The sequence below is a fragment of the Elephas maximus genome, chromosome 5 (assembly GCF_024166365.1).
Source record: "Elephas maximus indicus isolate mEleMax1 chromosome 5, mEleMax1 primary haplotype, whole genome shotgun sequence".
In the NCBI taxonomy this organism is placed as follows: domain Eukaryota; kingdom Metazoa; phylum Chordata; class Mammalia; order Proboscidea; family Elephantidae; genus Elephas; species Elephas maximus.
The window spans coordinates 3,814,176-3,872,798 of NC_064823.1; the positions used below are offsets into that span (position 1 = coordinate 3,814,176).

At 40.5% G+C, this 58,623-nt stretch overlaps 1 protein-coding gene and 1 pseudogene across 2 annotated transcripts; one reads left to right on the forward strand and one right to left on the reverse strand.

Annotated features, from left to right (window-relative positions):
* Positions 1–2,042: 2,042 nt before the first annotated feature.
* On the reverse strand, positions 2,043–35,240 carry RAB33B (RAB33B, member RAS oncogene family). 2 transcript variants are annotated; one of them, XM_049885259.1, is made up of 3 exons: positions 35,151–35,240; positions 34,427–34,694; positions 2,043–5,523 (listed from the first exon to the last, which is right to left on the reverse strand). In XM_049885259.1, the coding sequence occupies exons 2-3, from the start codon at positions 34,673–34,675 to the stop codon at positions 5,083–5,085; spliced, it is 690 nt and encodes a 229-aa protein (XP_049741216.1). In that variant the 5' UTR covers positions 34,676–34,694; positions 35,151–35,240; the 3' UTR covers positions 2,043–5,082. The 2 variants fall into 2 exon arrangements, with proteins under 2 accessions (XP_049741216.1, XP_049741215.1); XM_049885258.1 differs by lacking the exon at positions 35,151–35,240 and having other exon boundaries at positions 34,427–34,787.
* Positions 9,564–14,787, forward strand: LOC126076693 (transforming protein RhoA-like; annotated as a pseudogene).
* Positions 35,241–58,623: the final 23,383 nt, after the last annotated feature.

The window sequence follows — 58,623 nt, forward strand, 5'->3', positions numbered from 1 at the left end:
TTACATTTGCCACATTATATTGTAAAATCCCTATTTGTTTTCACACTTTTCTTCAAGAAGTCTTATTAATCTATGTTAGCTCCCCTAACAAAATTGGAGAACACATTGAAGGTACTTGATAAATATTTGATAAATTTATTCCAGCAAATGAAGTGAATTAGCCCTTATCACACAGGCTCTAGCAAGTTTGCCCCCAACAAGACTGGACCAGCTTATTTTCTTAATATCCAATTAAGAAAGCAGTCTTTCATGAATAATGTAATTTTGTGTTTGAACAGAAGAGTAACTATATGTGAAATAAATTGACCATGAGAAGCAGTATTAGCTGAGTAGGCCCAAAAGCCTCAATTCACATTCTTGCAAAGGGCCTGAGGCAGTAATATAAACATAGAAATTGCAGTTTTATGTCTGTGCCATATTTCCTTCCTCATATGCGAGTTCAAGCTGACGCTTAAGAAAATTACAACAAGCCCACAAGAACCAAAATACAACCTTGAGTATATCCCACCTAAATTTAGAGACCATCTCAGAACAGATTTGATGGATTGAATACTAATGACTGAAGACCAGAGGATGACATCAAGGACATTATACATGAAGAAAGCAAGAGGTTATTAAAAAGACAGGAAAGAAAGAAAAGACCTAAATGGATGTCAGAAGACTCTGAAACTTGATCTTGAACACAGAGTAGCTAAAGTGAACGGAAGAAGTGATGAAGTAAAAGAGCTGACCAGAAGATTTCAAAGGGTGGTCAGAGAAGACAAAAGTATTAAAATGAAACGTGCAAAGACCTGGAGTTAGAAAATCAAAAGGGAAAAAGATACTCAGCACTCCTCAAGCTGAAAGAATTGAAGAAAAAATTCAATCCGCAAATAGCAAGATTGAAGGATTCTATGGGGAAAGTATTAAATGACGCAGGAAGCATCAAAAGATGGAAGAAATACACAGAGTCACTGTACCATGAAGAACTGGTTGTTGTCCAACCATTTCAGCAGGAAGCATATGATCAAGAACCAATGGTATTAAAGGAAGACGTCCAAGCTCCACTGAAGGCACCGGTGAAAAACAAGGCTCCAGGAACTGACCGAATACCATTTGAGATGTTTCAGCAAACAGATGCAGCACTGGAGAGGCTCACTTATGTATGCCAAGAAATCTGGAAGACAGCTACCTGGCCAACCAACTGGAACAGATCCATATTTGTGCCCATTCCAAAGAAAGGTGATCTATCAGAATGCAGAAATTATCAAACAATATCCTTAATATCACACACGACAAAATTTTGCTGAAGACCATTCAAGAGCAGTTGCAACAGTACACTGACAGGGAACTGCCAGAAGTTCAAGCCGGATTCAGAAGAAGATGTGGAACAAGGAATATCATTGCTGATGTCAGATGGATCTTGGCTAAAAGCAAAGAATACCAGAAAGACGTTTACCTGTGTTTTACTGACTATGCAAAGGCATTCAACTGTGTGGATCATAACAAATTATGGATCACATTTCGAAGAATGGGAATTTTTTTTGTGCTCATGATGAACCTGTACATAGACCAAGACGCAACTGTTGAAACAGAACACAGGGATACTACTGCGTGGTTTAAGTCAGGAAAGATGTCAAGGTTGCATCCTTTCACCATACTTACTTAATCTGTACGCTGAGCAAATAATCCAAGAAGCTGGACATATTTCCTTCTCTCTTTTCTCATACATTTCATGGCATTTATTCTACTAAATTCTTTTACTTCTAAACAGATGTCAACCACTCTTGTAGTATCTGCCATTTGCACTGAGGTGTTCTTACAAAACTGGACCATTCAGCAACACACACACACAAAAGCTGCCTTATCAGCTAATTTCAATCATTCCGTTTGTTTTAGGCTGTTTGCTTTTCTTGACATGTTCTTTAACCCCAAACGTATAAAGGAAAATAACTCCCAATGGGATAGTTTTTGTTTTTTGATGTATGACATATTATTACCTGAAATCCGGGGGGAGTGGGGGGGGGATTATTTTATACTCAACCCAATGACCAAATGAAGGAAATAAAACACAATTTCTTTGTGACAAAGCTATTTTACTGAACTTCATGGAGGAAATGTTACAGTGACACAATTCCAAAACAAAATTATTTGACTTTACTTTGGATTTCGTAAGGAAACATATGGAAACATGTATTAGCAATATACTTTCCATAAATTTTTATCATTAATAGCTAACTACATTAGATTCTAGATTAGGTTCCTTTGGTGCTCTCAAGTTGACACTTTTCTAAAACACATCTGATGTTGTCAGTTAATGAGCATATTTAAAATAAATGCACACAGGTTTGCCAAATGTGTGGTCTGTGCTTAGAAGTTTACAGTTAGTTGTTAGATAGCCACCATTTTGGAAGTGATTTCTCAATAGTCAATGAAGTATTTTATAAATATTTTGGAAAATATCTAAAAGCTTTATCCCCATTCAATTGATAGGTTCTTTTTATCTTAATATAAGCATACATACAAAAAAATTAAAATAATACATTGTTACAAATGAGATATAAATCTTTTTAAATATACAGTAAGGTGAAAAAATAAGTCCTTTCATGGAACTATGAAGTATATTTACTACTGACTTCTCACAAAAAGAACTGAAGTTAAATTACTATTTTTCAAACCATTAATATCAGCACTGAAAAACATAAATGTGCTTGAAACATTTGTAAACTTTCTCCCTCCATTTTAGAAAATGTTTTGGAAAGCAATAAAAAAATTCCCTTCTTTAAAAACCCATTACACCCACCACAATGTTCACAGCTGTCATTGTTTTGCTATAAAAATAGTTACAAATGAATGTTAATTTAAAAAGAGAAAGTCCAACAATTTTAATTCTAGCATGCTTAATAAAAATGGATTAATCTCCCTAAACTCAAATAAAGCCAATTTGTTTTCCCATGAGCTCTAATATTTAACACTGAATGATTATTTCCTGTAATCATTACTTTAAATTGGTTCAGTTAATAGAATTATCTTGTTTTATAATTAAACTATCCTGAAAGTACCACCATGATGATTAAACAAAAGTCCCAAACAAGTTTACATATTTAACTGGTTTTTCACATTCTAAAAATATTGTTTAAGTACAATCATCTTTTAACTTAATTTCCTCTAAAATTATCGAGGACAGCAATCTGTTAGAATTATTGAATGTACACACTTCAGTTCAAGTTCATGGCTCACATTCCATTTATGTAATAGCTGCTTTTACAAGCTTTTTTTGTGTGTGTGTGCAAAATTTTAAATTCAAAATAAAAGTACTTAAGGTAAAACTTTTCTTGAAATATTCTTTCCATCATTGAGGGATATTTCAATATTTATTATTCATACTAAGGAACAGCTTGCTGTGACCATACAATTTAAAGAATTTTTAAATCAGTGTACAGTCATGCATTGCTTAACATCCATGATATGTTCTGTGAAATAGGACATTATGAGATTTGGATGTTGTGTGATCACCATATTATATACAGGCAGTCCCCGAATTACAAACAAGTTCCACCCCTAAGTATGTCTTTAAATCAAATTTGTACGTACACTGGAACCGTTAGGGACGGTTCATGTCTAACGTCAGTCTGTCAAATGTTTGTCTTTGTATATAGTATATAGTGTGCCTTTCTATGCATAAAAACATTAAAGAAAAACTTCCAGATAGGCTAAAACAGCACCTGTTTGTTATCATGAACCATTGTATGCACCTTGAATTTTTAATATAATAGGCTTTATGGGGGTTTGTTCATAACTACAGGTTGTATATACGTTGGATGTTTTTAACCCAGGGACTGCCTTACTTAGCAAAGCTGTATGGGATACCGGAGCGCACCTGTATTGACTAAATAGCTACCGGGAAGCTGTGGTGTTTGCCGCGTCCAGTGGCGTTTGCTATGTCCTGTTCTCCGACCTGGATTTCTGAACTCTGTCATAACCTTATGGGACCACAGGTGTGTATGTGGTCAGACACTGCCTGAATGAATGTTACGTGGTGCGTGACTGTACTATAACACAATACACGACTGGAGAAATACAGGCAGACGCACAGCAATGAGAGCTACGCCCTCAGAGCTACAATCCAAATGGAAGTTGATGAGTTGTTAGTTCAGTTTTTCGTCATTAAATAAATTGATTGAGGTGGGAGTAGGGAGCAAGGAGAGAAAGAGAACAAGAGCTACTATTCCAGATATACAGCCTGAAATGACTCAAAGCTAAAAAAAAAAAAAATGTCTCCTATGGTAGCCAGGAACCACATTTACCTATTATCCCCAAGTTATAACTCTTCAAATGCTTTCAATTAGTTTTTCATTGTTTAAAGATGCCAAAATAAAATATAAAGCACCTAATTATGTCACTTCATTTACTTTAAAATCTGACTTATTTCTGCATATTTTAATAGAATTTAATAAGAATTTAAATTACTCTTTTTAAAATAACAATGATTTCTATAGAACTAATTGATAATGATTAGAAATATCAAGAATCTAGAACTGTTGAACAAGTCATTTTTTCGGTACTGAGAACCAGAAAACATTCTGTTCCTTCTCTCACTGGTACTAAAGTCTTGGCTCTAAAATGTGCTAATAATAATGTAACAAAACATTAGTAATATAAAATAAAGAACTCTGTGGGGAGAGGCAAATACTAGTTTTTTTCCTACTGAGAACACCCTCCATTCAAAAGGCATATCAGTAGGTATATACTATATTCTTTATATTTTTTCAATCCCAGGAATACAGGACTGAACAGCTGCTGAGTCTTATAATCCCATCACATTCTCTCTCATCTGAAGGCTCCTTCACTGGGCTCTCAATGAAAAGATACGCTGAGTCATCCCACCTTTGCTTCATTTGAACCTCACATCAAAACCAACTCTTTCCTTGTGTTGTCACAGCAACAAACTTAATACGAAGTACAAAAGTAAGCATGACAATGATAAACAGCAAGGTGCCAGGATGATCCCATATATCTGCAATCAAATCTTATGGCTTATCACTGTCATACTTCCAAAATATTTCTTTACTCAAAATTAGATAGCATCACAAAGACTGTTATTTAGCACCAGCATGTCACTGCAGGCTTTGGTTCAGCCTTCAGGATAATTCCACTATCAGGGGGTTGGCTAAGCATTAATGGTTTGTGGCTCTTAAGCTTATGAGCCAAGGTCATAAATATAGCTTCCACGTGGTCATTATCATTGGGGTTTTTAGCGGAGGTTTCAAACAAAGGCATACTGTGTGTGTCAGCAAATTTTTGTGCCAAGTCTGTGGGCACCTGAATGGCATTTCTCAAGTCACATTTATTTCCAACGAGAATCCGCGGTATATCATTGGCTAACAAATGTTGCTTGCATTCTTCTATCCAAGACGGCAGACTATGAAAACTAGCCACGTTGGTCATGTCATATACGAAGACAACGGCATGAACATTTCGGTAATAGTGCTGTACCATGCTCTTTCTGAATCGTTCTTGTCCTGCCGTGTCCCACAACTGGATCTGAAAATGGAAAAAAACAGAAAATTTCATTCATTCCAACTACACATATTGAGAAATTTGATTACCTCTGCATGATCTTTAGTATTTCTTTATTTAAAATACTTTGATCACTCCCTTCCATCATGCCTTTTCAGTGTTATCTGTAGACTCCAGGCTTTATGACACTAGTTTTTGTTGCTGTTGTTGTGAGTTGTCAAGTCGATGCTGACTCATAGTGACCCTATATGACAGAACAGAACTGCCCCATAGAGTTTCCTAAGCTGTAACCTTTATGATGTATCGCCTGGTCTTTTGTTCTGCAGAGCCACTGGTGACTTCAAACCACCTACCTCTCAGTTATCAGCCAAGTACTTACCATTGTGCCACCAGGGCTCCTTGATACTAATCTAGTTACCTCATAATGGAGTCATAATGGAAGTATAGGAACAAATACTTCGACTTAGTATTTGCTAAATTTCAGTAAATCAAATTTGTTGGGATAAAATTATCTCCCAAGACAGAAAGGGCCACATGAACCAGAGACTACATCATCCTGAGACCAGAAGAACTAGATGGTGCCCGGCTACAACCGATGACTGCCCTGATAGGGAACACGACAGAGAACCCCTGAGGGAACAGGAGAGCAGTGGGATGCAGACCCCAAATTCTCATTAAGACCAGACTTAATGGTCTGACTGAGACTAGAAGGACCCTGGTGGTCATGGTCCCCAGACCTTCTGTTGCCCCAGGACAGGAACCATTCCCGAGGCCAACTCTTCAGACATGGACTGGACCGGACAATGGGTTGGAGAGGGATACTGGTGAGGAGTGAGTTTCTTGGATCAGGTGGACACTTGAGACTATGTTGGCATCTCCTGCCTGGAGGGAAGATGAGAGGGTGGAGGGGGTTAGAAGCTGGCGAAATGGACATGGAAAGAGAGAGTGGAGGGAGAGAGCCGGCTCTCTCATTAGGGGGAGAGTAATTGGGAGTGTGTAGCAAAGTGTATATTGGTTTTTGTGTGAGAGACTGACTTGATTTGTAAACTTTCACTTAAAGCACAATAAAAATTATAATAAATAAATAAATAAGCAAAAAAAAAGAAGAAGAAGTAAAAGGCAAACCAGAGAGTTCTGGGTGGTGCGAACAGTTAACACACTCGGCTTGTTGCCAAAGGGTTGGAGGTTTGAGTCCACACAGAGGCTCCTTGGAAAAAAGGCCTGTCTATCTACTTCCAAAACATCGCCCACTGACTGAAAACCCTATGACGCGTAATCCTGCTGTGACACACATGGAGTCCACATGAGCAGGAATCAGCTACATGGCGACTTGTTAAAGTCAAACCGCCTGTCTTAGGGAGTCTGTACTGTAGCTTGAAACAGCAAGCGAAGAAGACAAAAATATAAACCACTAATTAAGTTCTCTCTAGAACAAAGTATAAACTTTATGAAAAGTGCTCAAGAATGCACAGCAAAAGAGAATCACTGTTCAGTAAGGTTGGTCAGGGGAAACTTTGTGGAGGAATACCTTGAAGGGTGGAACTGAAGGAAGTAAAGAGTAATTTATTTGATGGCAAGGATATGGAGGATATTTGAAGTTCAGGGCACTGCCTGCCACTAGCCAACATGTGGATGAGGCATGAGTGTGGATGTTCAGGGGATGGTGAGGAGTCAGCTCTGCTTTTCCCTCCCAGCTGCTTGAGTTGCAGGCAAACAGAAGGGGAAGCCTTCTCTGTCTGGAGAACCAACTTCACCCACCCAAGCTGGAGAATTAACCCAGAATTAAGAGTAACAGCTGTAATCCCAGCAGAATTTAAAACCTATATAATACTATGGGATTTGGGGATTTGAATTGTTCAAAGTGAGTTAGGGTCTAGGAGCAAAGAGTTTAAACCCTTTCCTTTGTTAACTGAGTTATGTCATTTGAAATATATATACTGCATACACTGTTTTTTGAGATATATGTGTGTATGTGTATATATGTATGTATGTGTGATATCTATATAAATATCAATAAAAATATTTTTTAAAAAATGATTTTAAAAATGTTAGAGAAAAATATATGAGGATTTAACAAACATGTTGGATGTCTATAATTCCTGTGCATTTGGTTACTATATGTCCTTCTCTAGCTTTTACTAGTCTAATTTAAAAAATCTTAGACCTAAGACAGATGTTAAAAGCCATGAGGTCCAGCCCCAAACTCATATCCATGTACATTCTATGAAATTCAGGCTACTTTGAAAATTTCTTAAAATTAAAAAAAATCACTTACCTATCTTAAACATCTGCCCCAATAAAATTACTCCCATATCTCCTAGTGGAAATATGAGGGACTTGGGGCAAACGACGTCTAAAGTTAAATATAAGTCATGTGTATTCTTTTAAAACACCCTTTGTTTACTTCCTAAAAAACAGTTAACTCATGAGTGTACTAATTATAAAAAAAAAAGAAAAAAAAAAACACTTTTTTTTGTTTGTTTACTTCCTAAAAAACGGTTAACTCATGAGTGTACTGACCACAGTAGAAAAGACTAGAGGCAGATTTGCTTAGATAAATTTGATTTGAAAGTCTTGTACTAAAATAGATATTCAGAGTATGAACTAGAAGTGTGACCTGGTGATTTCTCATAAAGCCATATGGAAGTAGAGCGAAATTGGTGGGGTTCTGTAGAAGGCCCAACAAGTAAGTAAGACAGAGAATACGAAGACATCCCAAGTGCTCGGAACATGCTGGTACACAGTAAGTGCTCAATTAAGACATAGTCATTTTTTAGTGTGATTAGAGATGGACATATTGATCATCATTGTCTTCCATGCTACTTTAATTTTAGTCTAATTTTTTCCCTTTTTTTTTTTGGTAGCTGTTTTTAGTCCAAATTTCTCCTTCCTCTTAATATCGTCCCTTTATTCCTAATTAACATAAACTTAATTTTGCTCCAGGCAGATGTATAAGATATTATAAAAAATTTGATTTCTGTATTTGGCAATGGATTATTAGATGTGATCCCAAATCATGGGCAACAAAGGAAAAAAAGCAGATAAACTGGACTTCATTAAAAAAAAAAAAAAAAATTTGTGCATCAAAAGATGTTATCCAGAAAGTAAAAAGACAATTTACAGAATATGAAAAACATTTAGAAATCACGTATCTGATGAGGGCTTAATGGTGGAAACATATAAAGAACTCCTACAACTCAACAACAAAAAGACAAACGACCCAGCCAAAAGTGGGCAAAGGACTTAAACATTTCTCCAAAGAAGAAATACAAATGGCCAAAAAGCACGTAAAAAGACACTCAAATTATTAGCCATTAGGTAAATAAGTATCAAAATGATGAGATACCATTTCATACCCACTAGACTGGCTATTATTAAAAAAGAAAGAGAGAAAATAACCAGTGTGGGTAAGCATGTGGAGAGACTGAAACACTCATTCACTGCTGGTGGAAATGAAAAATGGCACAGCTGCTATGGTAAATACTGTAGTGGTTCCTCAAAAAGTTAAACACAGGGCTGTCATATGACCCAGCAATTTCACTCCTGTGTATGTACCCAAAAGAACTGAAAGCAGGGACTCAAACAGATACTTGAACACCAATATTCACTGCAGCATTATTCGTCATAGCCAAAAGGTGAAAACGACCCACGTATCCATCAACAGATAAATGGAGAAGCAAAGGTGGTATATCCATACAATGGAGTATTATTTAGCCATAAAGAGAAATGAAGTTGTGATACATGCTACCACACAGACATTGAAAACATGCTAAATGAAATAAGCCACACCAATATTGAATGTTCCTACTTACATGAAATATCTAGAAAAGGCAAAGACAGAGACAGAAAGTAGATTAGTGGTTAACATGGGCTGGAGGGAAGGAAGCAATGGGAGTTAATGCTTAATGGATTCAGCGTTTCTGTATGGAGTAATAAAAACGTTTTGGAAACAAATAGTAGTGATGATGGCATAACATTGTGAATATCACTAATGTGATTGAATTGTACATTTAAAAATTGTCAAAATGGCAATTTTTATGTTATATATATTTTACCACAATTAAAAAAAAAAAAAAAACAACTTGATTTCTCAGGCTCTCTTGGAACTAGGACTGGCCAAGTGACATCTTTCTGTTCAATAAGATGTAAATAATCCTCTCAGTGGGGGTTTGCAGAAAAACTGTTTTTGTGATTTAAAAAATATAGCGCATTTGGCACATGCCTTTCTGCCTGAAATGGGATATAATACCTAGAGGTACAGCAACCATTTTATGAGCATGAAAAAGAGAGCCACACACAAGGTTGGCAGAGCTGAGTCCAGCCTAGACCTGGACTCCTGCTGGCAGGATGCTACCATACAGACAACTGACCCTGGACTCCTTTTTTACATGAGAAAAATAAACCTTACATGGTTAAATCCCTTCAGTTGAATTTCTCTTACCAGTACCATCAAGAGAATTCCAACTCATGGCGACCCCATGTGTGTCAGAGTAGAACAACATTACATAGTCTTCAATGGCTGAGTTTTCGGAAGTAGATAGCCAGGCCTTTCTTCTGAGGTGCCTCTGAGTGGACGTGAACCACCAACGTTATGGTTAGTAGTCAAGCACTCCCATAATTAAGCACTCCCAGGGACTCTGAATTTCTTGCATATACCTGAATGCATCCTAAAATTATTCACTATTATACTATTCCAATACCTATACTCCTTATACATATATATAGGAAACCCTGGTGGTGTAGTGGTTAAGTGCTACGGCTGCTAACCAAAAGGTCAGCGGTTCGAATCCGTATACTCCTTATGTTCATATTTACACAGGCAATCACAAGGTTTTACCTCAATGCACTCCTAGAGATCATGTCACAAAGTTAAAAAAAAAAACAACAAAAACTAAACCTGTTGCCATCAAGTCAATTCTGATTCATGGCAACCCCATGTGTTAGACCCAACCTCCACAGGGTTTTCTTGGCTGTAATCTTTACAGAAGCACATCACCAGGCCTTTCTTCCACAGCACTGCTGGGTGGGTTTGAAGCGCCAACCTTTCAGTTAGTAGCCAAATGCAAACTGTGCCACCCAGGGACCATCACAAAGTAAATCATTATAAAATACCCACCCTGTCATGTAAACAACATAACTGACAGATGTCCCGTAAAGGCTCAGTGTCATATAAATCAGAGATAGAAGCAAACCAGTATCAGCAAAGCAAACAACTATTAACATCTAAGAATATTTAAATCAACAAATATTCAGCACTTGCTATGGACCAATTAATTAAACCTCTAGGCCTTAGCTTCCTCACTTGTAAAAGTAAAATTTAGTTCCAGATCCTATAAGATAAGGACTCATATGCTAGCTAGCTACACTGACTACACAAAGAGCCAATAAAGTAAATGTACAATTCTTTAAAGATAACTTTTGTGTATTTTGACCCTAATAAACATGTTAAGGATATCAAACATTGAACATACAATTAAAAACATTTTAAACTACAGATTTCAGAATCTACCACAAACCTACAATGATCAAGACAGTGTGGTACTGGTGTAAGGGTTAACATATAGATGAATGGAATAGAATGGACAGTCCAGAAATAAACCCATCCATCAACTCATTTTCGACAAGAGTGCCAGATAATTCAATTAGGGAAAGAACAGTTGTTTCAACAAATGGCACTGGAACAACATGCAAGAAATGAAGTTGGACCCCCTACCTCACACCATATAAAAAATTAACTCAAAAAGGATCAAAGATCTAAAAGTACGCTAAAACTAGAAAACTCTTAGAAGAAAACACAGAAATAAATCTTGGATTAGGCAATGGTTTCTTAAATACGACACCAGAAGCAAAAGTAACCAAAGGAAAAAAAGACTAGTTGTACTTCATTTTAAAAATTAAAAATATTCATACTTTAAAGTACACCATCAAGAAAGTGAAAAGACAACTCCTGCAATGTAAAACAATTTGCAAATCAAATCTCTAATAAAGGTCTAGTACTCAGCATAAATAAAGAAGCCTTACAGCTCCATAATAAAAAGACCAAACCTGTTGCTGTTGAGTTGATTCCAACTCACAGTGACCCTATAGCACAGAGTAGAACTGCCCCATAGGGTTTCCAAGGAGCTGCTGGTAGATTCGAAAGGCCAACCTTTTGGTTAGCAGCTGAGCTCTTAATCACTGTGCCCCAGGGCTCCAATAAAAAGAAAAAGCAATTTAAAAAATAAGCAAAGGACTTGGACATCCCTGCAAAGAAGATGTACAAATGGCCAATAAGTGCATGAAAAGATGCTCAACACATCATTAGACTGCAGGGAAATGCAGATCAAAACCACAAGATACCACTTTATGCCCACCAGAATAGTCACACTTTTTTTAAAAAGATGGACAAGAACAAGTGTTGGTTAGGATGTAAAGAAAGTGGAACCCTCGTTCACTGCTGGTGGGAATGTAAAATACTGCATTCACCTGAAAAAAAAATTTTGTGACTCCTTGAGAAGTTAAAACATGTAATTACCACATGACCCAGCAATCCCACTCTTAGGTATTTACTCAAGAGAACTGAAAACATAGGTTCACACAAAAACTTGTACATGAATGCTTATAGCAGTACTAATAATAGCTAAAAAGTGAAACAACCAAATATCAATCAACTGATGAATGGATAAATAAAATGTGGTTATTACCCATACAATGGAACATTACTCAGCCATGAAAAAGATACGATGTACTGAAACACCCTACGACAAGGATGAACCTTGAAAGCATTATGCTTTGAGAAATAATCCAGCAGAGAAGGCCACATATTTTATGATTCTACTTGTATGAAATATCTAGAATGGGAGCTCCCCACCCGCTGTCCTCCCTTGGTTCTTTTGCCAATGGGCCACCTCCTCAGTGACCCACCAGTGCCTTCAAGCTCTCCACTGGAGAGGTGGAGTCCTCGGCTTCTTTGCAGCTGGCAGGGTGCTTTTGGTCTGAGAAGTTCAAAGTACTTTGTAGAACTTCGCCACACAGGCCGTGCATCCTGCAGCACATTTGTACGTGATGGCTGCCATCAGGAAAAAACGGATGATCACAGGCGATGGAGCTCATGGCAAGGCCTGCTTGCTCAAGGTCTCCAACAAGTATCAGCAACTTGAGGTGTACGAGCCCGTGGGATTTGAGAGCTATGTGGCAGATACCAATGTGGAAAGTAGGTAGAGCTGGCTTTGTGGGACACAGCTGGGCAGGAAGATGATGATCACCTAAGGCCCCTCTCCTACCAGGACATTGATGTTATACTGACGTATTTCTCCATCAACAGCCCTCATGGCTTGAAAACATTCCAGAAAAACAGACTCCGGAAGTCATGCATTTCTGTCCCAATGTGCCCATCACCCTGGCTGGGAACAAGAAGGATCTTCAGACTGATGAGCACACAAGGCAGGAACTAGCCAAGATGAAACAGGAGCCAGTAAAATCTGAAGGCAGAGAGATGGCAAACAGGACTGGTGCTTTTGGACACGTGGAGCGTTCAACAAAGACTGAAGATGGAGTGAGGGAGGTTTTTGAAATGGCCACAAGAACAGCTCTGCCAAGCCCCTGTGGGAAGAAAAAATCCAGGTGCCTTGTCTTGATAAATCTTGCCGTAGGCTCAGCCCTCAGGCGGTTAATTTTGAAGTGCTGTTTATTAATTTTAGTGTATGATTACTGGCCCTTCCCATTTATCTATAATTTACCTAGGATTACAAATCAGAAGTCATCATTTATCTGTAATTCGCCTAAGATTACAAATCAGAAGTCATCTTGCTACTGGTATTTAGAAGCCAACCACGATTAACGATGTCCAGCCCCTCTGGCCCACCAGGGTCCGTCTGACACTGCTCTGATAGGCCTCCTCTGTACTCCCACCTGACATACCAGGTGCTAACTCAAGGAATTTCTTAACTTCTTGCTTTTCCTAGAAGAAGTTGGTAACTTTTGTTAATTAGGCTGTGACTACTTGATAACTAACGTATCCTGTCTATTTTCTGTCTGTTGCAAGACACAATGGTGGGTCACCACTTCCGAACTTTCCTCCCACATGGGTTTCACTGGCATAGCTCTAAAGAGGGCATCCAGTTTTTTGAAAATGTGCTCAGAGAGGCCCAAGTCCATGTAATTGTGCTGAAGTTACAGTTCTGTGGTTTCATGTTAGTTACCTTATAATTACTGTGTGATTAGTGTCATTTAACGTATGTTACCAAAAAGAAATGTACCTACCCCAAACTAGATGCAGTTTTTTTTTTGTATAATTGGATTTTATAATACTGATATTTGTCATCTCTGCAGAAACTGTATTTTTTTTGTTTTTTTATTGTTTTAGGTGAAAGTTTACAGAGCAAATTAGTTTCTCATTCAAAAATTTATACACAAATTGCTTTGTGACATTGGTTGCAACCCCTGCAATGTATCAGCACTCTCCCCCTTTCCCTTTTCACCCTAGGTTCTCCATGTCCATTTGTCCAGTTTTCCTGTCCCTTCCTGCCTCCTCATCTTTGCTTTTGGGCAGGAGTTGCCCATTTGGTCTCTTGGTCAAACTAAGAAGCACGTTTCTCACATGTGTTATTGTTTGTTTTATAGGCCTGTCTGATCTTTGGCTAAAGGTAGACTTCAGGAGTGGCTTCAGTTCTGAGTTAGCAGGGTGTCCATGGGTCATAGTCTCAGGCGTTCCTCCAGTCTCTGTCAGACCAGTAAGTCTGTCTTTTTTTTTTTTAATTTGAATTTTGTTTTACATTTTTCTCCAGCTCTGTCCAGGACCCTCTATTGTGATCCCTGTCAGAGTGGTGGACGGTAGTAGCCAGGCACCATCTAGTTCTTCTGGGCTCAGGCTGGTGGAGGCTGTGGTTCACGTGTTCCATTAGTCCTCTGGACTAATCTTTCCCTTGTGACTTTGGTTTTCTTCATTACCCTTGCTCCAAAATTGATGGGATCAATAGATGTATCTTAGATGGCTGCTTGTAAGCTTTTAAACCCTAGATGCTACTTACCAAAATAGGATGTAGAACATTTTCTTTATAAAGAATGTCATGCTAAATGATCTAAACGTCCCCAGAGGCCATGATCCCCAGCCCTCAGACCCACCAACTCGGTCGCTCAAGATGTTTGGATGTGTCTAGGAAGATTCTGACTTTACCTTGTTCAAGTTGTACTGACTTCCCCTATATTGTGTGACATCTTTCCCTTCACCAAAGTTTAATACTTGTCTACTGTCTAGTTAGTGATTTACCCTCCCCATCCTTTCCTATCTCGTAACCGCAAAAGATTGTTTTTTTGTGTGTATAAACCTTTTTTGGGGTTTTTGTAATAGTGGTCTCATACAGTACTTGTTCTTTTATGTTTATTTCACTCAGCATAATGCCCTCCAGATTCATTAATGTTGTGCGATGTTTTGCAGATTCATCATTTTTTATCGTTACTAGTATTCCATTGTTTATCCATTCATCTGTTGTTGGGCACTTAGTGTTTCAACCTTTTCGCTATTGTGAACAATGCTGAAGTGAACATGGGTGTGCATATGTCTATTCATCTACTCTTATTTCTCTAGGATATATTACTAGAAGCGGGATTGCTGGATCATATGGTATTTCTAACTTTTTAAGCAGTGTGTATAGTTTTCATAATGGTTATACCATTTTACATTCCCATCAGCAGTGCATAAGAGTTATAATCTTCCCACAACCTCTCCAACATTATTTTGTTTTTTTTTATTTCATGCCAGTAATGTTGGGGTATGATGGTATCTCACTGCAGTTTTGATTTCTACTTCTCTAACGGCTAATGATCGTGAGCATTTCCTCATGTATCTGCTAGCTGCCTGAATGTCTTCTTTTGGTGAAGTGCCTGTTCATATTCTTTGCCCATTTTTTAATTGGATTATTTGTCTTTTTGTTATTGAGGTGTTGAAATATTCTATAAGTTTTAGAGATTAGACCCTTGTTGGTTATGCTATACCCCCAAATTTTTTCCCAGTCTGTAGGTTCTCCTTTTACTTCTTTGGTGAAGTCTTTTGATAAGCATAGGTATTTAATTTTTAGGAGCTCCCAGTTATCTAGTTTATCTTCTGGTGTTTGTGCATTGTTAGTTATGGTTTTTATTGTATTTATGCCATGTATTAGGGCCCCAGAGCCATGCTGGCACTCTGATTATGTGCTACAGCAAACTACAGCTGCTAACCAAAAGGTCAGCAGTTCAAATCCAGCAGCCACTCCTTGGAAGCCCTATGGGGAATTTCTACTCTGTCCTATAGGATCGCTATGAGTTGTAATCAACTCGACGGCAATGATATTAGGGCCCCTAGTGTTGTCCTTTTTTCTTTTCCGTGATCTTTATCATTTTAGGTTTTATATTTAGGTAGTGTACTGGTTTTTTGTTTTTTTTTTTTTAGGGTGTATTTGAAAATAAAGTCAGATGGAAAATTCCTTTAAAAAAATGTACAGAATAGGCAAATCCACAGAGACAGAAAGTAGATCAGTGGCTGCCAGGGGCTGGGATGGAAGAGAAATGGGGAGTGATTGCTAATGAGTATGAAGTTTCTTTTCAGGATGACAAAATGTTCTGGCATTAGATAGATGGTTGCACACTCTTGTGAATGAATACATTAAAATCCACTGAATTGTATACTTTAAAAGTGTAAACTTCATTGTATGTGAATTATATCTCAAATTAAAAAAAAATTTTTTTTAACTCTCAACTATATTTTTAGCATTTACAATAATATTTTGGGAATAATTTGGATATCCCATGTAAAAACTATCCAAAGATATTGGGGTCAGTTTTTTTTCTTTTAGTAACACTTCCCCTAAGCTCAAACCCAAAACCAAACCCATTGCCATCGAGCTGATTCCTATTCACAGGGACCCTGCTGGACAGGAGAACTGCCGCATAGGGTTCCAGAGCAGCATCTGGTGGACTCGAACTGCTGACCTTTTGGTTAGTAGCTGTAGCTCTTAACTGCTATGCCATCAGGGTTTCCTCTAGGCTCAGGCATTCAAAAATCATTTCATTGATGAAGAATGTTCTATGTTTTTAGGAATATATTCGTAAGTTAAAAAAAATAAACACAAAGCACACTATTTTCTTTAGTATTAATTAACCAAAGGAGTTTGCTTTTTATTTCCAGCAGTGCTTCTGAATGATTTCCAGTCAAGATGTGCAATTTCAGACTTGTTTCCGCATGGGCTGCAAGCCGGTGTGGGTATCCTACCTGCAGGGAGCTTGTACTGACTGACCTTTAGGGTCCTTTCAACCCTCTGATAGTGACAGTCCTGTGTACCTGGGTGATACCAATTCCATTTACATATGTGATCTACCTAGTTTAAAATTCTTTTATTAATCATCTGCCAAACACATGTGGGAAAATTATGACAAACGAAGGGCCTAATGTGAGGCTGGGCGATGCACCTCAGCGGAAAGGAGATGAAGTTTGGGACTTAATCCACTGCAGAGGTCAACTGCAGAGAGATCAGAAGTTGTTGAGAAAGCAGTACTGCAGCTCCACCTGGTTTGAAAAACAAGGGTCTCGGCTGTTAGCGGCTGGTGAGGAGTTCCTTCCCTGAGGGGCCACGAACTCTGGTCTGCAAGGCCGCTCACATGCTCTGTGAATTAGTTAATATCCTAATGTATTATGCTGCTTTTCTTTAAGGCAATTTCCCCCTTTATTTCTACTTTTCTGTTTCCCATAACAAGCATGCATTTCTTTTAGAAGAATAAGCTAAACTTAAAAAAAAAAAAAATTACATAGAATTTAGACCTTCCTCAAGAAAGCGAAGTGGTGATGAGGAGTATGTTTCTTCCTAAGAAAATCCTTAGTTTGTTTATTTGCTTGAGAATGGAATTGACTCAACAAGACCTCTTTGCATCAATCCTGTTCAAGACTCTGCATTCTAATCATATCAAGACTTCCAGGAAACAAGAAGTATGAAATAACTCTTCACATGTTATTGGAAAGCTATAAAACTAATTACAAAGCTAATGAGGCATTTACAAAATATTAAAAAGAAGCTTCAGAATTTCTCTCAGAGAATTGCTAAAACAAGTGAAGGCACAGGGCACAGACCTGCTGCCTCTGAAGCCTGCACACATGGAAGCTCCATGAGGAGATAAGGGCAAGGTGCTGGGGACTCAGCACAGAAAGGTTAGACAACTGAAAAAATCGTTGGTCCTAAAAGGCTAGAGAAAACTTTGATAAAAGAGAGAGAGAAAGAAACAGAGACCCAACACCATGATAACCTAGAAAAATCCTGAGGTTTAGCTATGAGTGGAATGCAGTCACAATGTTTAAAAAAAAAAAAAAGAGAAAGGCACTTTGAAACTAAAGGAAGGGACATGCTTCTGCCTGGTAAACACTAAATTAGGAAGTACTTTCAGCCCAATTTTTCCCAATTTGGGATGTAAAGATCTTAGGAAAAACGATTAATATGTGATCTCACAGGTATTATTACTAAGTTTAAATAATATAAGGCAACATAAAACATACTTCCTTTAATAATACTTCATGAATCTCTACTTTTAAGTCCCAATATCAACTTCCAACAAAAATGGCAACCTATTTGCTAAATCCTAAGAGTAGATTCTCATTGCTCATGAAAGCTCTTTTACTAGTTTAAAAACCCACTGCTTTTGAGTTAATTCCCACTCATCGTGACCCTACAGTTTAATTATCCAAAATGAGAAATGACCCGACTTTAAATTGATTTAATACACACCTCTTGCCTGACCAAAAACGTTAACGGGATTAACCCAAATGATCTTTCTTTCTTTGATCAGCTATCAAATTTCCTCTTCCCCTGTTCTTCCAAAGAACACATTTTTATTTTTGCCTATCAGCAGCCTACATAAAAGACCATCTTATAATGACATAGAGCATCTACTAACAATTTGTAAATCATGACCATCATAACCAGCACTATTGACATTTCAAGAGAACTGTTTTTACTTTGAGCATTAGGAGTACAAATGTGTACATAAAAAATGTACAGAACCTAATGGCAAAATTTTTAAATAAAATTTTAGCTTTTTGACAAGAGGCAGTAACAAATTTTGAAAGGAATACCTTTTTTAAAATGAAGACTTCAATTACAGTATAATTAAGGGGATAAGGAAGACAGCAAGCAGTGAAAGGACACAGAGCGAAAAGCTGGGAGACCTGGGTTGTAATCCCAGCACTGCCACCAACCTGTGGTAGGTGACCTTGGTCCAGGCATTGAGCCAAGTTGTCTAACATTATGGGCTAATCTTACTTCTTTACAGTTATCTTAAAAAAAAAAAAGTTTGTTACCTTAGAGCAAAGGATACTCGCAATTTAGGAACAATAATCTTAGCTAACTGCTCTCCCTATCCCTTTTCTGCTTGTTTTCTCATTATCACCATCTCTCCTGAAGGTGGAAACCCTGGTGGTATAGTGGTTAAGTGCTATGGCTGCTACCCAAAAGGTCAGCAGTTCAAATCAGCCAGATGCTCCCTGGAAACTCTCTGGGGCAGTTCTCCTCTGTCCTATAGGTTCACTATGAGTTTCAGAGTCAACTTAACGGCAATGGGTTTGGTTTTTTGGTTTTTCCTCCTGAATGTATGAATGTTTACTCCTGAACTACCAATATTTGTTTGGGCCTTAGCACATTCCGGATACTATGCTAAGTCTTTTACATACATTCTTATTTAATATATACAACTCTACATAATAATTACACAACTGTGCATAAAAGGAGACTGAGGTCTGCCAAGAAGGTTAAGTAACTCACCTGAGGTCCCAAGGCTACCAATGTTAAAGCGAGGATTTAAGCCTGAGCTGCCTGATTCTATAGTGGACACCAACTGTTTTTCCCAGCCCAGCATCCATTCCCACTTGTGTTAACAGCACCCTATTTTCCTGGAGGAACTACCCCTCTCCTGCTTTCAGTTCAGATGAACCCAGGGCTGGGCATGTGACTCAGGCTTGACCAATCAGAACACTGTGCCCCAACGCCATCACCGCCACACTCCAGGAACAGGCGGGCGCCCTAATCCTCAATCAGAACACTGTGCCCCAACGCCATCACCGCCACACTCCAGGAACAGGCGGGCGCCCTAATCCTCAATCAGAATCACCAGAGTATCCATTTTAGGGCTGTTGTCAGAATGGGGGAAAGGAGAATTACTCCCGGGCTTTTCAGTGATGTGAAACAATCAATTCCCATACTGCTTAAGCTAATTCGAGCAAAAACCTCCTAGCCCAGACTACAAAACGAGAGACCTTAACCACTTTAAAAATTCTAGGGAAGTAAATAATTCCCTCTTCTCCACCTCTGAGTACACTCACCAGTGTTGCCACCTTCCTAAGCTGTGGTGTGAGAACCCCAAGCTTCTGAAGCCAGGCTGGAGGAGCAAGGGGAGATCGGACCCAGTTCCAGGGGTCCTTCATACAGTGGGAAGGGTTGGGTTTATGAAAACATATCTTGCTTGTGTCATGCAGGTCCCAGGGCGGAACTACTGTAATGCAGTATCTCTGCCAGACCCCAGCCCCAAACTCCCAAAGGGTTTCCTAGCTAAGGGGTCACAAGTTAAGATTCTCAAACACTCTTTCTAGGATAATCTTCGGTGCTGATACTCTCATTCACTGAATTCCAATGCAAATCAAATCAAGAAGAAAAATTTGTTACTACTAATCCCAACACCATGGAAACCCGAGAGGTGTAGTGGTTGAGAGCTACAGGGGCTAAAACCAAAAGATCGGCAGTTGGAACCCACCAGAAGGCTCCTTGGAAACTGTATGAGGCAGTTCTACTCTGTCCTATAGGTCGCTAGGAGTCGGAATCGACTTGATAGAAATGGGTTTGGGTTTTTTTGGATTAATCCCAACCCCACATTTTAAAAGATAAATTACCAATTTAATTCTTGTAAGGTAAGGCACAGGATGACATCATATAAAAATATCATTTGACTTATCAATATAAACTTACTTGTAAAGATCAAGACAGAACAATGGATAAAGGTAAATGATCTAAAATAACTTACACTTGGGCTTCAGCATACATTGTATATCATTTTCATCATGCTATAAAACAACCTCTAATTTTCTCTCCACATGTTAACTGCGTTGGGCATTTAGTTCTCATCTATACTCCCAAACCTCATCTTGATATTGGTGATAATTTCTCCTGTGCTCCAATCCCACATTGCCAGCTGCCAATCAGTGATTTTGAATATACCATCGCCTCAATAATGTATGATTAAAACCCTTTTACAGAGGTCCTTCAAAATTCAACGTTCCATAAAGTACTTCCTTATCTCTATTAATGGTACCATCTACCTCTATGGACCCAGATCCACAACCTCAGTCATCTATGAGTCCTCTTCCTTCTCTTCACCAAAAGTCAGTTACTGAAGCCTTTTGGCTTTATCTTCAAAAGTCTCTTTTATCACTTCTTTCTTTCCAATAGCTTCCCTTACCTATCGCCACAAGTCGGGATTTTCAGAGTAGGCTACCAACTGATCTCCTTGCCCCCACACATTCAACATTTATCTTGAGTATCTAGAACCTGATAAGGTCACTGATTGTTTAGTGGTAGAATTCTCACCTTCCACACAGGAGACTTGTGTTTGATTCCTTGCCAAGGCACCTCATGAGCAGCTACCACCCGTCTGTCAGTGGAGGTTTGCGCACGCTATGATGCTGAACAGGTCTCAGTAGAGCCTCCAGACTAAGAAGGACTAGAAAGAGAGGCCTGGTGATCTACTTCCGAAAATCAGGCAGCAAAAACCCTATGGATCACAGAGGAGGAGCCAAGATGGGGAACAGTCAAGACGCTTCCATCGAGCCCTCTTTACAACAAAGACCCGAAAAAACAAGTGAAACAAGCACATTTGTGACAAGCTGGGAGCCCTGAGCATCAAAGGCAAGCTTTAACAATGAACTGAGGGGCAGGGGGAGGAAGAGGTCGTTCAGGAGTGGAGAGGAGTTACCGGACCTGAATTGCGGGGAGCCCTCAGGCACCACCACCAGCGGTGGGGTGGCGGTGGACTGGTACTAGCGTTCAGCTGCAGTTTCCTCAGGGACAAGCAGCCAGCTACACAGCCTCTGGAGCCTGAGAACTGCGCCCTCAGCAAAAGCTAAATACTTGCGTATATTTTACCGCTCCCTGCCCCCTGCCACCAAGCTGGCTTCAGCAGCTGAATCCCTGGGCCTGAGATAGACCCTGGTGAGCACCTAGAGCCATCCTCCTGGCCTTGGGGAGGGAAAAACTTTGCAACTGGGGGGAAAAGATAATTTGCTAGCTCCATTAACTGAGTGAGCTCAGGACAGAAGCGGCTCCTGTCCAGGCATAAACCGTCCGTGGACCTTGAGCACCTTTCCCTTCTGCATGGACCTGTGTGGGCCTATTTCGGGAGAACAGGCCCTTGTTGGCAAACTCCGACCATTTCAGCTGTGCGGTGGAGAGGTGGGTGTTTGACGTTTGACATTGCTTTGCCTATTAAACAAGGTCCTCACCTACCCGCAACAGGGACCTAAGGACTTGTAGCTCCACTCAGGTCACCCAGCCACCCATGACAGGGGTCCAAAGATAACTGGTACCTCCCAGTCCTTACAACCAAAAACTTTGGGTGCCCACGGTCCCTCTGCAGAACCCACCCACCAGCACGCTCTAGGAAAGAGACCCGTTTTCCTCAGAGACACTTGGGGGTCAGTTCTCAGTCCCCTGCCTTGTTCAGAGTGTGACCCCCTGCTGCAATCAGATACCAGAACCTACACCAATCACCCCTGCCCCTCTAAGACAGTAGGACAGAGCCTGTACCACACACTTGATGATCAGCTACCTGGAAACCTGAGCTGAATTCATACAAGAAAACTGAATGGACTCCTAGACTGATATACCGGATAGCAGCTCTAGCCAGCCTGGGGACAGGACACCAGAGCTCCAAAGGCAAAAGTAATCAAGCTAGCTCACTCAAGCAACCCATAGGGGTATACCAAAACAAAACAAAGCAAGCAGCTACGACACAGTAAGCAAGCATAAACTGATACAATAACTTATAGATGGCTCAGAGACAACAGTCAATATCAAGTCACATAAAGAAACAGACCGTGATCACCTCAACAGGCTCTCAAAACAAAGAATCCAGGGATCTTCTAGATGAAAGTGCATTCCAGGAATTACCAGAAGCAGAACTCAAAAGTTTAAAATACAGAACCCCTCAAGACATCAGGAAGGAAATGAGACAATAAGCAGAACAAGCGAAGGAACACACAGATAAAGCAACTGAAGACGTCAGAAAGATTATTCAGGAACATAATGAAAAGTTTAACAAGCTGGAAAAATCCATAGACAGACAGCAATCAGAAATTCTGAAGATTAACAACAAAATTACATAATTAGATAACTCAATACAAAGTCAGAGGAGCAGAACTGAGCAAGCAGAACCAAGAATTTCTGAACTCGAAGATAAATCACTTGGCACTAATATATTTGAAGAAAAATCAGATAAAAGAATTAAAAAAAATGAAGAAACCTTAACAATCATGTGAGGCTCTATCAGGAGAAATAACCTAGGAGTGATTGGAGTACCAGAACAGGCAGGGATAACAGAAACTACAGATTTGCTGGCAGAAAACTTCCCTGATATTGTGAAAGATGAGAAGGTATCTATCCAAGATGCTCATCGAACTCCACATAAAGTAGATCTTTAAAGAAAGTCACCAAGACATATTATAATCAAACTTGCCAAAACCAAAGATAAAGAGACAATTCTAAGAGCAGCGAGGGATAAACAAAAAGTCACCTACAAAGGAGAGCCAGTAAGAATAAGCTCGGACTACTCGGCAGAAACCATGCAGACAAGAAGGCAATACGATGACATATTTTAAAAAAAAATTGAAGGAAAACAATTGCCTGCTAAGAATCATATATCCATCAAAACTGCCTCTTAAATATGAAGGCGAAATTAAGACATTTCCAGAAAAACACAAGTTGAGGGAATTCGTAAAAACCAAACCAAAACTAAAAGAACTACTAAAGGGAGTTCTTTGGTTAGAAAATCAATAATATCAGGTATCAACTCAAGACGAGAACACTGGGCAGAGGAATCAGAAGTCAACCCAGACAGGGAAATCCAAAAACACAAAGCAAGATTATTAAAAAAAAAAAAAGCCCAACACAGGGTAACGGCAACGTTATCCTATAAAAGAAGACAACATTAAAATAATACAGAGGGACTAAGAAATGCAATCATACACCTTCCATATGGAGAGGAACATATGGCGATAAGAAGAAATAAAAGTTAGTTTTAAATTTAGAAAAATAGGGGTAAATAATAAGGTAACCACAAAGGAGACAAACTATCCTACTCATCAAAATAAAATACAAGGGAAAAATACCGAATCAGCAGAAACAAAATCAACAACAACAAATATGAGGAAAGGGCAATATATAAAGAAAATCTACTCAGCACATAAAATCAAGTGGGAAAAAGAAACTGTCAACAACACACAAAAAAAGACATCAAAATGATAGCACTAAATTCATACCTATCCATAATTACCGTGAATGTAAATGGACTAAATGCACCAATAAAGAGACAGAGAGTGGCAGAATGGATTAAAAAACAAGATCTGTCTATATGCTGCCTACAAGAGACAAACCTTAGACTTACAGACACAAACAAACTAAAACTCAAAGGATGGAAAGAAATATATTAAGCAAACAACAATCAAAAAAGAGCAGGAGCGGCAATATTAATTTCTGACAAAACAGACTTTAAAGTTAAATCCATCAGAAAGGATAAGGAAGGACACTATATAATGATCAAAGGGACAATACACCAAGAAGATATAACCATATTAAATATTTATACACCCAATGACAGGGCTGCAAGATACATAAAACAAACTCTATCAGCATTGAAAAGTGAGATAGACAGCTCCACAATAATAGTAGGAGACCTGAACACACCACTTTTGGTGAAGGACAGGACATCCAGAAAGAAGCTCAATAAAGACACTTAAGATCTAATTGCCACAGTCAATCAACCTGACCTCGTAGACATATACAGAACACTCCACCCAACAGCAACCAAGTATACTTTCTTTTCTAGTGCACATGGAACATTCTCTAGAATAGACCACATATTAGGTCATAAAGCAAGCCTTAGCAGAATCCAAAACGCTGAAATATTACAAAGCATCTTCTCTGACCATAAGGCCATAAAAGTAGAAATCAATAACAGGAAAAAGCAGGGAAGAGAAATCAAACACCTGGAAACTGAACAATACTCTGCTCAAAAAAGACTGGATTATAGAAGACATTAAGGATGGAAGAAAGAAATTCAGAGAATCCAATGAGAATGAAAACACTTCCTATCAGAACCTTTGGGACACAGCAAAAGCCGTGCTCAGAGGCCAATTTATATCAATAAATGCACACATCCAAAAAGAAGGGCCAAAATCAATGAATTATCCCTACAACTTGAACAAATACAAAGAGAGCAACAAAAGAAACCCATAGGCACCAGAAGAAAACAAATAATAAAAATCAGAGCTGAACTAAATGAAATAGAAAACAGAAAAGCAATTGAAGGAATTAACAAGACCACAAGCTGGTTTTTTCAAAAAAAATCAACAAAACTGATAAACCACTGGCCAAAGTGACAAAAGAAAAATAGGAGAGGAAGCAAATAACCTGAATAAGAAATGAGATGGGTGATATTACAACAGACCCAACTGAAATTAAAAGAACCGTATCAGATCACTATGAAAAACTATACTCAAACAAATTTGAAAACCTAGAAGAAATGGATGAATTCCTAGAAACACACTACCTACCTAAACTAACACAAAGAGAGGTAGAACAACTAAATAGACCCATAACAAAAGAAGAGATTGAAAAGGTAATCAAAAAACTGCCAACAAAAAAAAGCCCTGGTCCGGACTGCTTCACTGCAGAGTTCTACCAAACTTTCAGAGAAGGGTTAACACCACTACTACTAAAAGTATTTCAGAGCATAGAAAAGGATGGAATACTACCAAACTTATTCTATGAAGCCACCATATTCCTGATACCAAAACCAGGTAAAGATGCCACAAGAAAAGAAAATTATAGCCTATATCCCTCATGAGTGTAGATGCAAAAACCCTCAACAAAATTCTAGCCAATAGAATTCAACAACATATCAAAAAAATAATTCACCATGACCAAGTGGGATTCATACCAGGTATGCAGGGATGGTTCAACATTAGAAAAACAATTAATGTAATCTACCACATAAATAAAACAAAAGACAAGAATCACATGATTCTATCAATTGATGCAGAAAAGGCATTTGAGAAAGTTCAACACCCATTCATGATAAAAACTCTCAGCAAAATAGGAATAGAAGGAAAATTTCTCCACATAATAAAGGGCATTTATACAAAGCCAACAGCCAGCATCACCCTAAATGGAGAGAGCCTGAAAACATTCCCATTGAGATCAGGAACCAGACAAGGATGTCCTTTATCACCACTCTTATTCAACACTGTGCTGGAAGTCCTAGCCAGAGCAGTTAGGCTAGATAAAGAAATAAAGGGCACCCGGATTGGCAAAGAAGAAGTAAAAGTATCTCTATTTACAGATGACATGATCTTATACACAGAAAACCCTAAGGAATCCTCAAGAAAACTACTGAAACTAATAGAAGTGTTCAGCAGAGTATCGGGATACAAGATAAACATACAAAAATCAGTTGGATTCCTCTACACAAACAAAAAGAACATTGAAGAGGAAATCACCAAATCAATACTATTTACAGTAGCCCCCAAGAAGATAAAATACTTAGGAATAGATCTTACCAGAGATGTAGAAGACCTATACAAAGAAAACTACAGTACACTTCTGCAAGAAACCAAAAGAGACTTACATAAGTGGAAGAACATACCTTGCTCGTGGATAGGAAGACTTAAAATTATAAGAATGTCTATTCTACCAATAGCGATCTATACATTTAATGCAATTCCGATCCAAATCCCAAGGACATTCTTTAATGAAATGGAGAAACAAATCACCTATTTCATATGGAAGGGAAAGAGGCCCCAGATAAATAAGGCATTACTGAAAAAGAAGAACAAAGTGGGAGGCCTTACTTTACCTGAGTTTAGAAGCTATTATACCACCACAGTAGTCAAAACAGCCTGGTACTGGTACAACAGATACATAAACCAGTGGAACAGAACGGAGAATCCAGACATAAAGCCATCCACATATGAGCAGTTGATATTTGACAAAGGCCCCAAAGCAGTTAAATGGGGGAAAAGACAGTCTTTTTAACAAATGGTGCTGGCGTAAGTGGATATCCATCTGCAAAAAAATGAAATAAGACCCATACCTCACTCCATGCACAAAAACGACCTCAAAATGGATCAAGAACCTAAACATAAAATTTAGAACGATAAAGATCATGGAAGAAAAAATAGGGACAATGTTAGGAGCCCTAATACATGGCATAAACAGTATAGAAAACATTATGAAGAATGTAAAAGAAAAACTAGATAACTGAAAGCTCCTAAAAATCAAACACCTGTGCTCATCCAAAGACTTCACCAAAAGGGTAAAAAGAGTACCTACAGACTGGGAAAATGTTTTTAGCTATGACATCTCTGATCAGCACCTGATCTCTAAAATCTACAGGATACTGCAAAAACTCAACTGCAAAAAGACAAACAACCCAATTAAAAAATGGGCAAAAGATATGAATAGACACTTCACTAAAAAAGACATTGAGGTAGCTAACAGATATACGAGGAACTGTTCACGATAATTACCTATTACAGAAATGCAGATCAAAACTTCAATGAGATTTCACCTCACTCCAACAAGGCTGGCATTAATCCAAAAAACACAAAAGAATAAATGTTGGAGAGGCTGTGGAACACTTCTACACTGCTGGTGGGAATGTCAAATGGTACAACCACTTTGGAAATTGATTTGGCGCTTCCTGAAAAAGCTAGAACTACCGTACGATCCAGCAATCCCACTCCTTGGAATATATCCTAGAGAATAAGAGCCTTTACTCGAACAGATATATGCACACCCATGTTTACTGCAGCACTGTTTACAATAGCAAAAAGATGGAAGCAACCAAGGTGCCCATCAACGGATGAGTGGATAAATAAATTATGGTATATTCACACAATGGAATACTATGCATCAATAAAGAACAGTGAGGAATCTGTAAAACATTTCACAACATGGAGGAACCTGGAAGGCATTATGCTGAGTGAAATTAGTCAGTTGCAAAAGGACAAATATTGTATAAGACCACTATTATAACAACTTGAGAAACAGTTTAAACTGGGAATAAAACATTCTTTCGTGGTTATGAGAGGGGTGGGCGGAGGAAGGAGGGTGGGAGAGGGGTATTCACTAATTAGACAGTAGATAAGAACTACTTTAGGTGTAGGGAAAGACAGCACACAATACAGGGGAGGTCAGCACAATTGGACTAAGCCAAAAGCAAAGAAGTTTCCTGAATAAACTGAATGCTTCGAAGGCCAGCATAGCAGGGGCAGGGGTCTGGGGACCATGATTTCAGGGGACATCTATGTCAATTGGCATAATAAAATCTTTTAAGAAAACATTCTGCATCCCACTTTGAAGAGTGGCGTCTGGGGTCTTAAAAGCTAGCAAGCAGCCATCTAAGATGCATCAATTGGTCTCAACCCACCTGGATCAAAGGAAAATGAAGTACACCAAGGACACAAGGCGATTACGAGCCCAAGAGACAGAAAGGGCCACATGAACCAAAGACTACATCATCCTGAGACCAGAAGAACTAGATGGTGCCCGGCTACAATCGATGGCTGCCCTGATAGAGAACACAACAGAGAACCCCTGAGGGAGCAGGAGAGCAGTGGAATATAAGATAAAAAATGCAGACCCCAAATTCTCATAAGACCAGACTTAGTGGTCTGACTGAGACTGGAAGGACCCTGGTGGTCATGGCCCCCAGACCTTCTGTTGCCCCAGGACAGGAACCATTCCCGAAGCCAACTCTTCAGACATGGATTGGACTGGACAATGGGTTGGAGAGGGATGCTGGTGAGGACTGAGCTTCTTGGATCAGGTGGACACTTGAGACTATGTTGGCATCTCCTGCCTGGAGGGGAGACGAGAGGGTGGAGGGGGTTAGAAGCTGGCAAAATGGACACGGAAAGAGAGAATGGAGGGAGAGAGTGGGCTGTCTCATTAGGGGGAAAGTAATTGGCAGTGTGTAGCAAGGTGTACATGGCTTTTTGTGTGAGAGACTGACTTGATTTGTAAACTTTCACTTAAAGCACAATAAAAATTATTAAAAAAAAAAGGCATAAAAAAACCCTATGGATCACAATGGTCAGAGGGATGGCTGAGGGCCAGACAGTGTTTCATTCTGTTTTGCCGGGGGGCCTCCATGAATCAAGGACCCACCTGATGGCAGCTAACAATACCTATTACATGGTTTAGGAACTGAGACAGACACTGGAGGAAGTCTATGGAATTATCAGACAGGGATCCTGCCCTAAGACTAAATAAGACCTACTACGGGAGGTAAGGAAATCCTGGTGGAATAGTTATCAAGCGCTACAGCTGCTAGCCAAGAGGTAGGCAGTTCAAATCCACCAGGTACTCCTTGTAAACTCTACGGGGCAGTTCTACTCTGTCCTATAGGGTCACTATGAGTCAGAATTGACTCGACAGCAGTGGGTTATGGGAAGTAAGACAAATCATAATACAATGAGCATTTAAAGGCTAAAAGGTGCTAAAAGGAGCTTATAGAAGGAAGAAGAAGAATGGAAAGTTTGGAAGGAGGAGAAAATACTTGATAGAGATGTGCTAAATTGAATAAGGAGATACACTGAGTGGAGAAATATGAGAAAGGGGAATATTGCAGGCAAAGAGTGGGAAAAGCAAAGGGGAAACAGGATCAGCAAATAGTTGGCCGGAACATAGTGGACCTGAAGGAAATTAATGGGAAATAAAATTAGAAAAGCACTCTAGATCCAGATGAACCCAACCCAAACAAAACCCATTACCATCAAGTCAATTCCTACTCATAGCGACCCTATAGGACAGAGTAGAGCTGCCCCCATAGGGCTTCCAAGGAGCACCTGGTGGATTCAAACTCCTGACCTTTTGGTTAGAAGCCAAGCTCTTAACCACTGTGCCTCCAGAGCTCCGATCCAGATGAAGACCTCCTTTAATTTAAAAAGTTGGAACTTTAATTCATAATATAACAGAGAACCACACAAGCGTGTGTGAAGCAGGGGAGATTAACTCTCTAATATGCAACATTAATCTGGCATTTTAGAACTATGTACAAAATGGTTTAACTGAAAAAGAATGGAGGTGGGAGACAAGTTGGGCTGCTGCCAGTCATTTGAGGGAGGGTTTAGAGAAACACCTGCACTAGGATTTTAAAGAAAGGATGAGTGAGAAAAATGGTGGAGGTAGAAAAGTGACTAGATTTAGGGAGCAGTGAAAAGGGGGGAGGCCACAAGGATGAAGAGAATGACAATGTAGGTGCTGTAGATGAGGAAAGCAGGAGGCAGATTCACCAGAGAAGAACTCACTTCTGACACTGGAGACAAAGGAGGGATTATCCAAATAGCCAGGGCCAGAAGACAGAAGGAAATACAAAATGACAGCTGAGGAGAAAGGTATGGGCCCAAAATTTGGAAGTTATCTTCATAGAAGTGATAGCTGAAGTCAAGCGACTGGTAAGACGAGAACAGAGAGAGAGAAAAATGTGTTAAGGGGAAGATTGAGTTTTGCTCTCAATTCATCCTCAGCTGCTGCTACATTTATCATCCTTCGATACTTCAAACATTTTACCATGCATACCAAATGAGCCACCACTCATCTGTCAGTGTGTCGTACTGCGGTGGCTTGTGTGTTGCTAGAAGCAATGCCGTCAGTATTTCAAATACCAGCAGTGTCACCTACGGTAAACAGGTTTCAGTGGAGCTTCTAGACCAAGACAGACTAGGAAGAAGGACCTGGAGATCTACTTCTAAAAATATTGCACAGTGGAGAAAGATGCGGTAGTCTGCTTCCACAGAGGTTTACAGCCTTGGAAACCCTATGTGGTCGCTACGAGTTGGAATCGACTCAATGGCAGTGGGTTTGGTATTTGAGCACATCCCTTCTCAGCTTCAAAAACAAGAATACAAACAAAAAAATCTCAAGTCATCAAGTTGGAGGCACAAGTCAATGGCTAGGGCCTTAGAAAGAAGACAAAGAATCTCAGAGGCCAAGTCCCTATCAACCATAGCCAAATAACATGTGAGGCTAAAGCTCAGGGGGGAATACCTTATTTTTTCCCAAGTAGCATGCCCACACATATAACACATGGAAATGATTAAGTAAAAACAGTTCTGGCATAGCCCAAGCATCATTTGAGAAAAATGCAGTAATCCCAGAAAAATGTTTTCTCCTTAAGCCTCTCAACCAAAAGGATGAACTCTGTACTACCAAATCCATCACACTCGCGGTTCTGATTTACTTCTCACTGCCAGCACTCACTCCAGTAATTAAGTACTCAATTTCATACAATCGACATGTTTTATATTCTTCAAATATTAAAAAGAAAACAAAACAGTTACCATGGAGTCAATTCTGACTCATGGCGACCCATGTATGTTGGAGTACAACAGCGTTCTGTGGGGTTTCAACGGCGACCCATGTGTGTCGGAGAACAACAGCGTTCTGTGGGGTTTCAACGGCGACCCATGTGTGTCGGAGTACAACAGCGTTCTGTGGGGTTTCAACGGCGACCCATGTGTGTCGGAGTACAACAGCGTTCTGTGGGGTTTCAACGGCGACCCATGTGTGTCGGAGTACAACAGCGTTCTGTGGGGTTTCAATGGCGACCCATGTGTGTCGGAGTACAACAGCGTTCTGTGGGGTTTCAATGGCTGATGTTTTGGAAGTAGACCACCAGGCCTTTCTTCTGGGGTGGACTTGAAACTCCAGCCCTTCGGTTAGCAGCCAAGCACGTTAACCGTCTGCACCAACCAATTTGTACCTGACTCACCTGTGACTTTTATGTATAAATGGCAACCTGAGAACAGGTAGAGGGCCTGTAAATTTCAACTCCTTTTCCCGCTATCCTTTTTTTTTAATTTCCTGCTCCCATTTCTTTTGGAATTTCTTTCCCCTTTTGCTGTCTTCATATGTCCTCCTCCATCTCTGCTTAATTTTTTGGAAGTGCAGTGGCAGACCTGATGGTGCCAATGGGAGGAACAACAATGTTTTAGTCACTAGGGAGGGCAAAGAACTTTTCAATGGTACCAACTCTGAACCAAGTGTTGCAGGTACATTCTCATGTAATCCTCACGCTCATTAACAACATGCGTTATGCAAATGACACAACCTTGCTTGCTGAAAGTGAAGAGAACTTGAGGCACTTACTAATGAAGATCAAAGACTACAGCCTTCAGTAGGGATTACACCTCAACATAAAGAAAACAAAAATCCTCACAACTGGACCAATGAGCAACGTCATGATAAACAGAGAAAAGACTGAAGTGGTCAAGGATTTCATTTTACTTGGTTCCACAATCAAAACCCTTGGAAGTAGCAGTCAAGAACTCAAACGACGCATTGCACTGGACAAATCTGCTGCAAAAGACCTCTTTTAAGTATTGAAAAGCAAAGACGTCACCCTGAAGACTAAGGTACGCCTGACCCAAGCCATGGCGTTTTCAATCAGCTCATATGCATGCAAAAGCTGAATGATGAATAAGGAAGATCCAAGAAGAACTGATGCCTTTGAATTGTGATGTTACAGAAGAATATTAAATATACCATGGACTGCCAAAAGAAGGAACAAATCTATCTTGGAAGAAGTACAACCCAAATGCTGCTTAGAAGCAAGGATGGCGAGACTACGTCTCACATACTTTGGACACGTTGTCAGGACAGATCAGTACCCACAGAAGGACATCACGCTTGGTAAAGTAGAGAGTCAGCAAAAAAGGGAAAGACCCTTAATGAGACAGATTTGACAGTGGCTGCAGCAATGGGCTTAAGCGTAACAATAATTGTGAGGATGGCACAGGACCAGGCAGTGTTTCGTTCTGTTGTACAGAGTTCTTATGAGTCGGAACCAACTCGATGGCACCTAACAACAATCCTCACACTGCCTGATAAGGCATCATGATCCTCATTTTTCAGAAGGAAAAGAAGGCTGAAAGATTAGGGGACCTGCCTAAGTACTAGTGTGACCAACCGTCTCGATTTGCCCACGACTGAAGGGGTTCATAAGATGTGAAACTTCGGTTTTAAAAGTGGGACAATTGCAAAGCTGGTCACTCTACTAAGGACATGTAACCTGCACTTACATTTTCAAAGGTTTACATTTGAAGCAACGTCAGTTGGGGTCCAAAGCCACAGCATTTTCTCTCAGAACTACTTCTCTCATTCCAAACTTCCTCTAAATCTCAAAACTCCCATTTTTTTTTCTTACCCCACAGGTTTTCTGGCCTAGCCTAATTTTGGTGGAAAAAAAGTCTAGCCTCTTCTTATCTATTTTTCCCTCTTCAGTGTATACGAATTTTTCTTAACTCCCTACCACAATGCACCCAAAGGACTACCACTGACAGCTTGTATAGAATAATTTTCCAATAGTCAACAGCCAGCCCCTACAGAAGGGTTGATTTGATTTCTCCTTTGCAGTGCCTGGGCGGTGAGGATGGCTGATGCACTTAACTGCTAACTCAGAACTTCGGAGGCTGGAGTCCGCTCAGAGGCCCTCAGAAGAGGGTCCTGGTGATCTACTTCCAGAAACTTAGTTACTGAAAACCCCGTGGCGCTCAGTCCTACTCAGATACGTGGAGGGCTGCCGCGAGTCAGAATCAACGGCAACTGGCTGTGACTGCTCCTTTCCCATCGTTAGCACTAGATCTCATCGGTGGGGGGAGAGGGGTCAAAAACCAAAAAATAAACTGCTCTCGCCTCAAGGACATGAGAGTAGGAGTAGAGGAGCATGCCAACTAAAAACGAACACCTTAGTTTGAAGCAAAAGGTCAGACAGTACAAGGCAGGCAGGCCAGTTCCCAGGGCTGACATGTTTTATGGAGCGGAATTAGCAAGTGGCTGAGGGGCTGGTGGTTGGAATGGTTACGTGTGTAGGTTTACACCATCGTGACCCTGTCGTTGATCCTTATTCTCCAATGTGTACCCTGCCACACCAGCCCTCGCCTTTGAGCCTATTAACCCTCAAGACTATTATTTGGCGTTCCCAGTCTCAGAAGCAACCAATAACGACTTAAAGGGAAGAAGAATTAGGAGAGGAGTCTGAGGTGGAGCCAAGAGATATGCTCTTGACAACCCAAGTAGGAGAATCATATATAGAATATTTCTGCAGGGAAATTTTTCTAAACAAACCAAAGTCATACAGAAACTACTGTAGCAAAACTGCATGCAAAAGAATACCTAAGTACTTCCTCAAAGACAAGGGGCTTTACTTCCCCAGTACTGAAGGCAGTGCCCAAACAAACAAATTCTTAACAAATATTATTTAATAAACAAATTTTTCATGTTTGAGAAATCTCACTGTTTTTCCTTTGGTCTGACTTCATTGATTCCCAGCGCATGAGACAGCCAATGAGTCAGTGGATACCCCCTACCCGATTGCAACTTCAAAGTGTGGTCCACGGGCCAGCTGCATATGGATATGCCGGATAAATCAGAATCCGCATTTTTTAAAACAAGATTCCCAGGTAAACAGCATGCACATTAAAGTTTGAGACGACTCGCCTTACAAGTTTGCTCTATACAAATCTTTCCAATCCCCAATTCCAAAGTCCACATCTGCGTCAGAAAAAACGGAGCGCACAGCCTGCACAGGGTCAAGGATGAACCCACGGTGGGGCTGGGATACTTATCATCCCGGGCCGTCCTTCCTCCCTGACAGTCCATCCGCTCACCTTGATGCGCTCTTCATCAATCTCCACCGCTCGTTCTCGGAAATCCACCCCGATAGTGGCCTCGGTGCGGTCGGGGAAGCGGCCAGCGCAAAAGCGGTAGGTCAGGCACGTCTTGCCCACGTTGGAGTCGCCGATCACAATGATCTTGAAGATGCGGGAGCGGGCCGGAGGCAGAAGCCCTAAGGTCCCCGACACCGCGCCGCTGGACGAGAAGCTTGTTTCCAGCGACGACTCCATTTCTGAAGCCATTCTCCCCGCCAGCCCCAAACTGAGGCGGAGGAAAGGTGACAGAAAAGCTGGAAGATCACACCACCCCGCCCGCTCCGCTGCGCAACGTCCCGGGAGCCGCCGCCCTCCACCCCGGGCAGCGCGCGTGCGCACTTCCCCAAGCCGCCCCCGCGCAGGTGTGGCGCCCTCCCCCGCCCCGGCCCTCCCCCGGCCCCCCGCCCCGGCCCTCCCCCGGCCCCCCGCCCCGGCCCTCCCCCAACCCCCCCGCCCCGGCCCTCCCCCGGCCGCCCCCGCCCGGCCTTCCCCCCGCCCCGGCCCTCCCCCGGCCCCCCGCCCCGGCCCTCCCCCAACCCCCCCGCCCCGGCCCTCCCCCGGCCGCCCCCGCCCGGCCTTCCCCCCGCCCCGGCCCTCCCCCGGCCCCCCCCGCCCCGGCCCTCCCCCGGCCCTCCCCCCCCGCCGCTCCACGCCTACGTCACTGGAGCGGGCGCCGGTGTACCTGCCAAGGTGCGATGCCCGTCGAAAGCCTTACAGCTGCGAAGGGCGCCGGGGCCAGGCGCCTCAGGCCCCCCCCAGCTGGCCGAGCCCCGCCACGTCCGAGGTGCCCGCCTCCCGGAGGAAGCCACGCAGCCGCTCCAGGGGCGGAGAGAGAACAGCAGCCGTTCGGAGGCGGCCAGACACCCTCTCGCGAGAGGGCCGAGAGGCCGCCTCGGACGGGGGCGTGTGCCTGGGCAAGGGCGGTAAGGCCCGCGGGCGCCGCGGACGCCGGGGCCCTCTCCGTGGGGGCGTGTCGGCGGCCGGGCCGCGGGCCCGGAGGGGAAGGCGGGTTCCGGGGGCTTGCAGCTGAGGGCTGCAGGATCGGCAGCGCTTCCCGCTTTCTTTGGGCTCCCTGGGACGTGGGAGTTGGGGCAGCGGCGAGAGCAGGACGCACTGGGGTACGAGGCGCCGCCTGGAGCCTTCCCGGCAGGGGGCGCACTTGGAGGTGGGCTCTGGGCGGCGCTGAGCTTTGCAGCCTTCAGCCTTTGCAGGCGTTTTGTTGCCAGTGGGCAGGCGAGGGATCGAGGCCGGCCACCTCATCCGCGCAGACATTTTCGCTAAGCGCCCTGTAGGCCATGTGGGCGTATCCACCGGATCCTGGGACCCAAGGCTGGTTCAGATAGTGCCCTGGGCCCAAGAAGTAGAGCCGGTCACACGTGGACCATTTGGGGACATTGATCCCGGGAGTTGTTCCCAGACGGCCTTTATGGTGAGAATAAAACCCGTTATGCCCTAGTTGTGTCTCAGTGCCTGAGTGACGGTGATGTACCGTTAAATGTTACGGTACGCAATTGTTTTAGGCCAACTACCTAACAAAAATATTAATAGGTGAGACCACCCAACCTCAAAGAATCTTCTGTAGATTATCATGACTTCTTAGAGGAAACCTACTAAACACTGAGTCACACAAAAGATCCAAGATACACAATTATTGTTTTTTGTTAGAAGTTTTGTTTTACAATGACAAGGCTGCATTTTTTTTCTGTTTGAGTAGGTGGTTATACCGTTTTGGAAGCTGAAGGACTATAGAAAGGAGGACGTAGCACTAGAAATTCTAGGAAAGGAAGTAAAGGAAATGTAGTCAGAGCACCTTAGTGGTAGTACCTGACCTGCCCAGAGTTGTCAGAAATTTGTAAAAGCCTTAAATTAATTTCTGTTTTGGCCTAAAGGCTTTGTACAATCACTAATATACCAAAAAAAAAAAAAAGTTATATATGTCAGCACAAAAAGAAGAAAGTTTACTAACCTTGCTTAGTGTGTACGCCAATTGCATTTATTGTTTCCTGTTACAGAGCCTAGGATATGAGCTGGGAAATCTCTGTTGTTTATATGTGACGTTATTTGCATGAAAATAAGTCATCACAGAAATTATTAGAAGGCCTTACAGTGTACTTCTCTAATCTACTCTAGTTATCCCCTTCAGAGGAGAGAATCTGAAGATTTTAAGGGCAAAGAGCAGTTGAAGAATTCTAAATGGTGGGTAGTCAGGTAATTTCAAGGGATGTTGGAAAAAACGTAAAGATCATCACACCCCCAAGACCCTTGCTCTTTCTTTTTGTATTCTGGCTTTTTCAGTTTAGCTCTTGATGTTCTCCCATCAGAAAGTCTTTATCCTGTTTATCCAGGTCCTGTCCATCCTTCACATCCTAGCTCTAAAGACCCATCTCTGTGAAGCTCTTTCTGATTACTTCAGCTCAGAGTGTGCTTTGCTTTATTTTAACTCTAAGACACTTTTGGGGGGTATCACTCACTTGTCTTTGAACATTGTCTTTTGCTGTTTAAACTTTCGTGATTATGTGTTGTGTCTTACTTACTAGATTGTCAACTGTTGAGGACTGCCTGGAAGTTCATTGTTATTCAGCAGGTGATGAATAGTGAGAAATTTCTTGTGCGAGAACTGTCAGTTTGAATCAATTATACACAGTTCAGCACCACTTAGACTGAGAAATCATTGTAGATACTTGACATTGTTATGAGAAGTTTTATAGTATTTTTAGCTTGCAGTTTGAGAGACTCTTCATGTGACTGAAGTATGTACCACTCTTATTAATGAATACCCCAAGAACCTGCAGCATTGATGCTTGGAGATTCTACTGTTGGGAAGAGTGGCTGGATTATGCAGCTCTGTTTTCTGAGAATTCATTTTGTCTTTGGAGTCCTTTACTACTTACCGCTGCAATGATCACTTGGTCTCCAAGGAACGTATAACCCGTTCCTTAATACTTTTTGCTTATGCAGCTTAGGAGAGACTGCCAGTTTGGCTCCTTTATCAGTATAACTTAAACTACAAAATTATGAGTCGTTTAGGGTCAGCTGGATATTTAAAGGTACTTTTCTAACAGAAAAAAACTGAAGGAATATTAAAAACATAGACTAACATAAAGATAATCTGATGTACAAAATATGAATACCCATTTTCAGTTTTTGTTTAATACAGTGATGCCACCATTTCAGCCTTCATACTTCTACCCTGTGGCAAAGACCGTTTTTTACCTGGCCTCACCAGGAGTAGCTCCTGGGCAGCTTCTGTAAGTTCAAGCCTGGGCACAGAGACAAAGGAGAGTGCCCTTCATTGCTTGCATAAGGCATTTGCAATCTCTGCAATATGACATTTTAAACCAGATAATTCTTTGTCGTTGGGGGCTGTTTTGTGCATTGTGGCATGTTTAGCTGTATCCCTAGCCTCTACCCACTTGATGGCAGTAGCAATACCCCCACTCTACCCCCACTTATGACAACCAGAAACGTCTCCAGACATTGCCAATATCACCTGGGGGTAAAGGGCACGCGCGCGCGCATGCGCGCACACACACACACGCAAATACCCCCCACGCCCTCCTTTGCCGTGCTGCTTGAAAGCCACTGGCTTTTCACACAATTCTGGTTTTCTGTCCATCCGAGTTGACAGAAGTCACCTCTTCCTTAAAGACAGAATGCCAATTACCCAGAGAAGCATGGTTTTGGTCTTTTTGGCTTCTACCAAATTACCCTAGTACTATGTTTTATAGTAACACCGTACAAGAGATATTACATTATACTGTAAATAACAAGGGCTTCAATTTTAGTACCTAAACAGTAAATGAAGGAGCCCTGGTGGTGCAACGGATAAGCACTTGGCTGCTAACTGAAAGTTCAAACCCACCCAGTGGCTCTGTGGGAAAAAGACCTGGCATCTGCTTCCATAAACATTATAGCCAAGAAAAGCCTGTGGGGCAATTCTACTCCATCACGTGGGGTTGCCAGAATTTGGAATCAACTTGACAGCAACCAACAATACCAAACAGTAAATTACTATTATCATTTTATAGGTTAGCTTACTGAGTTTCAGAATTGCTCAGGTCACATCTTCATAAGTTGTTGCTGTTGTTTTTAGGTGCCATCGAATTGCTTCCAACTCATAGCGATCGTATGTACAGCAGAACAAAACCCTGCCTGGTCCTGAGCCATCCTCATGATTGTTGTTATGCTTGAGCCCATTGTTGCAGCCACGGTGTCAGGCCATCTCATTGAGAATCTTCCTCGTTTTCGCTGACGCTCCACTTTACCAAGCATGATGTCCTTCTCCAGGGACTGGTCCCTCCTGATAACATGTCCAGAGTATGTGAGACGAAGTTTTGCTTCTAAGGAGCATTGTGGCTGCACTTCTTCCAAGACAGATTTGTTTGTTCTTCTCTAGCAGTTGATGGTATATTCAGTGTTCTTCACCAACACCATAATTCAAAGGCATCAGATCCTCTTTGGTCTTCCTTATTCATTGTCCAGCTTTTGCACCCATACGAGGCAATTGAAAACACCATGGCTTGGGTCAGGTGTACCTGAGTCTAGAAAAGGACATCTTTGCTTTAAAGAGGTCTTTTGTAGCAGATTTGCCCAATGCAGTGTGTCATTTCATTTCTTGATTGCTGCTTCCATGGGCGTTGATAGTGGATCCAAGTAAAATGAAATCCTTGATAACTTCAGTACTTTCTCCCTTTATCATGATGTTGCTTATTGGTCCAGTTGTGAGAATTTTTGTTTTATGTTGAGGTGTAATCACTAAGTGCCTCAAGTCCTCTTCACTTTCAGGAAGCAAGGTTGTGTCATCTGCATATTGCAGGTTGTTAATGAGTCTTTCTTCAGTCCTGGTGGCTAATTCGTCATATAGTCCACCTTCTTGGATTGTTTGCACAGCATACAGGTTAAATAACTATGGTGAAAGGATACAACCCTGACATACACCTTCCCTGAGTTTAAACCATGCAATATCCCCTTGTTCTGTTTGTGTGACTACCTCTTGATCTATGTACAGATTCCTCATGAGGATAATTAAGTGTTCTGGAATTTCCATCCTTTGCAATGTTATCCATAATTTGTTATGATCCACACAGTCAAATGCATTTGTATAATCAATAAAACACAAATAAACACCTTTCTGGTATTTTCTGCTTTCAGCCGAGATCCATCTGATATCAGCAGTGATATCCCTCATTCCACGTCCTCTTCTGAATCCTTGAATTTTTGGCAGTTCCCTGTCAATGTACTGCTGCAGCCACTTTTGAATGATCTTAAGCAAAATTTTACTTGCATATGATATTAATGATATTGTTTGATAATTTCTGCATTCGGTTGGATCACTTTTCTTTGGAAATACACATAAATATGGATCTCTCCCAGTTGGTTAGCCACATGGCTGTCTTCCAAATTTCTTGGCTTAGGTGAGTATTTCCAGAGCTGCATCTGTTTGCTGAAACATCTCAGTTGGTATTCGTCAATTCCTGGAGCCTTATTTTTCGCCAGTGTCTTCAGTGCGGCATGAACTTCTTCCTTCAGGACCATTGGTTCTTGATCATATGCTACCTCCTGAAATGATTCAGTGTCAACCAATTCTTTTTGGTATAGTAGCTTTGTGTATTCCTTCCATCTTTTGATGCTTCCAGTATTTTAACCATAGACTCCTTCACTGTTGCAACACTACTGAATTTTTTCTTGGGTTCTTTCAGCTTGAGAAACACCAAGCGTATTCTTCTCTGTTGGTTTTCTAACTCCAGGTCTTTGCACATATAATTATAATGTTTTACTTTGTCATCTCCAGCTGCCTTTTAAAATCTTTTAAGCTCTTTTATTTCATCATTTCTTCCATTCTCTTTAGCTACTTGAAGTCCAGGAGCAACTTTCAGAGTCTCTTCTGATATCCATTTTGGTCTTTTCTTTCTTTCTTTCTTGTCTTTTTAGTGACCTCTTGCCTCATGTATGATGTCCTTGATGTCATTCCACAACTTGTCTGGTCTTCAGTCATTAGTGTTCAGTGTGTCAGATCTATTCTTGACATGTCTCTAAATTCAGGTGGGATATATTCAAGGTTGTACTTTGGCTCTTTGGGACTTGTTTTAAATTTTCTTCAGCTTCAGCTTGAACTTGCTTTTGAGCAATCAATCTATTCCACAGTTGGCCCCTGGCCTGCTCTGACTGATGATATTGAGCTTTTCCATAGTTTCTTTCCACAGATACAGTCAATTTGATTCTTGTGTATTCCATCTAGCAAGGTCCACATGTATAGTCACCATTTATGTTGTTGACAAAAGGTATTTGCAATGAAGAAGTCGTTGGTCTTACAAAATCCTATCATGCAATCTCCGGCATCGTTTATATCACCAAGGCCGTATTTTCCAACTACCAATCCCTATTTTTTGTTTCCAACTATTGCATTCCAATCACCAGTAATTATCACTGCATCCTGATTGCATGTTTGATCAATTTCAGACTGCAGAAGTTGGTAAAAATATATAATTTCTTCATCTTTGGTATTAGTGGTCTGTGTGTAAATTTGAATAATAGTCGTATTAACCGGTCTTCGTTGTAGGCATAAGGATATCATCCTATCTCCAACCCCCTTGTACTTCAGGATGGGTGTTGAAATGTTCTTTTTGACGATGAATGCAATGCCATTCCTCTTCAATTCGTCATTCTAGCATAGTAGACCATATTATTGTTTGATTCAAAATGGCCAATACCAGTCCATTTCAGCTCACTAATGCCTAGGATATCAGTGTTATGTGTTCCATTTCATTTTTGACAACTTCCATTTTTCCTAGGTTCATACATCATACATTCCAGGCTCCCATTATTATTGGATGTTTGCAGCTGCTTCTTCTGATTTTGAGTCATGCCACCTCAGCAAATGAAGGTCCCCAAAAGCTTGACCCCATTCACGTCATTAAGGTCGACTCTACTTTGAGGAGGCAGCTCTTCCCTAGTTGTCTTGAGTGCCTTCCAACCTGGGGGGCTCATCTTCCAGCACTATATCGGACAGTGTTCTGCTGCTATTCATAAGGTTTTCACTGGCTGATTTTTTTTTCAGAAGTAGACCACTAGGTCCTTCTTCTTAGTCTTTCTTAGTCTGGAAGCTTAGCTAAAACCTGTCCACCTTAGGTGATCCTGCTGGTATTTGAATACCGGTGGCATAGCTTCTGGCATCACAGCAACATACAGGCCCCCATGGTACGACAGACTGACAGAATTGCTCAGGTCACATCTTCATAAGTAGGGTCATTGAAGGTTTATGTAATTTTAACTATGTACTCACCACTGTGTTAGTGGTTGGGGAGTAGGGGATACAAAATGGGATATGATTTTAGCCCATAAGGAATTTGCCATTTAACCACAGAAACAAGTTAACATGGAATCATTAGTGAAAAACATAGGATCAAATAGAATGCTAATGTTTTGGCCTGGACTTTAAGAATTCTAGATATGTAGAAGTATGTTCTCATTAAGAAGGGCTAAAAATAGCTCTGCCACCTTATACTCAGGCTGGGAGCTAGGACAGAAGATCTCTTTGTAGTGGACAATGAGCTGAACATGAGTATAGTGGCACTCTTCTAGTTAATAAATGCAAATTATGAATAAGCAAGACTTGTACATATTCAATATATGTGAAGTGTTCAGCCCTGGTGACCGCTGTTGTTTTCTTTTCCTTGATCTTGTTCTCTTTCTCATTCTCCCTTTCTTCTCTTCGTTAGAATGTTTGATTTTGTAGCATTCTCAGTATTTGACAGATCAGTAGGCAAGCAGCAGACAATCATTTTAAAGAGGATCTAAATAACTATGAAATTTAACAGAGATGTTAAACTTCATAACCTGCAGATAGAGAAAGCCCTTTTTTAATATCCATGAATCATTTATAAAATTGATTTTTTAAATTAAACTACACAGAAAAATCTCAATTGTCAGTCACATGCTCTTAGTTCTCTAGTGCTGCTGTAACATAGATACCACAAGTGGAAGGCTTTAACAAATAGAAGTTTATTCTCACAGTTTAGGAGGCTAGAAGTCCAAATTCAGGGCATCAAGTCTAGAGAAAACCTTTCTCTCTGTGTCAGCACTGGAGGAAGGTCCTTGTCATCAGTCTTCCCCTGGTCTAGGAGCTTCTCAGCATAGGGACACTGGGTCCAAAGGACATGTTCCATTCCTGGCTCTTCTTGCTTGATGGTAATGAGGTCCCTCTCCTCTCTGCTCACTTCTCTCTTTTTTATCTCAAAAGAGATTGACTCAAGATACAGCCTAATCCTCTAGATTGTGTGTTGCCTCATTAACATAACTGCCTCTGATTCTGCCTCATTAACATCATAGAGGTTAGGATTTATAACACATAGGAAAATTACATCAGATCACAAAATGGAGGACAGCCACACAATATTGGGAATCATGGCCTAGCCAAGTTGACATGAATTTTGGGGGGACACAATTAATCCATAACATTCCACCACTGCCCCCCCCCCAAATTCCTGTCTTTGCCACGTGTAAAACACTTTCATGCATCCCAAAAGTCTTAAATCAACTCCAAGTCCAAATTCCATCCAGGGGCAAAATTCCTCTTCATCTGTGGAATCTAGAATACAAGTTAACTGTTTCTAAGGTACACTGCTGTCTTAAGAGGCACAAAGCAGTCATTTCCAAATAGGAGAAATTAGAGTGAAAAAAGTAATAATGTGCCCTAAGCAAGTCAAAAGCTCATTAGAATACATTACATTAGCTCTCAAGTCTTGAAAATAATCCTCTGTTCTCTGAGACCAACTAAGCAGACCATGTCCTCCAGGCTCTGGGTCTTGACTACATTCTCTGGATTGTGGGTGGAGGCCCCTCAGCCCTGGGCTTCATCTCCGCCTTGCAGGTTTACTGGGATGGCAACTCTGCATCCTCAGTTTTGGGTGGCACTATTCTAGTCCACCTGAGTGGCAGCCCCACCCCTTTGGCCCTTGAAGACCCCATTCTTCTTCCCGTTGGGTATGGCAGTCCTGCCCCCTCAGCTTTGGGCAGTGGATCTGGTCCCATCGCCCTGGCACTTATGAATGGCAGCCTCACAATGTGGAACCGAGTTGGCGGCTCTTTGAAACCTAGGAGGCTGTGGCCCCACCCTTTGAGACCCAACGGGCTATGGTTTCACCCTTTGGAGCCCCAAAGGACATGGCCCCACCCTTTGAGACTGGGCAGTTCTGCTTCCCAGGCTCCTTGTCTCTTCAGCTTCTGCTTCCTGATTCCTTGGCCTCTCAGCATCTTGGGCCTCTTGGGCCGGCCTGGCCCCTGCGCTGCTTGGGCAAGTGTTACAAAGCTTTTTAGCTCTTCTGACAAGTTCCTGGAGGCACCCTGCTCTGCCAGAAAACCTCAGTCAGAAGACAGCTCTCTTGCTCTGTGAGTTGGCAAGCCTAGCTCCACTGTTAAGTGTCCAGAAGCACCCTGCTCTGCCAGGAAGCCCCCTTCCTGAAGGCACTCAGCACACTTGGTCCGTGGGTTGGCTGCTGCGCTGTCTCACACTGGTCTCCTGGTTCTGCTGCTGCTTCTCGCCACCTGCACCATCTCTTGTGTTACAGCTCTCTTTCCTTCCAAGCCCTCACCAGAATTGTCTTTGATGCCCATAAGTCTACCAACAGTCTTTTCAAGCCAATCTAGGCTTTCACTATTAGGCGCTTTAAAACTCTTCCAGCCTCTACCCGTTATTCAGTTTCAAAACTGCTTCCACATTGTAGGTATCTGTTAGAGCAGCACCCCGCTCCTGGTACCAAATTCTGTCTTAGTTATCTAGTGCTGCTATAACAGAAATACCACAAGTGGATGGCTTTAACAAACAAAGTTATCTCTCACAGTCTAGAAAGCTAGAAGTCTGAATTCAGAGCATCAGCTCCAGGGAAGGCTTTCTTGGTCAGCACTGGAGGAAGGTCCTTGTCATCAATCTTCCCCTGGTCTAGGAGCTCGTCAGCACAGGGACACTGGGCCCAAAGAACACTCTGCTCCTGGCGCTTCTTGCTTGGAGGTAATGAGGTCCTGCACCACTTTGCTCACGTCTCTTTTACATCTCAAGAGATTGACTCAAGATACCTAATCCTTTAGGTTGTGTCCTGCGTCATTAACATAACTGCCTCCAGTCCTGCCTCACTAACATCATAGCTGTTATACCCATTGTCGTCGAGTAGATTCTGACTCAGTGACCCTATAGGACAGAGTAGAACTGCCTCGTATGGTTTCCAGGGAGTGGCTGGTGGATTCAAACTGCCAACCTTTTGGTTAGCAGCCAAATTCTTAACCACTGCACCGCCAGGGCTCCATTAACATTGTAGAGGTTAGGATTTACAACACATAGGAAAATTACATCAGATCACAAAATAGAGAACAACCAAACAATACAGGGAATCATGGCCTAGCCAAGTTGACACACATTTGGGGAGACACAATTAAATCCATAACACCAGCACAATAAAAAATAAACGCTTTAAGTAAAAAGTTAACAAAAGGAAATCTATCTGGAAGCTTAAAAGAAAATCTCTTAAATAATTCTGTATCAAGGAGAAAATCACAACTACAGCTACAAATTTAAAGCTATTTAGAAATTAACAACAAAAAAGAGCAAAAAAAAAAAATCAGCCGAAGTAGCAGTGTATAGAGGAAAATCACAGCCCCCCCCCCAAAAATCACAGATGTTTTAGTATTAACCTGTATAGAATGAACTTAAAAACTAAATATTCTACCAAATAGCAAATACTTATATGGTGCTTAATATATATCAAACCCTGCTGTAAATGTTTTATAAAAGTTAACTAACTTACTCTCCAAAAAATCCTATCATAAGGAAACTGAAGTTCAGAGGTTAAGTGACTTGCTGAAGTTCACTGAGCTAAGAAGTGGTGAAGCCAAGACTTGAACCTAATCTTTTAACCATTACACTATACTGCCTCACAATTTAAGTCACAAAAACAACATGAAACTTTGAAAAAAGGCAGGGAGAAAAATTAATGAAGGTAAAACTAGAAAGCAATGCATTAGAACACAGAATAGATCAATAAAGGAAAAGGTGGGTTCCTTGAAGTGATCAATAAAATAAATATGGCAAAATAAAAATCACAAAGAGATTTTTCAACACCTTTTTCAAAAAGATGTTAGGAATGAAAAAGGAGATGTAGTCATAGATATAAAGGGAATTTTAAATATGAGTGAATACTGTGCGTAACTCTCCACATATTCATTAAAATACTTCATTGAGCATCTACCATATGCCAGGCAGGCACTGTACATGGGTACTATGGTGAGTAAAAAAAAAAAAAACAACTTGTAGATTTTGTGGTACAGAATACCAGAGAGGAGAGATCTATTCAGGGAAGACTTTCCAGAAATCTTGAATATTTGGTGAGCACTAACAGATGGGGTCAGGGGCCAACTCACAATGATAAAAACCTGGGCATGTATAGGCTAAGATTCCATAAAGCTAGGCAAACATCAACTACTGAAAAAGAACGACTCTGAGGGAGCTGTAAGTTGAAAAACCCACAGAGCTCACACAGGGCTACCGGCAAGAGTAAAGGAAACTTGTTGACCACCTGAGGCATTCAGTAGAGGCACCAGAAGGGACAAGCCTTAGTAGGAGGGCTACACTAGCCCTGGAGTAGGAGCCCTGGTGCTCCAGTGGTTAAGCACTCAGCTGCAAGCTGAAAGGTCGGCACTTTATACCGACTGGCTGTTCCATGGGAGAAAGATCTGGCAGTCTGCTTTTTTAAAGATTTACAGCCTTGGAACCACTATGGGGCAGTTCTCTTCTGTCCTGTTGGGTCTTTATAAGTTGGAATTGACTCAGCAGCAACGGGTTTGGTTTGGCTTATAGAACTGCCATAATAACATTCGAAAAAAAGACTTGAAAGGATCAGTCCGATTCACAAATAACTGGCTGCCAAAACAAAACAGTACACTCTTAAAAAAAAAAAAAAAAAACCACAAAGCCAAGATACTCAATAATGTAACATCCACAATGATCAGTATACAATAAAAAAAATTGCTAGATACGTGAAGATTCAGCAAAATGTGATCCATAGCATGAGAAAATTAGTCACTAGAACCAGAAATGACAGAGATGGAATTAACAATAAGGACATTAAAACACCTGTTGTAGATACAATCAAAGAATTGCATGAAAATATAAACCTAATGAGAAAAATGAAAGGTAAAAGAACCAAATGGAAATTCTAGAGCTGAAAAATATATCTGAAATGAGGGAGGCATTGTAAGATCTTAACAACAAATTAGATACTATACAAGAAAAGATCAGTGAACTTGAAGCCCACAGTAGAAGCTATTCAAACTACAGCACAACGGGACGGGCGGGGGGAAGTAAAGAGTTTCAGTATCCTATGAATCAGTATGAAGTGGTCTATTATACGTGTGTGGGAGTATCACTGGGGGTAGAGATAGTTGAAGAATTAATGGCCAGAATTTTTCCAAATTTGATGAAAACAACTCCTAAACTAAGAAGCTCAATGAGCCCCAAGTGGGATAAAGAGAAAACCACATCAAGGAACATCATTATCAAATTGCTGGAAGCTAGTGATAAAAAAATCTTAGAAGCAGGCAGAAAAAAAAAAAAAAAAGTGGAAAAAGGAACATAATAAATACATAGGAACAAAAATAAGACTGACTTTCCATCAGAAACAAGAAGCATAAGACAATGAATTATCTTTAAAGTGCTAGAAGAAAAAAAGTCAACCTAGAATTTTCTATGAAGCAAATGTATCCTTCCAAAATGAATAAAAAGGACATCTTCATAAAAGCTGAGAGAATTTCACACAAAAGATCTGTGCTATGTGAAATATTAAAGGAAGTTCTTGGGGCTGAAGGAAAACGATACTAGATGGAAACTCAGAACTACACTAAGAAGAGTGCCAAACCAAAAAAACAAACCCATTGCTGTTGGGTAAATTTCAACTCATGGCGACCCCATGTGTTACCGAGTAGAACTGTTCAATAGGACTTCCTTGACTGTAATCTTTATAGAAGCAGATATCTGGGTATTTCTTCTGCTGTGCCACTGGGTGGGTTTGAACCGCCAACCTTTGGTAGTTGAGCACAAACTGAGCCACCCAGAGACCAGAAATGGTAAACGTGGGTAAATAAAAAAACGCTTTTTCACATTAAAAATTTTTTCCATAGGTAGTTGACTGTTTAAAACAAAAATAATAGAAATACTTCGTGGGGTTTATAACATAGAAAGGGAATATATGCCAGGAATGTTACAAAAGACAGGAGGGAGAAAACTGGAAGTGTTCTTACATCTGTGGTAGTATGATATCATTTGAAGGTAGACTGATAAAGATATATTTTGTAAAAAGTATAGCTAAGCAGTCAGCAGTAATCAAAATGGAATTAAAAATACTGAGTCCAAAAGATGCCAAGAAAGTGGCAGGAAAATGAATAACAAATTAGACAAATGGAAAACAAATATCAACCATATAAATAATTGGATTAACTGTAAATGGTCTAAACACAACAATTAAAAGGCAGACATTGAACTAAACCAAAAGTAAAGAAGTTTCCTGAATAAACTGAACACTTTGAAGGCCAGCGTAGCAGGGGTGGGGGTTTGGGGACCATGGTTTCAGGGGACACCTAAGTCAACTGGCATAATAAAACCTATCAAGAAAACATTCTGCATCCCACTTTGGAGAGTGGCTTCTGGGGTCTTAAACACTAGCAAGCAGCCATCTAAGATGCATCAGTTGGTCTCAACCCACCTGGAGCAAAGGAAAATGAAGACCACCAAAGACGCAGGGTAATTATGAGCCCAAGAGACAGAAAGGACCACTTAAACCAGAGACTACATCATCCTGAGACCAGAAGAACTAGATGGTGCCCACCTACAACCAATTACTGCCCTGACAGGGAACACAACAAAGAACCCCTGAGGGAGCAGGAGAGCAGTGGGATGCAGACCCCTAATTCTTGTAAATAGACCAGCTCTGACCGAGACTAGAATGCCCCGGAGGTCATGGTCCCCAGACCTTCTGTTAGCCCAAAACAGGAACCATTCCTAAAGCTAACTCTTCAGACAGGGATTGGACTGGACTACGGGATAGACAATGATACTGGTGAACAATGAGCTTCTTGGATCAAGTAGACACATGAAACTATGTTGGCATCTCCTGTCTGAAGAAAAGATGAGAGGGTAGAGAGGGTCAAAAGCTGATCAAATGGATGTGAAAAAAGAGAGTGGAGGGAAGGAGTGTGCTGTCTCATTGGGGGAGAGCAATTAGGAGTATATAGCAAGGTGTTTATAAATTTTTGCATGAGAGTCCGACTTGATTTGTAAACTTTCACTTAAAGCATTATAAAAATTAAAAAAAAAAAAGGCGGGGGGGAGACATTGCCTCACCAGATAAAAAAGGCCCAACTATAAACTGAAAAGAAATGCATTTTCAATATATGGCCACAAAACCTGTTGCCATCGAGCTGATTCCAACTCATAGTGACCCTGTAGGACAGAGCAGAACTGCCCCATAGGGTTTGCAAGGAGTGGCTGGTAGATTCAAACTGCCGTCTTGTTGGTTAGCGCCAAATGCTTAACCACTGTGCCACCAGCGCCCCATTTCATAATAATAATTCCATAATAATAAAAGGGCCAATTCATCAAGAAGAGATAACAATACTAAATGCATATGGACTTAATAACAAAGCTTCAAATTATACGAAGGAAAAAGCTGACAGAACACAAAACAGGAGACAAACCCGTAATTACAGTTGATACTTCAACATTCTCTTCCCAGTATATGATAGACAAGTAGAGTTGAAAAACCAGTAGTTATATAGAGAACTTGAACAATATTATCAAACAATGGCCTAACTGGTATTTACAGAACACTGCATCAAACAATGGCAGAATACACGTTTATTTCAAATACACATGGAACATTTACCAAGATAGACCATATGCTGGGAGGATTTTTTTTTTTTTTAATTCTCAATACATTTTAAATGATTGGAAATTATGTCAGGGTCTAGTCAGGAGAGAGAAACCACATAGTAATCTGGCCATGCATAGTTTAATGTAAAGAATTATTAACAAAAACAAGATTGCAGTAACAAGGAATTAGCTAGTAAGAAGTAAAGAGAATTATATAGGAATATCAGCTATAAGAAGCAGCCACTACGCCGAAGGGCTGACAAAGACTTTCTCATCAACGTCAATGGAAGCCAGAAGTTAAAGAAATAATGTCTTTCAAGTGATGGTGGAAAATAATGGTTAGCTAGAATTGTCAACTATCAGTAACAAAGGAGATTGACAAAATACAAGAAGACATGTACACAAAGCTATTCCCTTTGACATTTGTTTTAAGAGCAAAGATCGGACCCAAAGACCACCAAGAGGGGGCTTCTTCAAACTAATACGGTACTTCCACACAAAGAAGAATTATACAGTTGTTTAAAAAAAAAAAAAAATGAAAACCTTTATGTACTGATACAAAGTGATTTGTAGGAGACATCAAGTAAAAAATAGCTCATTATAGACTTTTGACTTTATAGTCATGTAAATATTTTACAAATTCAAAAATTAAGTCAAAAAGAAAAAATATAAGCAATTACTAAACTTTGAAAATTAACTAGAACAAACATGCCTAACTAGTTGGTATAATAACCACACATTGAAAAGAACTATATTCAGTGATTTTGAAACACAGAATTTTATTGTATTTCCTCAAGACACATAATGCCATAAGTAAATTACAACTGAAACTTTTCTAGTAGTGAAAACAAAAAGAACAAGGGAAAAATAGAGACATTAAAGATAAACGCTAACTGAGGGTTCACCTCAGGGTTTTGTATTATAGGAACTCCTAAAGGAAACCCCAGTAGCATAGTGGTTAAGTGCTATGGCTGCTAACCAAAAGGTCAGCAGTTCGAATCCACCGGGGCTTCTTGGAAACTCTATGGAAACTTCTCCCCTGTCCTATAGGGTCTCTATGAGTTGAATGGCAACAGGTTTTTCAGGTTTTTACATGTACTTTGGAGACAACTGGAGTGCAAATCCCTGTTCTCCCATTTGTTAGTTGTGGGACACTAGACAAGTGAGTTAACATCTTTGTGCTTCAGTTTTCTCATTTGTAAAACGTTGACAACAATAGTATATGCCTCAGGGAATTGTTACAAGGATTAAATGAGCTAATATAAAATAAATCATTTACAACAAAGACTGGCATATAGTAAGTGATTTGTAAGTGAAAGCGAAACAAAAAAAAGAAAGGAAGTTATAACAGTCTGAGGCACAATAAGATAGAATGGCGAGTAAATCAAATGGTAAATAAGCATGTAAATCCAAGCAAACGTCTAAAATAATATGTTTAAGCATGTAAATCCAAATAAACATTGTCTAAAATAATATGTCTGATGTTGAAGTTTAAAAAAAAAAGACAACTAATACCCTGAATGATATTAACATGGAAGCATGGGGAGGAGAGGTAGTCAATGGAGGTAAAATTGTTAAGGTCATGTAGTTTGTATGATCAAATAGTTGTTGTTCATTGCCATTAGGTCCGCTCTGACTCATGGCAACCCTATGTACAAAATATGGAAATGTTGCCTAGTCCTGAGCCATCCTCAGGATCATCGGCTTGTTTTCATCTATTGCTGCAGCCATTGTGTAGTGCGTTCCAGCCTCGGGCTCATCCTAAACGCTATATCAGACAATATTGTGTTGTGATTCTGCTTTGAGCAAAGGGCAGTGGGCAAATCCTACCTTAATTGCTAACTTTGTGGTAAGAACCAGCATGAATCCTGTTGTCACCTGGTAAGGGATCCAGTCCTACCTTCCCACTTCAACCCCATCACCAGCTGCTCCAAGCGGCGCTCTCTGTCATCACCATCCACCTGGGGCTAGGTCAGCAGGTACTGGCCACAAGTTTAGTAGTCCACATGACTCCATCCACTTCAGATCAGTTGGCCCCAAAATTGGAGTTTTCCTCCAGCCCCCTCAGGATACCACCTGCAGGCTCAGGGCCCCCAACTCCCTAACTTCTGATCTACTGGTTCCCATTACCCCTCTGGGTTCTATAATTCACTGGAACAATTCACAGAATTTTTGGAGAGTATCTATACTCACAGCTACCGATTTATTATAACCAGTAAGGGTACAAAAACAAACACATGGGGTGACGTCTGGAATGGATCCCAGAATGAGGCTTCCGTGTCCCTAAGAACACTTAACCCTCTTGAGAACAGATGTTCTTGCTAACCAGGAAGCCCAGAGTACTTCCGTTTTCAAAGTGATTGAATTAAATTATGCCTCTGTCTCTTCCTGAGGTTGGCTGACCAGGTGGGGTCTGTGTAGTCCCTACTCATTTGCACAAATTTTCAACTGTTGCCTGGTGGTTTTAGATAACAAAGGTACTTCAGTTACCCAGGAAATTCTAGGGATTATCTCTCTGAAACCAAGGACTAAAGGTCAATTTATTTTGGGTAAGGTAATTCCTTACCACACAAATCCATAGGGTTTTCATTGACTAATTTTCAGACATAGATTACCAGACCTTTCTTCTTAGTCTGTCTTAGTCTGGAAGCTCTGCTGAAACCTGTTCACAATGGGTGACCCTGCTGGTATTTGAAATACTAGTGGCATAGCTTCCAGCATCATAAACCAAATAAATAAATAAATCAAACCCATTGTTGCTGAGTCGATTCTGACTCATAGCAACCTTGTAGGGGCAGTTCCAGCATCCCAGCAACATGCAAATGGACAGTACAGTACAACAAAATAATAGGTGGTTAAGATCACCGTATTTTTTGGAAGAGGGAGTAAGATACTGTTTACTTTTACATTGCGTTAAATTAAAGGTGCAGGGAAACTTCCAAGAAAAGAATAAATGTAGCGTAAGAATTTCTACTAGAAAAAAAAAAATCAAACCAAAAACTCAATTAAAAAAATTGAAAAGGTAAGAAAGGGAGCCTAGAAAAAGCAAGGCAAACAAAAATGTAAGATGTAGAAAAAAGTCTGTATCAAAGATCACAATATACATAAATTATTAAATTTATGTATAAGTTAAAAGACAGCTTGTCGGATTGGAATAAAAGAAAAACCTAACTGTATGCTGTGTACAGGACATACACTCAAAACATAAGGGCACAAAACAGTAGAAGATAAAGGATAACAAAACATACCAGGCAAATCCTAATCCAAAGAAATCTCAGAGATAAAATAGATTTTAAGACAAAAAGCGTTATTGGAGATAGAAAGGGTCATTATGTAAATGATAAAAGGCTCAATTCACCAGAAAATGGAACAATCTTAACCTATTTGAGACTAATAAAATAAGCTTAAAACATATGCAGCAAAAAATGTGAAATCTACAGGGGATGACACATTTCTGTGCAGCTCTCTCAGTTCTTAATAGGTCAAGCAGACAAACTAGTGCGCTGGTCTGAGGTGCTGCTGAGTTGTTTTCGACACATAACAACCCCATGAGACAGAGTAGACGTGCCCCATAGAGTTTTCTTGGTCGTAATCTTTACAGAGGCAGGTCACCAGGTCTCTGTTCCTGGGAACCTCTGGGTGAGCTCAACGTGCCAGCCTTTCAGATGGCAGCGGAGCGCTTAGCCATTCTTGTCGCCAGAGCTCTGAGTGTGCTGGTCTTGGCACTGGGAACACAAAAGCGAACAAACGAATAACAAGAACTGAGTACTGCCTTTGTGGAAAGCCTGCATGCTAGTGGGGAAGATAAAGAAATTGACAAAAATAGAATAAAACTTTGGGTAATGATAAGCAAAAGAAGAAAAATAAATCAGGATAAGGAATTAGAACACGATGGCAAGAGGTGGTTATTTCATGTTGGGGAGCCGTCACTGAGGAGGTGGCATTTATGTGGAGAGCTAGTTGAGGTGAGGGAGGAAGTGATGCATAAATCTGGAGGAATGGGTGTTCAGGAAAAGGGAAAAGCAGCTACAAAGACCTTGAGGCAAAAATGACTTTCACAAAATGCTAATATACATATTTAGATTTTTAGAATCTACTTCTTTTCAAGTGGAGTAAAGAAACCTTACCAACACCTAGGTCCCTGTCTTAGTCATCTAGTACTGCTGTCACAGTAATACCACAAGTGGATGGCTTTAACAAAGAGAAATTTATTTTCTCACTGTACAGGCACTGGATTTGGGGTAGGCCAGAAGTCCAAAATCAGGGTGTCAGCTCCGGGGAAAGGCTTTCTCTTCTCTCTGTCAGCTCTGGAGGAAGGTCCTTGTCATCAGTATTCCCCTGGACTAGGAGCTGCTGCGAGTAGGAGCCCCGGGTCCAAAGGACGCTCCGCTCCTGGCACTGCTTTCTTTATGGTATGAGGTCCCCTTACTCTGTTTTCTTCCCTTTCCCTTTATCTCTTGTAAGATAAAAGATGGTACAGGCCACACCGCAGGGAAACTCCTTTGACACTGGGTCAGGGACGTGACCTGAGCAAGGGTGTTACATTCCACCCAAATCCTGTTGAACCACAGGCAGAGAGTATGATTTATAACACATAGGAAAATCACACAATGGAGGACAACCACACAATCCTGGGAATCATGGCCTAACCAAGTTGACACATATTTTGGGGGACACAATTCAATCCATGACAGCCCCTTTACCCTCTCTCTTTTATAACTGTCATCTTTTAAACCTATATGCATTGAGAACCCCATCAGACGATGTTAGAATTTTTACTTTAAACTGATGAACATTTTTTAAAGAATTCAAGAGGTGAAGAATAGTTTATTACATGTTCACAGGTATTTACCACTTCTGTCGTTCTTCCTTCGTTCCTAAGGTTCCAAATTTCCTTGTGACATCATTTCCCTTCTGTGTGAAAAATTTCCTTGAGCAGTTCTTTTAGAACCAGTCTGCAGGTGGCTAATTTTCTTAGTTTTTCTTCATCTGAGAATGTCATTGTTTCATGTTCAAACCTAAAGAATATTTTCACTGGATATAGTATTCTGTGTGATTGCTAAGTGGGTCAGGGATTTAAAAAAACAACATAGCCACAACTTGAGAGTTTTGCAGGGGAAGCAACATTATCAGACGGTGGCTAGGTCTTGGTTGGAGTAAGAAGATGAGGGAATGTTGAGAAAAGTGGTTGAGAATATAGGGGATTTGGCTGATGGCAGCACAGTGGAAGGGTCAAAGTAGATTAAAAGGTAGGAAATTACACTAGTTAGAGAAAAGTATTATGAGGTTAAGAATCTGTATGTTGGACTTGACCTAATAATACAGACAAATAGGCATATGTGGTATAATAAGGCTATTTTTATTTTTAAAGGGAAAGTCTAATTCTAGCCTCTTGGGACTGTTTTAAACAGTTTCTAGAGGTAAAGCAAGGATGGAGTCAGAGGGAGAAATGGACTTAACGGGGCCACACTGAACTCTAAAATCCAGTAGGGGTTGTGGTAGGGGGAACTCCGAAGGTGTTCCTTAAATCCAGGAACACTGGGAACCCTAGAGACATCCTTTATAGACTAACATCTTTGGTGTTGCTGCCTCTGGACAGTTGTCCTTCCAGGAGCATGGAAATCTTACTATGGGTGGGAAAAAGCATAATGATACAAATGTCTACCTAGAAAATCCAAGAAAAGCAATGCCATTTTAGGTCTTTCCTCAGACTTCAGCTTATCAGAGGGAGTTCTTTTGAACACACTATCTGAAAGAGTATTTTTCCTAGTCACTTCCCATCCTTACTATCCTTCCTCCTTCCCCTTCTTAGTACTTGTTATCATGTGTCTTATGTTTATTTGTTTAGTGTCTCTTTTCTCTAGAATGCAAAGACCTTAAGAACAGACTTTTTTTACTGCTTATTCCCAGGACCCAGAATAGTGCTTGGTACATTGTAAGCACTTAATAAATATTTACATAATGAATGAGTGGTTGGATTTGTTAACTGAAGAATATTAGTGCTATTAAGTGGGTTTAGTAATGTCCATTTAAAAAATTAATAATTCTAAAATTAATAGCATTTCTGTATAACAAGCCATTAAAAAAAATGGAGATCACTGAATTGTACATGTGGAAATTGTTGAGAGGATATGTGTTTTGTTATGTATATTTTCACCACAATTAAAAAAAGAGATCACATTTACTAATAGCAACAAAAAATATGAAATATTCAGGTAGGAACTAAACAACATTTAAAATTTTAGTGAAAAAAGAACTGACTGAATGGAAAAGCATTCTACATTGCTAGATGAAAAGTCATAATATTATAATGATGCAAATCCCCCTTCCCCATTAATCTATATGTTTCACACAATATCAGTGGAATTTTTAGGAAGGGGGAGGAATTTGACAAAATGATTTTAAGTTTCATCAGGAAGAATAAATCCTTTAGAATAACCAGTCATATTCTGAACAAGAAGGGTAATGATATGGGATCTTGCTTTACCAGACACAAAAATATAGGAAAACACAAACTGATAATAAAGAATAAAGCCTAGAAATAAACCCAAGAATTCAGAGTTGATAAAGATGACCTTTCAGAGTAGTGGAAAATGATGGAACACCCAATAAATGGTGTTGGGACAAGTGGATAGCTGTTAAGAATTGAATTAAGTCCCCCCAAAATAGGTATTGTAAATCCTAACCGATATGCCTGTGGTTATAATCCCATTTGGAAATGAGTTGTCATTGTTATGTTAATTAGGCAGGACTAGTATAGGGTATATCTTGAGCCAATCTCTTTTGAGATATAAAAGAGATTAAACAAGGAAGCAAAGCAGAAATGGGGAAAGAGCCACATGAAGATCACCCAGGAGCAGAAGCACAGAAGAGACAAGGACCTTCCTCTAGAGCAGAAGGAGAGAGAGAGAACCTTCCCCTAGAGCTGACACCCTGAATTTGGACCTCTAGCCTCCTAAACTGTGAGAAAATAAATTTCAGTTCGTTAAAGCCACTTATTTGTGGTATTTCTGCTATAGCAGCACAAGATAGCTAAGACAATAGCCTTTTAAAAAATTAAGTTAGTCACTAAAGAAGATATTCAGGCAGCCAAGAGATACATGAGAAAATGCTCCCGATCATTAGCCATTAGAGAAATGCAAATTAAAACTACGATGAGATTCCATCTCACACCAACTAGACTGGCATTAATCCAAAAAACACAAAATAATAAATGTTGGAGAGGCTGCAGAGAGATTGGAACTCTCATACACTGCTGGTGGGATTGTAAAATGGTACAACCACTTTGGAAATCCATCTGGCGTTATCTTAAACAGTTAGAAATAGAATTACCATACAACCCAGAAATCCCACTCCTCGGAATATACCCTAGAGATACAAGAGCCTTCACACAAACAGATATATGCACACCCATGTTTATTGCAGCACTGTTTACAATAGCAAAAAGCTGGAAGCAACCAAGGTGTCCGTCAACGGATGAATGGGTAAATAAATTGTGGTATATTCACACAATGGAATACTACGCATCGATAAAGAACAGTGACGAATCTCTGAAACATTTCACAACATGGAGGAACCAGAAGGCATTATGCTGAGTGAAATTACTCAGAGGCAAAAGGACAAATATTGTATAAGACCTCTATTATAAGATCTTGAGAAATAGAAAAAACGGAGAAGAACACATACTTTTGTGGTTACAAAGGGGGGAGGGAGGGAGGGAGGGAGAGGGTTTTTTATTGATCAATCAGTAGATAAGAACTGCTTTGGGTGAAGGGAAAGACAACACTCAATACAAGGAAGGTCAGTCTAATTGGACTGGACTAAAAGCAAAGAGGTTTCCGGGATAAACTGAAAGCTTCAAAGGTCAGCGGAGCAGGGGCTGGGGTCAGAGGAACATGGTTTGAGGGGACTTCTAAGTCAATGGGCAAAACAATTCTATTATGAAAACATTCTGCATCCCACTTTGAAATGTGGCATCTGGGGTCCTAAATGTCAACAAGCGGCCATCTAAGATACATCAATTGGTCTCAACCCACCTGGAGCAAAGTCAAAGGAAGAACACCAAGGTCACACGACAACTAAGAACCCAAGAGACAGAAAGGACCACATGAACCAGAGACCTACATTATCCTGAGACCAGAAGAACTAGTTGGTGCCCGGCCACAATCGATGTCTGTCCTGTCAGGGAGCACAACAGACAACTCCTGAGGGAGCAGGAGACCAATGGGATACAGACCCCAAATTCTCATAAAAAGACCATACTTAATGGTATGACTGCGACTAGAGGAATCCCAGAGACAATGCTCCCCAGACCCTCTGATGGCACAGGACAGGAACCATCCCCGAAGACAACTCATCAGGCATGAAAAGGACTGGTCAGCGGGGGGGAGAGAGATGCTGATGAAGAGTGAGCTAATTATATCAGGTGGACACTGGAGAGTGTGTTGGCAACTCTTGACTGGAGGGGGGATGGGAAGATAGAGAAAGAGGGAAGATGGCAAAATTGGCACGAAACGAGAGACTGAAAGGGTTGACTCAATAGGGGGAGAGCAAGTGGGAGAAGGGAGTAAGATGTATGTAAACTTACATGTGACAGACTGATTGGAATGGTAAATGTTCACTTGAAGCTTAATAAAAATTAATTAAAAAAAAAAATTAAGTTAGGACCCTACCTCAGTTACCACCAAAGCAAAATTGAAATTTACTGAAGATAGAAGGGCCAAAGATAAAACTAAAGGACTAAGAGAAAATGTATGTTATTTAAAAAAAAAAAAAAAAAAACACTTACGTGATGTTAAACATTTTCTTAGCAAGAGAAGACATAAAGGAAAAGAAAAACCTATTTGATCACATAGAAGTTTAAATTTTCTGTATCACCGAGAAACTCAGTAAAGTTAAATGTAAATAACAAACTAGGGAAAATAAAAATGTATTAAAAAGCCCAAGAATTGGTACCCTTAGTAAAAAAAGATCTCTTATAAATCTTATAAAAAAAAAAAAAAAAAAGACAAATGTTCCAACAGAGACATAGGCTACAAACACGCACAGGGAATTCACTAGATAATGAGCAGAAATCAATAATAAGCATACAAGAAAGAGCATTCCCACTAAGAATAAAAAAGATTAAACAACAATGAGATTCCATATTTCTCTTCTCAAATTGTTGCCAAGGTTGGTTGCTGAGTGTCTAGAGAAACAGGCACTCGCAACATGGTCAAGGGAATGTAAACCCTACAAATTTCTG

Coding starts and splice junctions, on each gene's coding strand:
- RAB33B (XM_049885259.1), bottom strand. CDS start 34,675: ATGGCTTCAGAAATGGAGTCGTCGCTGGAAACAAGCTTCTCGTCCAGC. Junction 5,524..34,426: donor TTGATGAAGAGCGCATCAAG/GTGAGCGGATGG, acceptor TTCCATTTTCAG/ATCCAGTTGTGGGACACGGC.